This window comes from Chlorocebus sabaeus, chromosome 9, assembly GCF_047675955.1.
Source record: "Chlorocebus sabaeus isolate Y175 chromosome 9, mChlSab1.0.hap1, whole genome shotgun sequence".
NCBI classification, from domain to species: Eukaryota; Metazoa; Chordata; class Mammalia; order Primates; family Cercopithecidae; genus Chlorocebus; species Chlorocebus sabaeus.
This window is the reverse complement of record NC_132912.1, coordinates 22,428,595-22,500,683: the sequence shown is the minus strand read 5'-3', so window position 1 is coordinate 22,500,683 and position 72,089 is coordinate 22,428,595. Positions and strand designations below refer to the sequence as shown.

The 72,089-nt window shown below is 43.2% G+C and overlaps 1 protein-coding gene across 1 annotated transcript; it reads left to right on the top strand.

Moving 5' to 3' along the window:
* Positions 1-29,425: 29,425 nt before the first annotated feature.
* Positions 29,426-70,461, top strand: LOC119618770 (uncharacterized). The gene is made up of 5 exons (XM_037983091.2): positions 29,426-29,632; positions 34,358-34,457; positions 35,974-36,074; positions 48,680-48,736; positions 67,975-70,461. Exons 1-5 carry the CDS (start codon positions 29,426-29,428, stop codon positions 68,905-68,907), a joined length of 1,398 nt encoding a protein of 465 aa, XP_037839019.1. The 3' UTR covers positions 68,908-70,461.
* Positions 70,462-72,089: the final 1,628 nt, after the last annotated feature.

Here is a 72,089-nt window from a genome sequence, read left to right as displayed (position 1 = left end):
ACAGAAAGCAACATACTGATGAGAAGATCATAACTTTATGGAACCAATGGAATTCCTCAGGAAGCCTGGGCTCTGACAAAAAGGAAGAGAAAACAGGGCAGGTAAGGCATTCTAGCTGACTGTTCAGCCTCCCGCCAGCTTTCCAACAGGCGTTTCTCCCAGGTAGATCGTGTTAGAGACTCTCACCTCCAGTGACAGAAAAACAGCTTCCCAGGACCTGAGGTACACATTGCTGATGGGTTTTCTGTCAGAATGAGAGTTTTATCTGAAGCTGTCTTAACAACACTCAAGATATGGTTTTCTTCATTCTCATATTGCCTCATCATCTAACATCTAGCCACTTGCTCAATATCTTCCTAAAACCTTTTCTGGGTATTGGCTTCCACTCTGATTTTTCTCTAAAGGTAAAATGTGTGCAGATCCTCTGTTGGAGTGTTCTTTTGAAGATCTATTATACAACTCAGGAAAAATAAACTGTTCAAATAGGAATTCAAGGAAACCATGTTGATGGGCCTGCTCTATCTTAGGGAGAGACAGACATGAGGGGTAGGAAGAATTCTTGTGTGGACATCCAGCTTCTTGGATGTTGTGAATAAATTATCCTTAGATGTTTCACTAAATTATAAAAGTCAAATAATACAAATTTCCTGGTCATGATGTAGCACACCTGTGGTCCCAGCTACTTGGGAGGCTGAGGCAGGAGGATCCCTTGAGCTCAGGAGTTTTGAGTCCAGCCTGGGCAACATAGTGAGATCCCATCTCTAAAAAACCAACCAACCAAAAAAAAAAAAAAAAAAAAAACTTCCTAAAAATATTTTTGAGAAGCAATGAAGAAGTTTAAAAGGCATAAGAAAAAAGGATGTTTATCCCATTAAACTATAAAGTGAAAGTTACAAAGAAAAAACTCAAAACACAAATTCCAAAACCTCCATTTTATTGTTTGTGGCTTAAATCTTCTCACTTACAGAGGGTCCCTTTCCCACAGAGCCCCGGCAGACCCCCAAGGAGAATCCCACTTAGCAAAGGCCAAACCCATCCACAAAGGTCGACACTGGTGTCCACGCCCGCAACATGCAAAATACTCTTGCCAAAATTTCAAGTATAAAGAACAGCATGTTTCATCATCTAAAAATAAAAATTAAAATGTAAATAAAAGAAATTACTAGTCCTCCAGAATTAAAGTTTTCTGAAAACAAGAGTTCGCAGAATACTTTTGCTAAGCTGCGTGGTGATAAATGACACCCAGGCACTGCAGTGTCCTCAGGGCTTTATGACTCACCAAAGAGCCACATAAATCATGGTTGGCTTGGTCTGTGTGGTGTGAATGTTATTAAGGCCTTTGAACACTTTTTTTTTGACATTAAGTAGTTCGTTTAGGGCATATTAATCAACTTAATCAGAAGTCCCCACTTCCCAATCGTGGGGGAAGAGAAGAGAATCTACAAGAAAAAGCAGTGACTGACCTTTCTTTGAGGCCACAAAACCTTTCACTCTGTCTGTCCAGTCATCCATCTATGCAACAAATCTTTATTAGTGTCTGCCCTAGGTACTGGGAGCTCCAAGATACTTGCAATTCCTCTATTCATCCAACACCTCCCCTGACCCATCCGTCCTTTGCTTCTCCTCTGTTTAGAATCACCTTCTTGTCTGGTTATTTGTGACCAAAACCATGAAATAAAGGCAGGCCCTGTTTCCCCAAACTTCTCACAGGTGTGCAAATTTACTGTTAAATGCTTAGGTGTGCAAATTTACTATTAAATGCTTAAGACAAGACATTTGCTCAAATGCCCAACTTCCCATGAGTAATATTAGAGGTTTTAATGAAACAGAGTATTCCTTTATGCCCTGCTTCTAAAAAGTCAGGTTTTTATGGTGATGTTATGCTCTAAACCAAAAGTAGACATCACCTCATTTGACTGTCACGTGGGTTTCACATATTCACCCTGCAAGACGGAATTCTCAATCCGGTGCTAAGACCCTCTTCCTGACCAGAGCTGCTTAGAAGTTCCAACATCTATCAAGTGTTCTTTCAAAAATAAATGTACCAGAGAATCTCATTTTCCCTTCATAATTCCTCAAATTAGGAAAAAAGATTTATTATGCATGAAATCTGAAATAATAGGATTACTTCCTAAGCAATTACATCCTTAATCATTTTAACCCAAAGGATGGGAAACCCAGCCAAAAATGCCTCTTTTACGTAGAAGGATATTTTAGCAAAGAGATATCTTAACTTCTTTTGATGGTACACTTCAGGTGAGCTTTAAAACAGCAATTTATCTGTAGACCATGAGGGCACACTGTGTAAATGTTCACACAGTTGCAGACCTTGTCTTTACTTTTGTTTGTTTGGTTTTTTGACTTAAAGTGTCCCAACCCTCCTCTCACAGTGGCCAGTGCTTTCTTCCTTTCAATGACATCACTACTTTTAATTTGCTTCTTTTGAAATCCCAGACTCCTAAAAAGTGTACCCCATTCATCTGTGCTCACTTTGCTAGTGACTCCGAGTTACTTGTCAGTACACACTAACTTGCCTTTCTGTCTTTAAGGTTAGTCTTTTTCTCCCTGCCTCTTAATATATTTTGACTTGGAAAAACTGATCAGGTTATTTTAAGGCATTTTTAAAACGTAAAGTGTTATCATGGGGCAAATAAATAACTAAGATGAGGCCGGGCATGGTGGCTCACACCTGTAACCCCAGCACTTTGAGAGACCAAGGCGGGCGGATCATCTAAGGTCAGGAGTTCAAGACCCAGCTTGGCCAACATGGTGAAAGCCCACCTCTACTAAGAAATACAAAACAAAAACAAACAAACAAACAAACAAACAATTAGCCAGGCATGGTGGTGGGTGCCTGTAATCCCAGCTATTCAGGAGGCCGAGGCAGGAGAATCACTTGAACCCAGGAGGCAGAGGTTGCAGTGAGCCAAGATCCCACCACTGCACTCCAGCCTGGGCAACAGAATGAGGCTCCATCTCCAAATAATTAAATAACCAAGACTGGAGTCTGAAAAGAGCACTTAAATGATACTTAGACTCATTGTTAAAGGCCTCATGATGCCGGCTTACCGGATGGCTAGGGATAGTAGTAGTTTGCTTGGCAAGGCAACACCATCCCATCAGGGAAATTACCTTCTTGTGCTTTCTCTATTTAGTTGCAACAGGACCATCTTTCCAATAAGCAGTAACTGTTGACTTCATCAATAATGATTTTTACTGACATGCTTTTCTCTGAATCTGGCCTCCTCCATGGCACTGGGGCTTAAAGTAATCCAAATATTGTTCTGCAGGAATCAGTCTCTTCCAGCTTTTTTGGGAAACCCTTAATAAAGGCTCATAATGCTCCTGGGAGAGGTGGTTTCCCTCTCCAAACAGAGCAAATGAGACACACAAAGGTAATGCATTTCTCCAATGTCACACTAGGATCCTCTAGCTACGGTGAAGGCAAGAATTGTACCTAATTCTCAGTTTTTAAATCTTGCTAGGAGAACGTGTTCCCTCCCTTTAGGCCAATAAGTCGTATTAACCCAAGAATTGATGTTGCTATTCCAATCTAATAATAAAGGTCACTTCCAGTAATGGGAAAAGGACATATTTGCATATATCACTCACAGCCCATTGTCCTGAGAACAGAGCCTGGAGCCAAACAAAGCCTTCCTCACTCAGTAGAATCACGGGGGCCTTCAAAATTCTTATCTATCTCGATGGTCCTGAATATGTAGCCCATGTCACAATATAAAAATATGACTGTCAGCTCTAGACAGGTTGGTTTTAGTCTAAATGCCACAGGAAGGATGTGTGTGTGTGTGTGTACGTGTGTGTTTCACCAAAGCTATTTACTACAGACAGTCTTTTTTTTGGTACAGTCCTCTCTGTAATTCCGAATTTTAAGAGGGAGAGAGGAAACGAGATGACTTGTGTTGGCATAAATATGTGTGAAAAGTGCCAAGGTACATACTGATTATTGTGAGCTGCAGGGTTGCATGTGGTTTTGTTTTTTAACAGCTTATCCCTGTTGACAGAAAGAAACTCCTGACAGATAAGCAGATAAATGTCACTGAAAAACACCACAAACTTCTGTCTCCCTTCAGCTCTCGCAGTAATGAATTGAAGCATCTGCATCCTTTGCCCTGAAGCCTGGGAACACTGGACATTGAATTCATTCATCTTCCCTCCCCGCTTCCCTCACTCTGCATCTTTTGTAACATCTATTTCCTAACAGTTTCCAGGCCCGGTGTTAAACTTCAGATCTGGGAAAAAACTGGATTGGCTTCTGGCACTGGAAACTTTTCTCCATGAAGCCTTTTTATATGGTTTTGGCAGGCACATATAATACCAGTGGAGAGAGAAATCCCGCTGGTGAGAGAAAATAAAAACCTTAACATAACTGTAATGGCCCTGAGTGGTGGTTTACATGTTATGCTTGCTCAAGATTTATGTTAAAGTCAACCTTGCAAAAGAGGCTTTTTAAAAAGTCTATCAAGCTGCCAAAGTTTAAACAGCTCTTTCTTTACTATCCAGTGACAGTCGATTTTAACAACTTAAATGACCTGGGACAAACGCATTTCTCAGCATTTAATTTCACCCTGTAGTCTTTCAGTTACTTCACCAATGTCTGAGAACTTTTATCCCTCTCTCCCCTCTTTTCTCTCTTCTTTTTCCATATTTCTCTCTCCAAAATGTGAGAGGGATATAAGGGAAATGAAACTAATTAATCCAAAGTCACTGAAGTCAGTATTTTTTAAAGATACGGAGTCTCACTCTGTCACCCAGGTGACAGTGGTGCAATCATAGCTCACTGCAGCCTCAGACTCCTGGGTTCAAGCAATCCTCCTGCCTCAGCCTCCCAATGAAATTAATGTTTTAATTTATTTATCTTTTTAATTAGAGATAGGGTCTTATTCTGTCACCCAGACTGGAGTACAGTGGAGTGATCAAAGCTCACTGCAGCCTCAAACTCCTGGGCTCAAATGATCCTCCTGCCTCAGCCTCCAGAGTAACTGGGACTATAGATGCACGCCACCATACCTGGCTAAATTTTTTTTTAATTTGTAGAGATGGGATCTTGCTATATTGCCCAGGCTGGTCTTGAACTCCTGGCCTCAAGTGATCCTCCCAGCTGGGCCTCCCAAAGAGCTGGGATTACAGGTGTGAGCCACGGCGCCTGGCAGAAATTGATACTTAATTTGAGGATTACATTCAGAATTATTCTTTCATGGCCCCAAAGTTTTTCCCAGACATCTGTGCCAGACCTGAATGTTGTCACTGATCACTGTGGCATCACTAAGTGCCAGGTGGTTTCTTCCTGATCTTGCTGGTTGTCACTATTCCACACACATGCCTCCCCAAGTCAGCTCCCACAGCCAGGCCAGTGTGCCCCTAGGGGCAGGGTCTCTGCCCAACAGCCCTTGGTACCCCTGGCTCACTCCATGGAACCTACTCCCCCACGCAGGACTTCTTCCATGTGGAAAGAGGAAATGCCTCTGCATATGTGTAACTAAGCAAAATGGAAACACCGTCTGCCTGTAACTAAGCGATACTGATGTCTCCCCGAGCTGGCTGATCAATCCCCTGGCAGCTTACAGTTTTTCAATCACTGCCTCTGACAATTCCTGACAAAAAGATGTTTCCATTCATGAGCTCCTTTGTGTGGCTTAAATATACATGGCTGAAATGAGGATTGTGTCTCTAATAAGAAGCCAGTCTAACAACACACAAGAAGTGGTTTTTTTCTTTTTTTTCCTTTTTTCTTTTTCCTTTTAAACATATTCATCCTGTAGAGGCCACCTGCCTCCAAGAAGGAGCTGAGGCAGCGGAACCAGGTGGGCAGGTAATGAGTTTTCATGCTGATGTGGTACTTCAGATGCCCAGTAAGTGACAAGGGGCAAAGCCTGTGGGTGGAAATGAGAAAGGGCAGAGTTCAAAAACCACCTTCAAGGAGGAAGGAGGTTGGCCAGCTGTTTTCCATTCCAAGTAAAGACAGGAGAGAAAAATAGGCTGGGGCAGTGAAGCGGAGAGGGAGAAGAAAGACTTTCTAGCCCATTCGAGTCCTGGTCTGAGGCTGCACCCCCGCCCTTGAGAACCTCACCAGGACATTAAACAGTCCCCACCGCAAGGACCAGACAGAGGCCCCTCTGGCCACAGGATTCTGTGTAGGGACTCTGGAGCCATGTATAGCCTATGAATCCTTTCAAGTTTATTTGAATTTATAGTGTTTTATATTGGCTCTAATAGTTTAAACGCAAAGGGCAATGCTGGGAATGCCCATCAAAATTTTAAAAACTCAGTGCTGCCCTGGCCACAGCTGCAGGCTGTGTCCACTGTCTAAGCCTGCAGCAAAGCCCATTTGGCCTTTGTGGGGGTCTTTGCAGAATGTTCTGCACACAGGCCCCTCAGGTAGGGTGTTTCTACTGTGAGATGTGAAGTGACTATTCCCTGGGAATATGGCCAGTTCTGAAAGGCAGTTTGTGTCTTTTGAAAACAGATAAAAATGCAAAAGTTGGCCAGCCACAGTGGCTCATACCTGTAATCCCAGCCCTTTGGGAGGCCAAGGTAGGAGGATTTCTTGAGGACAGGAGTTTGAAAACAGCTTGGGCAATGTAGCAAGATCCTGTTTCTATGAAAATAAAAAAAATTAGCCAGGCGTGGTGGCACATGCCTGTAGCCCAGCTACTTGGGAGGCTGAGGCAGGAGGACAGCTTGAGCTCCGGTGTTCTAGACTAGAGTGAGCCATGATCATGCCACTACACTCCAGCTATGATCATGCCACTGTACTCCAGCCTGGGCAACAGAGCGGACCCTGTCTCAAAAAAAAATTAAAAAAAAAAAAAAAGGCAATGGTGTAGAAGGCACGACTTGTCTTTTCCATTGAAATGACCCACTTTCACCCCCTTCAGCCCCCATGCCAAGTCCCAGGGGGCTTGTACCACTTCTACCAAAAGAAGCTGTGAACCACTAAGTAGAACTTTGCACAAATTATCCCCTCAATGGTCCGCTGACCTGCATACATAGAGTAGTCTTGAATGGTCATACTCAATTTTACAAGATGCCTAGTGACAGTCATGGTTCCCAGGTACCTAGGAACTGCCAGATATCTAGCAAATTCTAAATCACTATGCCAGTGTTCATTTTTCTCATCTGATGGATATCGAGTATGGTCAAATAAAACTAGACTTGCCACACCATAGCTTTGCTCCATTGGTGGTGGGGCCAGGGTAGAGAGAAAGCCATCCAACCTGAGAAGCCGCATGGCAGCTGTGAGCATCCTGAGGAAACATTCTTGTAGAGTGATGAACAGGACAGTTGCTAAAGGTGTGACCCATTTCTGGGGGGTCTAGGGGCACAGACAGCTGACACTGGCTAGCTCAGATGTCTAAGATGGCTTCTGAGCTGGCTCAGGCTCCCTGCCCTTTCTCCCACTTAGTTATGGACATCGTTTTCTAAAATATTGAGCTCATCATTAAAAATAGGTGAATGGCTCTGCCTCTACCTGCCCCCTAGCCCCCCAGCCCCCCTGGCCTGTAAGGCAGAATTCAGTGTCCTCCCTCAAACATTCTGGAGCCTCCCTGAGTTGGTCACAGGCCCCTCTAATAAACATGCCACAGTTCTCCAACAGGGACCCTCTGCTCTAACCATGCTCTCGCCTAAACTAGTGATTAACATCACCTTTCAGTTCCATGAGCATGAACTCTGCCACCAGGAACATCTTTCCCCCATCTCTCCATCCATGCAGCTGCTGCCATTCCTTCAGCATCCTCTCCAATCACACCTCCTCCCTACAGTTTTACTGATCATTTTCCCCTCATTCCTCCTTCCCTGGAGTCTTCCACAGACCCTCGGAACCTCGGCAGAGCATTCGCACACAGTGAGTGATATCCACCTTTAAATGAGCAAAGGGCTCTGGTGGATGCAGAGTGCATAAAGCCAAAACTTCAGTCCTGCTAAGGCCTGCTCAGTGTTGCTGGTTCCTAGTGTGCGGCTGGATGGATCATCGGCTTTTCTGCAAATGAAGGCCGGAGCATCCATGGAGAGATCTGCACACATCCATTATTTGAAGAATGGTGGAGAGCACATTTTAATAGGAAATGAGTCCCATCAATTAGAAGACACCTTAAAGTTGTGAGATTCATGTGTTTTCTTTTTTTTTTTTTTTGAGACAGGGTCTCACTCTGTCTCCCAGGTTAGAGTGCAGTGGTGCAATCTCAGCTTACTGCAGCCTTGACCTCCTGGGCCCAAGCAGTCCTCCCACCTCAGCCTCCCAAGTAGCTGGGACCACAGGTGTGCACCACTACACTTGTCTAGTTTTGTTTAGTTTTTGTAGAGATGTGGTACTGGGATTCAAATATGTGGAAACTTCCTGCCTCTCCCCACTCCTGCCACTGAACTTGGAGTTGAGAGGTGAAGACAGGCAAAGACAGCAACAGCCACACTATAAGCATGGGTGTGCACAGGTACTGCTGGTGCCCGCTCTAGGGTGCCAGTGCAGCTTGAGAACGGCAGGGGCCTCACACAGGAAGGCTGGTGACTTGAAAGTGAGCACTCACCCATGAGACTGGAGAGGAGGGGCCACCTGAAGAAAAGGGCAATACGCTTGCAGGTGGGCTTCAGGGCCTCGTGTAATTCACCAGAGTGGCTAAAATTAAAGATGGACAATACCAGCTGTTGATGAGGATATGAAACAACCAGAACTCTCAAGCACTAGTGGAGGGACTGTACAATGCTGCAGTCACCATGGAAACCAGTTTGCAACAGTCTTCTAAAGTTAAACATATACTTCTATACAGTACAGGAATGGTGTTTACCTGAGGGGAATTAAAACATGTGCTTACTGCTGGGCTCAGTGGCTCACGCCTGTAATCCCATCACTTTGGGGGGCTAAGGCCAGATGATCACTTGAGGCCAACAGTTTGAGGCCAGCCTGGAAAACATAGTAAGACCTCATCTCTACAAAAATATTTAAAAATTAGCTGGACGTGGTGGCCTGTGCCTGTAGTCTCAGCCACTTGGGAGGCTGAGGTAAGGGGATCGCTCGAGCCAGGACGTTCCAGGCTGCAATGAGCTATAATCAGGCCACTGCATTCCAGTTTGGACAACAGAATGAGGCCCTGCCTCTTTAAAAAAAAAAAAAAAATGCTCACAGATACATGTACATGAATGTTCCTGGCAGCTTTATTCAGAATATAAAAAACTGGAAAATAACACAAATGTCCAGCAACTGGTGAAAGGATAGACTAATTGTGATTATGTCCCCACAATGGAATACTCATCAGCCAAAAAAAAAACAAAAAAAGAACATCTGATACACATATCATGAATAAATATCAAAAGCTTTATAGGTGAGAAGAAGCCAGACTACTACATACTCTATGATTCATTTATGTGAAATTCTAAAACAAACAAACAAAAATTTTAATGACAAAAGTACAGCAACAGTAAGTAGACCAATATTTTCCAGGTGCTAGAGACAAGGGGAGGGGACGGAAATGAAAGGGTGTGAGCAAATTGTTCTAGATCCTGATCACGGTGGCAGAGGCTCCATGGATAAATCCATTTGTCAACATTCACTGAACTATACTTGGGACATCAGTCCATTTTATTGTGTGTAAATTGTACCTCAATAAAGCTGATTACAAAAAGAAAAAAAAAAAGGATTTGTGCATCTGCTAAGGGGATGGACTTTATCCAGAAGGTGCAGGGAGAACGCAGTCAACCTCAGCAGGAGAGTGACAAGGGGAGATTTGTGCTTTAGAAAGATGCTCTGGCAGTGGCAGAGGATGGCTTAGAGACTGCCCCACAGAAGGCAGTTAGGATCACGCTGCCCTTCCTTTAACTGAGATACTGTCTGACCTCCAAGGGCACAGTGGGAGAATTTGCATGCATGGCCTCCCTGAAACTGAATGCTGCTGCCTGACAGCCCCTCTGCCCGCTGTCCTTCTGGGGAACACACCTGGAGACAATGACGAAAGTGTATCCCAACTTCCGAGCATCTGGGGTGCCGGCAACCAATGCATTGTGGGGACACATTCATTTATTTTTATGCTCCTCACCTGTTATCAGGGAAAAGCATTCCATGCCCATGCCCAAGCACAGAAGCTTGAGGGCATAGTCTGCTTGGAGATCAGTTCTGAAAGCCCGAGGGGGTTTGACAGGGGACATGATGTGGCTGGTATCTCCTCCTTCATCACCTCTTTGCAGTCTCCAAGAAGGGCAAATGAATTCAGCTACACACAAATCCTTGTTTTTAGCCATGGGGATACTATGTTTCAGAAACTCTCTCCAAGCTTTGGAATAGGATGCAACTGAAACACACACACACCCCCCCGTGCCTTTACCTGGGGAAGGGAAAATACCAGCACACACCCCACCACCCGTCATGTCTTACTGGGTAATTCCTACTAATTAAATACTCAGGATAAATGTCAGCTAGATTTACTTTTCATGACAATGATCGCATTGTTTGATGAAAATCTTGAGCTATTTGGAATGATTGTGATTTACACTCCCCTGTCTGCTGGTAGGGGTTCAGGCAGAGAGTAGGCAGGCACATACCTCCCTCAGCTATGATGGCAGAGGTGGTGCCTGCCAGCCATAGTGCTTAGGAGATATGGCTTTGAGTAGAGCAGTTATACAATAAATCCTTCCTCTTTTGCACCTAGTTGAATAAATCTTTGGATCACGGCTTTTCCATAATACAAATACACAGGTATCTGAGGGGCAATGCTAAATTGTGCCTTTAAAATTCAGTAAGAAGGCACTAAGATTTCTGCATTCATTGTTCATCACAGCTTTGGGAGTAAATGGACTTTCAAGAATTTGCAACCAAGCCTAGTGGGTTTTTCAGAATTTTGTAGCCAAACCTACCACGCTTCACAGAATTTATAGCTGCAGTTTAGCTACCAGGCAGGGACTTTGCTCTGGGGGTACTGTACTAAATAAAAGTACTTAATGCCCTCATGTAATGAGTTCTTATTTTATGTGGCCTTGGCCTCCATTTTGAATAGAAGTTTAACTTTATCAGACCAGAAGCAAGGCTCAGTCACCCTTGACACAGTTTCCAGTTCTACTCCACACCCAAATGGTTTAAGCCAATGGCCAGAGATAAACACTTAGAAGCATCTCTCCCGCCTAGCAGGCTGGGCTCCCTACTTTCCTGACACTTCCTTTAAACTACCCATTCAGACATTCGCCAGTGAACTTAAAGTGACCCATGCCCTATTCCTTTATACAGATGCTTCTTGACTTACGATGGGGCTATGTCCCAATAAGCCCATCATAAGTTGAAAATCCCCTAAGTAGAAATGCACTGATACACCTAACCCACAGAACATCATAGCTCAGCCTAGCCTATCTTCATCACACTCAGAACACTTATCTTAGCCTAGAGTTGGGGAAAATCACCTAACACAAGACCTATTTTATAACAAGCATTGAATGTCTCATGTAATTTATTGAACACGGTACTGAAAGTGAAAAACAGAATGGCTGTATGGGTCCTTGAAGTAGTTTCTACTGAATGCACATGGCTTTTGCACCACAGTAAAGTCCAGAAGTTGGAAGTCAAACCACCACAGGCCAGGTACTTTCTGCACTGCTGCTTGCAGCATGCTGTCCATGCTTCTGCCTGATTCTTCATTCCTGCCACTGGTGACCCAGGGACAGAGGACTGCCCTCCCAGCTCATTGCACTCTCGTTGCCTAGAATCTGTAGGTAAAAACCTTTTAATTTGTTCCCTACTGTGGTGGTGTATTGAATTTGTGCCTTCCATCTGAAGGACCAGGGGCTGCCCCAGGCTAAGTTTTCCCCTTGGGTGCCAGGGAGAACACAGGTCAGGCTCCCAGGACCAGAGCCATGGTCAGACAAGGGCATCTGCCAGTATAAACAAATTTCCCATATAAGGGACCACTGGTCACAGGTAGACATTAAGCCATCCTCCCGGTAAAAGAAGAATGCCGTGAAAGGCACATGTTAACCATCCTGATTCAGCTCCCGTTCATTTACCGTTAGGATAGCATTGCTAGCTGCCCTGACACTGGAACTTCAGTTTAGCTGGATCTCAAAACACCTAATCTCTGGGACTTTTCTTATTGGAGAAGAGGACTGAGCTATCTATATCATTGCATGGGCTCATGAATGGTCGGCCCCTGGTTGCATCAATTAGTTTTGCTTATCCAAATGGCTCTGGCATTCCTAATGGCAGTTGCGGTTTGCATATTTCTATTTCATATTTCTATATAAATATTTCTATTTCTTTCTCCAGCAACTAATTTGCATAAGTTTTTAGCCTATGAAATATTGCTCCATGAACAGAGGATTAAAATGAGTTGGTTTTTTCAATAACGAACTCAATGGACATTTTGAAAACAGCTAGGCACAGACCTCCATAATAGTTCCTCTCACAAGATGTATTTGTTTTTCCTGCTCAACCTCTGTAAACTCCGATGCAGTGGCAGAATATGTGATTTTAGTGTCTTCATTTATTAATGCATTCACTAGACATTTGGTGGGACTATATTAGTTAAGGTCACCTAGGTTCCAGTAACAAATAGACCCAAGACTTATTATGATGCCAACACTCTAGAATTTAGTTCTTGCTCAAGTTGTGGTCCCTGGTAGGTGTTCCTAGCTGCAAGGTGGCCTTCCTCAATGTGATAGCTAGAGACCGAGGCTCCTTCCATGTGTGGCTCCATTATCTTCTACTCCTAAGTATCTGCAGCAAGCTGGTGGAGGAGATGGAGGAGGCACACCTACTTCTTAAAGGCCTTGGCCCCAAGATGCCACACACCTGCTCACATTGTCTCTGTGAGGACCAGTCACATGAGGACTTTGTACCTGGTGACAAAGGGGGCCAGGCAATGTAGCTTATGTTTGCACACTGTTTCCTAGCTATAAGTCTGTCCTACGGAGGGAGAGCTGTCCTACGGCTTTGGCAGACAGCTAACTATCTCTGTCACAAGGCCAGCTGCTTTCTTGATTGATACACAGCTTTCTTCCAAAACAGGTTGCAGGGGCCTGAAAGCTACTCTAAGCCTGGCACCATATTGGCTGCTGGAAAGCATTGCTGTAGTGAGATGATAATGCCCAGTTCTGGGGTTGCATGAAGGAAGGAAGGTGGAAGTCACCTTAAATAGGAAGGAAGTGGTCCCTGCGGCTTATATGACACATACACCACAAGGCAGTGTTCCTACCTCACGGCATCTAAACCGGATCTAGGCATTAGCAGGGTTTACTAAGTATGTCTAGATGGTAAGACAGGGATCATGTGTTTACCTTATAACACCTTATGTTTTCCAAATTATAATAGACATGTTTTAGTTTCATAATCAGAGAAAACATCTTTTTTTAAGCAAAAGTATTATCAACAAATAAAACTAGCATCTAATTTACAAAAGAACTTGAAGAAATAAGACGAGTCCCTTAACTCTGCACCTAGATAGTGTGGTTCTAGAAAATCACTCTTTGGCCCTCTGTAATGGCGCCATGCAGCAGCACCTGTGACACTCCGGTTGCTTTGTAGTTAGCAGGCAACTGGCCCCATGCATGTTGTTTCAGCCCAATGGCTCTCTGCTGGCATGCTGCCCCTTGGAAGCTGGAGGTTTGACAATCACAGTCATGTGGGTAATGAGATCAGAGAGAGAGAATAAAGATCCAGAGACAAAAGGCTGCATCTCTGCAAACTGAGTGTCAGGGCAAACCAAAGAGACAAGGCGGATATGGGCGTGTACAAAGGTCAGAGGTAGTGATTGAGAGATGAGCTAATGCCAGACAACTGTCCCACCTAAGTACAGAGAACCAACCCAAAAGTCACTACAGAGCTGAAAGTCAAAGCCAGGTTTGCAACCAGAGCAATGGTAGACTCCAGACACAGGAAGATTTTGAGTTGGGAAAATGCTTCCTCAAGCATGAAACCTTGTATGATCTTCCTTTTAGAAAAAGATGAAATATTTGCTGCAGTGCAACTGGATGCAGGAGGCAGATCGTGACATCCAGCCAATCACTTAGATAAATCCATTCATTTAACTACTATTTACTGAGCACCTATGGCAGGATGGAGATTGTCAGGTGCTACAGATGCAGAATAAGACAGCCAAGGCCTTGTCTTCATGAAACTTGAATTATGTTAGAATTTGTATGCTACCTTGGAAAAAGTAGCTCATTTGCAAAAATTTTGAGCATATTTGAATAGCCCATTTAGCAGCAGAAGTGCCATTATTTGTACAGTAATCTAAGTTGTACCAGGTGGTATAGCTGAAAAATAATTCAACCCATGGGATGTCCTACTGGAACACTAGATAAGCAACATGGAGGCTGCTGCTTGAACTTTCCATTCCAGTCCCCCTCCCCTGCAATTCAGCCTTTCCATTGGTACATGAACTGGAACTCCCTAAAGAGTTAACTCCTCAGATAACGACACAATGATAAGAACTCTCTAGATGTTGATGTAATCGTCAGCTCTTCTCATTCGGCTCTGCCATAATGGTTGTATGTCAGTGATGACTGTGCTCTCAGGCTGACCTTAGAAGTAGGCGAGAATCAGTATCACAGGCTGGGTGTGGTGGCTCACTCCTGTAATCTCAACACTTTGGGAAGCCAAGGCTAGAGGATTGCTTAAGGCCAGGAGTTCAAGGTCAGCCTAGGCATCATAGTGAGACCCTTCCTCTGACAAAAATAAAATTAGCTAAGCATGGTGGCACACACCTGTGGTCCCAGCCACTTGGGCCCAGGAATTTGAGGCTATGGTGAGCTATGATTGCATCACTACACTCCAACCTGGGCAACAGAGTAAGATCCCATCTCTAAAATAAATAAATAAATTATATATATATATATATATATATATATATATAAAGTGCATTCACACACATTTACACATATGATCATCAGTGCTTCTAGCTAAATCTGGGAGGTTTTGTTTTTTTAAGAGAAGTGATACTTTAATCCTTGAGTTTCAAGTGTTTTTACTAGATTAGGTAACACTTTCCTTCTGTGGGGGGTTTAAAGTACTATGTACTCTCCCCTTCCTGGAACCAACCATAGTTGCAATTTTACATTAACGTATGTGGTTATTCTATTACTGTCTCTTTCACCTAATAGACTATAAGAGTCAGAAAGAAGCACCATGACTGCTTTGTCTCACATTTCATGCCCTGAACCTAATATAGGGCCCAGGACATGGTACAAAACTTTGTGAAAGGCCAAATATGGTGGCTCATGCCTGTCATCTCAGAACTTTGAAGGCCAAGGCAGGAAGGTCGCTTGTGCCCAGGAGTTCGAGATCAGCCTGGGCAAGATGGCAAGACCCCATCTCTACAAGAAAATTAAAAAAAAAAAAAAAAATTAGCCAACCGTGGTGGCCTGTACCTGCAGTCCCAATAAATGTTTGTCATCAGACAGATGGGTCATGAACAGGTTCCTTTATTCCATTTAGCATTTCTTTCCATCAGCATACTGTTTTCTTTACCTCATCATTGTTCTTTAGGCTTCTCAGAATACCTTGGCATATTTTTAGTATGGCAATTCTTACTTCCCCATTACATTGAACAAATAGTGATATACTTAGCAGACAGGGCCAGATCTGGGAAGTCTTGATGATAAAGAAATGAGTTGGGTCTGCCCTATCTGACTCATAATGTGTTTCCCAAGAGAAAAACCCTATACTACATGGAATGATGCAATTGGAGTAGATTTTCAAATGTACTTTACTTCCCATAAAAGACTCCCATAACAAGTACTCCTTTTCATAGTTGGAATCCACACAGCTTCCAAAATACCCTCAAAATTGAAAGAAAACTTCTGTACAGTCAAGTACCTTTTCTTTTTTTTTTTTTTTTTTTTTTTTGAGATTTCATGGTACACTCTCTTCCAGTCTTCCAGACTGGCCCAGGAATGAATGCTGTGTATCAGAGCAGTCTGTTTCCAAAATGACCCCTGGTTTCTCTGACAGGCTCTGTCATCTGGCCATCAGTTACAAGTTTGATGAGGACATTAAACTACAACTTTCCATGCTTCCTTGCCATTTGGAATTTGACAGTGAATTTGCTAATTTATTTTCCATATAAAACACTTACTTGGTCTTTATGAGTCTTTACATGAACTTCATCTCTTTTGGGCTGGATTCTTTGAGGGATTAACAAACTGACAGTGATGTTTGATAGAGCTTTTCCACCTGCCAAGGTCTTGTTATTTGCAGATAACTCAACATACCCTGAAACTATTCAGCCCTTTTCACCTCTGTGATTCCTCAAAAGTCGTAAGTGGTGTTCCTACGTTTAGCAAATATGTATTATAAAGGTACCATGTAGGAGGGTGCAGTGGCTCACACCTGTAATCCCAACACTTTCAGAGGCCAAGGCAAGAGGACTGCCTGAGGCCAGGAGTTCGAGACCAGCCTGGGCAACATAGTGAGAAAAATTTTTTAATTTAAAAATTTGCTGGGCACTGTGGTGCATCCCTGTAGTCCCAGCTACCTGGGAGGCTGAGGCAGGAGGATCGCTAGAGCCCAGGAGTTTGAGGCTACAGTGAGCTATGATGGCGCAACTGCACTCCCGCCTGAGCAACAGAGAGTGACCCTGGCTCTAAAAAGAAAGAAAGAACCACATGAAAAGCACAAGGAAGGATACAAAGGAGGCCCTGTCCTCTTTCTCAAGAGGAAAATGTTAAACAATGTGCAGCGAAAGGTGTCAGTGGCTGTGCTGACAAGTTCATGGAGGGAGACAGCAGCATCACCTGCGTGATCAGGGAGGACTTCTTAGAGGAGGGTTAGCTTTACCTGAGCCCTGGGAAGATGCAAGGTATTACAGACCAGTAAGGACTGCTGATCAGAGGCCTGGAACAATACATTTACAACAATTTAAAAATAAGGAGTGATGGCTTTATAAATAAACAGGCAACAATAGGGTTATCGATAATGCAATCTAGTCGGGCACAGTGGCTCATGCCTGTAATCCCAGCACTCTGAGAGTCTGAGGTGGGAGGACTGGTTGAGCCCAGGAGTTTGAGATCAGCCTGGGTAACATGGCAAAACCCTGTCTCTACAAAAAAAAAAAAATTAAAAATTAGCTGGGTGGGGTGACTCACACCTGTGGCCCCAGCTACTTGAAAGGCTGAGGTGGGAGGATCACTTGAGCCCAGGATGTTGAGGCTGCCATGAGCTGTGTTCATGTAACTGCACTCCAGCCTGAGTGACAGAGCAAGACCCTGTCTCAAAACAAAAATACAATCTATGAAATAGATAAGCAGCCACAATCAAGCTAACAATAAAGGCTATAAAGTGACTTCACTTCACACCTTTCATGATTTCTCCAGATCCAACCATCTTATCTTTATTCCATTCTTAAAATTATCTCAAAGGATAACTTGTCAGGGACCTAAGGTAATTCCAGGCCATACTTGGATTTAAACCAGGTGGGGCCAACCCCAGCTGTACTGTTACGGTTTCAAAGAGATAGACCATGTAAGGCTCAGCTTCCTGATGTCTGAAATAAAGATCATAATGCCTACCTGAACAGATGGTTCAGAAGATTAAATAAAATTATGTGTGAAGAATCCTTAGCACAGAGCCCAACATGTGTTATGAACCCAAATAAATGCCAGGTATTATTGCAGGGTTTGATTCCTCTGGTTTAGTAAGCACAGAATGACGGGCAGATGTTCCTTCCAGTGGGGGCATGTGACAGGCACACAATAAATGTGTACTGAATTAATTACTAAATTAATTAAGCAAAGGTCCTTTCACTTCATTTAAGAGCCACTGTCTATTAAATCAATATGGCATCCGCTTGATAGTCCAGTGACACTTGAGCTGTATCATTTTGAAGAAAGTCTGTGACAGAAAAATCTCTTCCCTACTTGACCTCAGAGATGATGAGCAAATAGTTCTGGTCCTTTACAAAAATTGCAAAGAACCGTGGATGGAGTCTTCCATAAATGAGAGGAGCTAAAGTGTAATCAGGAGACTGTAAGAACTATTTTGTACAGCAAATAATGGGTATTGAATTCAAACTTAAAGAATTATGAGTTATCTTTTTCCTCCAATAAGGGTTTTTCTGGAACAGCAGGAGTCCAGAAGTTCGAGACCAGCCTCGGCACATGACAAGACCCCACCTCTACAAAGAATCAAAACATTAGCTGGGCATGGTGGCATGCACCTATAGTCCCAGCTGCTTGGGAGGCTGAGGCAGGAAGACTGCTTGAGCCCGAGACATTGAGGCTGCAGGGAGCTATGTTTGCAGCCACTGGAACAATAATTTGTAGGGAAAAATAAAGGGGAGTTCAAGTAGGAAGAAGGCCAGGTGACTCTTTAAACATGTGAACAATGTTTGTTTCAAATAAATCTGCTTAGCAAAAAGATTCACCACCCATCAGAGAACACAGTTTTCTAACTACTCTTTCTCAAAAAAGTACCTATAAACTGGTTTTATACATGAATGTTGAGATTTTAAGGAGATATTTCATGCCCTGGGCATACAGCCAGCTTGTTGGCATATTTCAGGAAGAAAAGTATCTGGAAATATGTCATAATTGGAGAAGGAAGGCCAAATGATGACTTGGTCATCTAGTGCAGCAGATCAGAATATGGCAGAGAGAGAACCCTGGCAGGAAAGCTGCCTCAGGATGGATTTCTTGGTATTCTGGACACCACATGGATTAAATTAACTTCATGGTTCAAGAATATCCTGTTTTCTGAAGCTACTGTGCTTTGAACAACTTCGTAGCATCTGTTGGAAGCAAACTATAATCTGTGGCAACTCATTTATATTTTCAGAACTTTGCCTTCAAAGTCCTGGGGAAGCTCCTCTGATGTTCTGAGAATATGTAACCCATTTTGGTAGGAGAGCTTTGGCAAAAGTTGACGGTCTCTTAGAGAAACAAGGGACTCCTTCCCGGCACTGAGAAGGAAAAGTGGCAACGCTAACCGCGGCCATTGAGACAACAGGGCTGTGACCAGGTGCAGTGGCTCACGCATGTCATGCCAGAACTTTGGGAGGTTGAGGCACTAGGATCACTTGAGTCCAAGAAGTCTGCAACTAGCCTGGGCAATATGGCAGCACCCTGTCTCTACAAAGTATTCTACCTCTACAAAAATAAAAATGAAAATTTTGGGGAAAAAAAAAACAGGAAACAAAAAGACAACAGACCCATAATTGCCAGGCCCCTCACACAGAGTTGGCACTAGTCTGTAAACATTTTATTTTCTTGACTTCTTTTTATCGTTTGATTTTTCCTCTGCATATTTGCAGCAAAGAGATTTCCAAGACAGTCAAAGTCATATATTCTCCTATATTAAAAAGGAAAAACTGAGGGATTGTCTAACTCAATGCAAAGCTCTAATTCCCCAGAACCAATTCAGGGCTGGACACTTTACAAAACAGGAGTGTGTGAGTGTGAGTGTGTGTGTGTGTGTGTGTATAATAAGGAGGAGGGGAAGCTTAGCAGGAGAGAGCAACACTTTTTAATCACGACATTCTCTCAACTAATGGGTGTGTTCCTGGTCCTTAAGGGTAGACAGATTAAAACAAAAACAAAAACAAAAAAGGTGGGGTGAGGTAGCTCACCCTGTAATCCCAGCACTTTGGGAAACCAAGGTGAGCATATTGCTTGAGTCCAGGAGTTTGAGACCAGCCTGAGTGGCATGGCAAAACCCTGTCTCTAAAAAAAATACAAAAATTAGCCAGGCATGGTGGAGCATGCCTGTAGTCCCAGCCACTAGGGAGGGTGAAGGCTGAGGCAGGAAGATCAGGAGCCCAAGAGACGGAGGTTGCAGTGAGCTGTGATCACGCCACTGCAATCCAGCCTGGGTGACAGAGTGAAACCCCATGGCCACCCCCTCCATAAAAACCTCCATGGGTGGATTGTAAAAGATTCAGTATGCATGTGTGTGTGTGTACATGTGCATGCACATGCATGGGGAAAATGCACAACTTTAGGGCATGTGGTCAGATACTGCACCTTAAATTAGAAAAAAAATAACTGATATAAATGGTATTTCCAACTCAGAAAACCTTTTTATAACTAGAGCAGAAGAATCATGCGTAGTCCCCCAGAGGCTGTCGGCAAGACTACCTAGAAAAATCCAGAAAATGTTTTCTTTTCAATTTTGGGAAAGTACCAGGGAAAAAAAAAAGTGAAAACTAAATCTGAGTTAACAACAAAATCTATCGTTTCAGGTCACTCATGTGGACTTGAATGAAATATTATTTCTATTCTTTACTTCGAAATGTTTTTACAACTAAAAAGCATAAAATCAGAGATGCCCATGTCAATTTCTGTTAAAATAAACTATTTTTAATGAAAAACATAAAGGCTGCATAAGTCTACTTTAGTTACTTGATTTTATTTAAGTATCTCTTACTTCAATGATAGAAAATGGCAGAAATTTATTCTTTTCTTGAGCTTGACTTGTTAGAGTTAAGGTAGTTTACTCCCTACTTCATACTCATCAACTTCAATTAGCTTTCATAAATAAACTGTATAATCAAAGTACCACTGAGTTATCTGGCAAGACTGCAAAAATTAGTCATTTAAATTATTAAACTATTTTTTGAATGTAGTCTACCAAAACTTACAAGGCCAACCAGAGAGTAGGACAGTATTTTAACCAGATATGAAAGACAAGATTATGTATAGGATATAAAGAGATCATCCAAATTCATGAGAAAAACATTGTCACCAGTAGATAAATGGGCAAAGTGTATTAATTACAATTCACAGGTAAGAGAAAGGACAAATTAGCAAGCATCTAATAAATATGTCTTCATTTGTAATCAAAGAAATATGCATTTAAAACAACCCCAAGAAGCAATTTTATATCTGCCCATGTAGCATCTTTTTAAAGAAATCACACATCTGATGTTATCAAGGTTAAGGTAAAACTGGTTTTCTTGTTCAGTGCTAACAGAATTATACACTATCGCAATCCCTACAGAAGGCAAAATGGCAGTACATAAACCATGTGCATTTGTAAAGAAGAAATAAATACTCAATCACTTTGCTGGCTAATCATTTACATCTACTTAATTCAAAGTAATTTCATCTTAGACTAGCACTTTAGAGGTTGACTCATTCTGGCATAGATAACGTATTAGACCATTCAGAAGAAGCAAAGAGAAAATGCTGGAGTTAATTTAACCAGATATGGAAGTATAAAACATTTTTTGGTATTAGAATATAACTTCTTAATGTAATTGGCTTTTTAAAAAATTTTACTAACAACCAAATGCACTAAAACAAGGGCACAAATATACATTTTAGTAAATAAATATTCTGAGAACATTTCTAGCTAATTAACCAATTGGCCTGGATTTCAGTTTCTTGATCTGTAAAAGGGAGCTGATATCTCTAACTCAGGGCTGTCTGGGAAATAAGTAAGGAAATGTAGGTAAAGCACCAAGCTCAGTGCCTAGCACTCAAAAAACTGGTTTTTCTTCTGCAATCTCACCTGCCCATTTTCTGAGAAAGGATAATATGTTTTTTCTCTCTCTTTTAATATAAGAAGAATAAATGAAATGATATGTATGGAAAATGTACTTCGAAAAGTAAATAAGCACTCTAAAAACAGAGTATCATTACTAAAAAATAGGTTTAGAGGACTAAGGGAAACACATATGTGCCAAAAAACCATTGTGAACTATTGGGATATCTTTAACAACTGCTGAAAACCAGATGATAGCTGAGAGTCAAACAGTTCTCTATGAAAATCTTTAATTGCCATTGATTTTATAAACTATTCATATATTAATCTAGTCACTCTCATTCTCTTGCTCTCTCATTTCCAATGCTTGTACTTTTGGTTTCATTTCATTCACATCTACTTTCTCAGGTTTATTTCAGTTAGTTTTTATTCCTGTTCATTTCCTCTGATTTAAAAGATAAATTAAAAAGCAGTGATATGGCAAGCCATAATGAAGGGTGGGACAAAAAGAAAAGATCAGTAATAGTATTTTTAGTTAAAAAATTTACTATTTGTTGATCGTGAATTTTTGTGTTAATTTTGAGGTTTTAAAAAAACATTGCATTAAAATATTTATCCAGGCCAGATGTAGTGGCTCATGCCTGTTATCCCAGCACTTTGGGAGGCCAAGGCAGGAAGATTGCTTGAGCTCAGGAGTTCAAGACCAGCCTGGGCAAAGTGGTGAAACCCTATCTCTACCAAAAAAAAATAAAAAAAGTAGCCATGGGTAGTGGTGTGCCACTGTAGTCCCAGCTACTCCGGAAGCTGAAGTGGGAGGATCACCTGAGCCCAGGAGGCAGACTGTGCAGCTGTGATTGTGCCACTGCACTCAGCCTGCACAACACAGTGAGACCCTGTCTCAAAATAAAATATTTTGATCACTGAGAAATATTTGGCAGCCCATTAAATCTTGTGCCCAAGGCCAATGTCTTATTCACCTCACCCTAGTACCAGCCCTGTGAAAAGGGGAAGGGGTCAGAAAGCTGGAAATGCTCCTAATAGAGCTAATGGAAACTGACACCACAGTAAAGGGTCTATACACACAGGAACCTGGCTCCAGTCTTCCACTCATCAAGTAACCTACATGTGACTGTTCTTTCTATGTTGCCGAACACATACATCTCCTTTCTGGAGAAACTGCCCTGACAGTCTGGATTTGGTCTCCTGTCTGAACGTCACCCGAAAGGGATAAAGGAGTGTTAAGTCAGAAGAGTCAGGAAAGCAGCTCTGAGCCATGCTTCCAGTTGGCTCCTGGATAGCAGGGTTTCCAACTCCGATTGGGGGTGGGGAAAGGGAGGGCAGACAGGAAAAGAACGATTTAGGAAAAATGAGTTGCAATGTGAGCCACCAGTACAAGCTGAAAGAAGGTGAAACCCCCTATAGGAAAGTGTCTGGGCAGGACTGCCCTCCTCCTTTTGATCCTGAGGTTGATGAGTTTGCATTTTCCTCCTTCAGAAGGCACAATGAATCACTAGCTTCTATCTGGGGGCAGGCTGGCCTAACCTGGGATCTTTTTAACAAGGGAAGCAGCCTTTCATTCTGCAATTAGAGACAAAGCCCCAAGTGCAAAGAGGAAACACCTAAAATGAGAGGCCATGAGTGAATTTTCTTTGTAGACTGCAAATGCATGTAATTCATGTAAAAGGCACTATTATTACTGACTTAAGAAGACACATCTAGCCGGGCGCCGTGGCTCAAGCCTGTAATCCCAGCACTTTGGGAGGCCGAGACAGGCGGATCGCAAGGTCAGGAGATCGAGACCATCCTGGTTAACACGGTGAAACCCCGTCTCTACTAAAAAAATACAAAAAAAAAAAAGCTAGCCGGGCGAGGTGGCGGGCGCCTGTAGTCCCAGCTACTCGGGAGGCTGAGGCAGGAGAATGGCGTGAACCCGGGAGGCAGAGCTTGCAGTGAGCCGAGATCCGGTCACTGCACTCCAGCCTGGGCGAGTCAAACGGCTGACAGCAGTTTTCTAATGCATGGCAGCCTAGCCAGACTCTGTCCAGGGCATTGCTGACTGACAGCTGTGTGGGACAGTAGGTTACAGGAGGAACTAAGGACAACAAGTCATCCCATTTTTAATACTTGCCACCTTCCTCCAGGCATGGCCACAGGCATCTCAGCTTATTCAGAGGAGTGAGAGGAGGAAAAAAATAACTTGAAATGTGTTCCCTTAAAGACAGTAAAGACTAGGTGGGGCACGGTGGCTCACACCTGTAATCCCAGCACTTTGGGAAGCAGAGGTGGGAGGATCACTAGAGCTCAGGAGTTTGGCACCAGCCTGGGCAACATGACAAAACCCCATCTCTACCGGAAAAAAAAAAAAAAAAAAAACAGCCAAGCCTTGTGGCCCAGTTACTTGGAGGCTGAGATGGGAGGATCACTTGAGCCCAGGAGGCGGAGGTTGCAGTGAGCTGAGATAAAACCAAGATAATAAAGACTTACTTTCCAAATGAAGCCACTTGGCATTAATGACTACAACTTTGGTGAAGCCGGCTTTACCTATTTGGTTGATGGCTTGTGCGTGCCAATTCACAGGTGAACAGAATTTAGTCAAATTGTTACAGAACATCTCTATGCCTCAGTTCCCTCACCTGTAAAATGGGTACACTCAGAGTACTCACCCCATATAGGGTTGCGGTGAAGATGAAAAGAGGTAATAGGTGCTCAGAGGGCCCTGTACACAGTGGGTGCTCATAAATGTCCACTATCATTATCAACCAGACTCACTGCTTTGGTGAATGGCAATTGAGCACTAATTTTCACACATTTATAAGTAGTCAACAAAAATCTTTACGCCCCGCAAAAGCTCATTATACCCAGGCCTACCCATCAAAGGACACCATCTCTTCTATAAAAACTACCTAGTTCTTTCCAGTATTTTCTATGCCACCAAGCTTAGGACATGAGCAGCTCTAAGTACCAAATATGAAAATCTAAGTAAAAGAGAGAAGACTGTATCCAATTATTGTAGATCCCAGTCTCATTTTCACAAGCTCTAACCAGGTGTGAAGTGTAGATGAGCGTTGGTTTTTATGAGCATGAGTGGCGGGTGTGTCTGAGTGTCTATGTTATATAAAATCAAATAAGTTGTATAGGTGTGAGATTGCTGAATATCTAGGGTTGATAAATAGCACATCCCGCAGCTTCTGAGGGCAAATAAAACTGTCCCAGCCCAGGCCTGCACTGCTAATTAAGGGCAATTGCCCAGGCCTGTGTACAATCAGGGGCAGTGGAGGGAAGAGGAGAAACAGGATCTATGGCCACCATGGGGGTGGGTGTCGGGGACTCCTCCTGCTGCTGCTGTTATTTATCTTTGTGAAGGGGGGCTTCCAGCTTATGCATGTCACATCCTCCGCTGGACACCTTTGTCCTGTGGAAAGGCCTAGCTCCCACGTGTGCCTTTGGTTCTGTGGCCTGGACTGCACCTGGTTTCTTGTCAGGCACTGTATTAGTCTGTTCTCACACTGCTATAAAGAAATGCCCGCGAAGGGGTAATGTATAAAGGAAAGAGGCTTAATTGACTCACCACTCTGGATGGCTGGAGAGGCCTCAGGAAACTTACAATCACGGTGGAAGGTGAAGAGGAAGCAGGCACCTTCTTCAAAAGGTAGCAGGAGAGAGAAATGAGAGCGGAAATGAGAGAGGAAAAACTGCCCCTTTTAAAACCATCAGATCTGGTGAGAACTCCCTCACTATAACGAGAACAGCAATGGAGGAAACCACCCTCATGATCCATTCACTTTCTTCCCTTGACATATGGGGATTATAGGTCCCTCCCTGGACACAGGGGGATTATAATTCGAGATGCGATTTGGGTAGGGACACAGAGCCAAACCATATTTGGCACCCACTGGTCCTTCTGCCGCTGAGAGCTGTGTTTTGTGCGCCTCCTGCCAAACACAGCAAAACACAGTGAAGATGCAATATGAACTCCAAGACAAAACCATCTCTCCAAAAAACGATTATAGCTCAGTGTCTCCTGTTGACTCTATAGTGATGGTGATGGGTGTGGTAGCTAAAGCCCCAAGACAGACACAGAAGACCCCCATTCTCTGTATATGGCCTAAGCCTAACTGCTTAACCTCTCTCGGCCTCAGTTTCTTCACCTTTAAATGCAGATAATAAGGATCTGTCATAAGGAACCAGCAAAGATTATGTCAGATCTAAAGTCCCAAAACAACAAAGGGTGTTTCATTGTGATTTCTGCAGCAGCTCCAGCGGTTGGGGGAAAATCACTCAGCAAAGCTCTTGTTTGGTCCAGTTCTCTGTGGCACCTCGAGGCAAGACTCAGCCAGCTGGTGACAGACACAGCAGCTTTCTGGGCCCTGTTCTAGTATTGCATCATCTGGGGAGGAGCAGGGTGAGGCTGAGCTAGCAGAATTCAAAAACAGCTTTCAGACTTTTACTGCCAGAGAAGACCAGGGGTTGTATGTAGCATTTCCGAGAGACAAGTTGGTATGTGACTTTGATCTTTATCAAGCTAAAAAGGGCAATATAAAATACAAAAATGGCAGATTTGTAAGTGTGTATATGTGGGTGAGTGTAAGAGAGAGAAGAGAGACAGAGAAAGTTGGGTGGGCGGGGGGAGGGAGGGGCAGAGAGAGAGAGAGAGAGAGAGAGAGAGAGAGAGAAAGCGCACACAGGATTGTCATTAGCAAAGAACAATTTTGAAACGCCTATCCCAGCCTTGTGCAACCCTTCTTGGTTGAGATGAAAGAGCTTCCAAGACATTCCAAGAAATACTCCCACTAGCAGATTTCCAGATGCCATCTTGTGCTCCAAAGGGACAGGAGGCCTTTGTGACTGCCTGGTTCCCACCACTGCCTGCCTCTCACACCACAGCAGAAAGAAAAGTGGGACAGAACACACTTTACTCCATGCAGGCTCGAAGCCTGATTCTAAATGAAGTGGCTTAGCTCAACAGCCCGTTAGAGAAGGTCAACCCCACGTGGTCTTCATGTAGCTCTGGGTCCTTTAGTACTTATTGAATCACTGCTGGGTGCAGGTATAAGTAAAACCCATACCTGCCCAAATGCCCACTGCTGCCATCCTATCGTCTTGCTGCTCCTGCTCTCAATGACCTCCTCCTCCTCCCAGACGACCAACTCCTGCCCATCAGGCAGCCTCCTTTCCCACCCAGGTGACCTGAGTGCTAGACTTGGGGTTGGACTGGGGAAGAAAAGGGAAGATGCAAACCAGAGTGGTTTTATGAGAGTAGCACTGACCTTCCACCTGCCCACCAAAATGGGTATCCCCAGCTCTGGGCCTCACTCAGTTAACTACTTGCTGCCAGAGCCTTGTGCCTGTGTTAATTACACAGGAAACTTTGATTTAGCAAAAAAGCTGACCTTGCCTGGAATGACCTTCAGAAACTGCTCACAAGAGCTACAGTCTTGAAGCAGCTCAGGTGGATTTCTTGTTTCTCATGTCAGTGGAAGGTTAGCAATCATGAACCTCTGTGACCATCACAGTCTGATCACTGACAATTTCAGGTTGTGGAACACTTAGTGTCTTTTAATTGGGTCTGCATTGTAAATTGAAATATAATTAAAGCTAATTTAACTTCTTTGGGTGCTTTACCTGGATCCTTATTTTGCAATTTGAACTTTCCTCTTGTAATTTAAGTGGAAATGTATCAAGTAAACAGACAGTTATGTATTTAAATGACCATCATAATCCCCAGGGAGCAGACAGCACCTCTCTACCTTGGGCAGCGCTTTGCCGGCACACAAGTCTCGAACTGCAGTAAGAAGGTAAGACATAATTAGGCAGCGCCTCTCGGCCTACAGTGGTGCCTTAGGAGTCTGTGCGACCAGGTCTGCGCATGGAGAGCCCGGCCTTCTCAGGCGGCGACAGGTGTGTCCTCCGAACGGGCTCCTGGCCGCCTCCACCAGCTTTCCCGGGCTTAACGCGGCTGGGGTCCCCCAAGACCTCCCCTTACTGACGGCTCCACTCCTGGGGGACGAGAAACGGCCTCCCCGGGGCGTCGCAAGCCCCTGGGATAAGAAGAGGAGCCTAAGTTGAGGGAGACCTGAGCAGTGGACGCAGCCAGCGTCAGCCTGGGCGTCCCCGGAGTCGCGGCGACACCTCGGCTCCCCACCACCGCCCCAGCTCTCAGCTTTGTCATCGCGTCTCCAGAGAGGGCGGTGGATGACGAGGAACTGCAGCAGTGCACGACACCCGGGCCTCCAGACCACCCTGGGGAGAGCGCGCTGAGTTCCTTGCAGTCGGGCACCTCTACTCGGCCGCGTGTAGCCCCTTAGGGGCACAAGATGAGCCCCTGGGGAGGGAGCAAGCTGCAGGGGCTGTGGGGAAGGACGGAGGGCAGGCCGGGCCTGCAGACTGGAGAGACGTGGGCTGCGGTGAAACCGTTAGGGCTGCTTTGCCGCGCGCGCAGACGCGGAGGCCTTTACAAGGCCGGCAGGCCTCACCCAGGGCCTGGGCCGCCGCAGGTGCCTTTGGGTCACACCCGGGGCGAATCCCACCCCCTCCCGGGGCGCTTCGGTTTACCAAACCCCTCAGACCATTGCTTTAGTTGTGCGGGGAAGGATAGAGGCAGGATCCTCTGGCAGAGGGGAGGGAACTGGGAACCCGGGGCTGCTGGGGACGCGGGCGACAGAATAAAAGGCGAAGAGGCGGCAGCTCGAATCTGTCTGGTGGTGATTTTAACCGGCGCAGAGGTGCAGCATATGGTTTCCGGGTTGGACTGCGGAATACAAAGAACGACTCTGAGCCCGGGTAGCCTCCTGACACCGAAACCAAACGATCCTGACCTAGGGGGGCTGAGTGGCAGGAGACTGGATTTTTTGTTGAGTTGCAATTAAAGGAAGATAATTAAGCCCGTAGCCGCGCGGCTTATTAATATTTATAGCCCGGAGCGACAGGGCCTGCGCTCGCTGGAGGCGGATTTGCAGGCCCAGGCGCGGAGTCGGTGTCTCCGGAGCCAGGGTCTTCGCAATGACTCGGGAGGAGAAGGCTCGATTGGGGAAATTGGGGAGCGTCCGCCTTCTGCGTTTCTCCTAATTACGCCAGCGGTAAAAGTCCGGCTGGGCCGGGAACGTCCCGAAGGCCGGGAACCGCGCGATGCCCGAATGCAGGGCGACCGGGCCGCAGTATCTAGCGTTTCGGAAGCCGCGTTAGGTCTCGTCTCTTTGTTAATTACCCAAACACTGCATCTCGCAGTGTGTTTCTGGCTACGGGGACACACCGTGCGTTAAGGAAATGACCCAATAATTAGGACTTGGGGCAGAATGTCTCTTATTTTCTTGGAGCATGCGGGGCAAAGGAGACAGTGAGTACATGCGGCCCTGGCTTTGGGGCAATTTTGCAAAAATAAAACGCCCTCCGGCCTCGAACTTCGTCAGCGGTCGGCCAGGTGCCGCGCTGCGGTTCTTTTGCCACTCCATGGTCCCCGGGTGTCGGCCAAAGCCGGGACCCGAGGGAGGGGCTCCCAGTGTCCGCATCGCTGCCCCGGCCTGGGGGATGCGCCCGACCGGGCTGGAAGGAGGGGCTGCGCAGGCGGCGCCCACGGGGTCGTAGTGTCGGGGCTGGGAGCCTGAGAGCGGTGGGTTCCCGGCCTGCGGCCGCGCGCTCAGCCCCCGGGAAATTTGTGAAAAGCGTTTGCCGTTTGTACTGCACGCGGTTCTCGGATCTCTGCTTTTCGCGCACTGCGGGTGGGGGCGGGAAGGAAGCGCGGGTGGGAGTGGGCGGCCGCGGTTAGCTTCTCCTGTCACAAACGCAGGGTTTCGCTGGGGGCGCCGCCACGGTTCCTATGGCAACGCGGCTCCTCGACGCAGCCCAGGAGTCGCGGTCGCGGGAGGCTGCGCCGCGCACCGAGCTCTTCCCTGTGGCCGCCGCGGCCGCCAGCCTCTTCCTGCTCATGGTCTTCCTCATCTTCATCTCGGTCTACGTGGGCTCTGGGCCCCTCCACCAGTCTCTGCCCCAGCACTGTTAACTGCGGCTTGGGGGTGGGGAGGGATGGAATTTGTCGTCACAACGCGCGTTCCGACGGAGCCGCACGCCACAAAGGAAGACTCATGCTGCACCCCACGGGGCACATGCGGCGACGCCGGACATTGCTGCACAGCTGGGTCTGCTCCTCCGAGCCGTTTCCAGAGCTGGTTAGCGCCGACGCCCATAAATGAGGAGGAAGACTCCCTGTGTATTAAAAGGGGCATCCGCAGGGTTTAATTTGATAAGGATTATAGCCTTCATAAAGTCATTTTTAACAAAAAGATGTAGGTGGCATGGTAATCGAGTATTCTTTACGCATCTCTCCGCACACGCACTCATACCTGAAAACGTTTTGGCCTGCACAAAATGACTTTTTTGTGTGTAAAGAATGTGTGTAACTCCTGGATGGTGCGGTTCAGCAGGATAGATTAGTGGCATTAGATAATTTACACGAGGATTATGTTTGTGCTGAAAATAAAAGCTATATTGTTTATTTAGGTCATTTTCATTTGCATGCGTCCAAGCCTTTTATTAACATTAACCAGCTAGAACATAATGGGATAATGACTACCTAACCTGTTTTATCATGGGAAAGTAAACGTGATGAAGAAGTATTCAGCACCAATACCCAGTAGATAAAAACATTTGCCCTTTGTGGCTAATTTACACATTGTTTGAAATAGATAATGTATACTGTTCTTTTAATGTTCACTTTCTTGACCTTCCTGCAGTATTTTCCGTGACTGTCACACTATTTTCTCTCTTATCCTCCTTGTTTATATTTTTAAAAATAAGCTTTTTGAAATTATAGAATAGTTTTAGGCTTACAGAAAAGTTTCTCCTACTGTTAACATCTTAGTGTGGGACACGTCACAACTAATGAACCAATATTCACACGTTGTTATTAACCGAACTCCATATTTCCTTTGGATTTCATTTATTTTTCACTTTTTCTGGTCTTGGATCTCATCCAGGATATCACATTTAGTCCTCATGTCTCCTAGGCAGGCTGTGACAGTTTCTCTGGCTATCCTTGCTTTTTATGACCTTGAGCGTTTTGGGGATGGTTTTTATTTTTAATGGAGGTATAATTTACATATAATGAAATGCAAAGATCTGAACTTATAGTTGTAAGAGTTTCAACCATTGCATACTCTTGATATCTCCTTTTGCCCAGAAAACATCAAGTCTGATATTTAAAATATTGTCACGGAAATATTGCAGAGGTATTTATGTGTTAGTTTCTCCCACATATATACACATTGTAGTAAAAATTTTCCCATGACTTTTCAATTCTCACTTAATATTTAACATTTTTCCATTTCAAAGGTCGTTAAAGAGTTGTTAACATAATAGTAGCTTTATGAGTTGTTGATAGTTTACTTTCAACAGCCTTCTTTTGGACACAAGTTAAGCTACTGATTGTTTTTTATTCTAGAACATTTTCCTGTCTGTAGAGAGTACAGTCCAGGCATGCTCCTTAAGAAACCAGACAAACTGGGGGATAAATTAATCCAGGAAGTATACTGGAGTGGCTTTGAAATTTTAAAAACAGTTTCTTTGTTTTTTAGTTCTGAATATTAAAGCAATAATTAATGCATTTATTTGTGCACAGCTTTTGGAAGAAAAGTTTTTCTGTATCACATTGGGAATTTTGTCATAGATAACTGAATCTCCTAATTGTAAAAAAGTCTTCCATGTGTCCTTAAATCTTTGAGAATTTGACACATGGTGTAACCCCTAAAGATGTATTTTTAAGTAATGTTTAAAAACTTAGAACTGGTGCTTAACAATGAGGAAAAAGGAAAAAAAAAGTATTAATGTCATTGTGAACCATATTGTAGCCGAAAGCTTGAGGCAGACACATTTTTTAAACAACTGAGTAAAGCACTAAATTAATGGAATCTAATTTCCTCTTCACTTCTGTGATGTTTTATATAAGTAGGCTCAGTGGATCATATTTTTATGGCTTGGTAATACAGAGTGGTGGACTTCAGAGAGAAAAGGTAAAATTTAAGGTTGATGTTTTTTACCAACTACTTTTAAGAACCCACAAACCTGCCCAGTGCGGTGTAGACCTTCTGGCCACGTTTAGGTAAAGCTGGTCATCCGAGAACCTATCTGTCGGTAATTCCCTGAGCTGCCTTTTAAAAGTTTTTGGCTAAAATAGCTTTTAGAGTCAGACCATATTCATGCCAACAGGATTCTGGCCACGTTATACTTATCTTTCTCAATCCACAAGTAAAAACCAAGCCAACTAGGGTAAAATACTGTTCCAAAGGTGTGGGTGGCTGTAGGCAGATGGTTTTCATTCTTCTGCCATGACAAGAAAAGATTCAAAAATCCGTATGTTTTAGCACTAGAGTAAATGTATTTTGCATCCATTCTTTAAAAAACCTCAACTCCTATACAAATCAAGTAATATGAGCAAATATCTTCCAGAATGATAATTTTGAGAAGGATGTTGAGGAGTAATGCCTTTGAGTGAAGTCTACCTTCAGTTATAGCTAAGAAAACACATAATGTTAAACACACCTGAGCATGTGTGATTATTTCAATTACTTGCCTGAATTTGAATAAGCTAACTATGACTATCAGAAAGGAAGTCAGAAACAAAATCCTGGTTTTTCTCTGCCTGCTACAAATCAGATTTCAGCAGCTGTCTCTCACCGGCTGAGAGTTAGCTGAGTAGAGGATGACATAGATGTAGTCACATGTGCACAGATTTTGGCATAGTGGGCTCTGAAATTAGACAACCAGGTCCATATCTGGTGCCATTACTGACTTGCGAATGTTCTTAACCATGTCACTGAAGTCTTCTGGGTCCTGTTGCTCTCAAATGTTAGAGATAATAATAATACTAACTTCATAAAACTGTTGTGAGGACTAAATGAAATATTCACATCATATTCAGAATAGGAAGTACATAGCACATGGGAAGCATTCAAACGATAGCTCTTATTATCATTGTTTTTATTATTTACTGTTTTTAAATACTTGCTATAACCAGGTATTATACTATATCATATGCTGAGGTTTTGGTAATATCGAAAAAACAGATGTTTTTCTACATAACAGAGCCTAAAAACTAAATCCTTAGGTTTGAACCCTATTTAACCTGCCTGTTTTAATTTAAAAAGTGTATTTCTACAGTACTTTGGGAGGCTGAGGCAGGAGGATTGCTTGGGCCTATGAGTTCGAAACCAGACTGGGCAACATGGAGAAACCCCATCTCTACCAAAAAAAAAAAAAAAAAAATACAAAGACTAGCCAGGTGTGGTGGCACACATCTGTAGTCTCAGCTACTCAGGAGGCTGAGGTAGGAGGATTGCTTGAACCCAGAAGTTCAAGGCTACAGTGAGCCGTGATCACGCCACTGCATTCCAACTTGGGCAACAGAAAGAGACCCTGGCTCAGGAAAAAAAAAAAAAAAAGTTTATTTCTGACCTGTAATATTCATAACATTGTGCTAAATGTCATTGATTTTGCTGTGTTCTCATTCATTTTTGCAAAAGAGATGCAAACAAAAAAACAACTGGGACTTACCCAAAGCCACAGATGGAGAAGCTGTGTATTCACGCTCAGATCCCTCAGGACAAGATTCCCCCAGGAACACAGAACACAGCACCAACTGCAAATCATCCTCCATTTATTCAACAGACCATGAGTATCAGCGATGTGTTGGGCATTGTTCAGAGCTGACCATTCAAGGATAAAACACAGTCCTCATCCTCAAGAAGCTTATGGTGAATTGGAGAAAGAGACAAAATTAAATATGTAATCAGTGTACATGGGATAAGATGCAGTTCTGCCAAGACTGAGGGATGCAGGTGGACAAGAAAAGCCTCCCACAAAAGAGGCCAAGCATAGATGTTGAGGAAAAACCATAGCATTAATCCAGGTGAGAAATAAGGAGAACCTGAGTCGAGAATGGGCTGTGCATAGAGAGGAGGTTCCCGGGTAAAGGCAAATCCTGGTCATCATTTGGATGTGGGGAAGAAGGGAGAGGAGAGTGTGAAGGAAGGCCCCAGGTCTCTGTTTGGGGGACCAGAGGGGCAATGTACCCAAAGAAGGGGTGGAGCAGGCATGCTAATGGGTGTCCATGGTGGTCACATTGCAATTACCAGCTCTAGAAGGTACAATAGATACTTATCCCAAAGAGAGCACCTAGAATTGCACGTGAAGCCAGCCTATCTCTTGAGAGAAATCCCTGTAGCCGGGAAGAGAGAAGACAAAATAATAGGAAAATGGGGGGTGGGCACAGTGGCTAATGCCTATAAACCTAGCACTTTGGGAGACCAAGGTGGGAGGATTGCTTGATCCCAGAAGTTCACCAGCCTGGGCAACATAGGGAGACCATATCTGTACAAACATTTTTTTAAAAAGAATTAAAATAAAAATTAGCCAAGTGTGGCGGTGCACACCCATAGTCCCAGCCACATGGGAGGCTGAGGTAGGAGCATTGTTTGAGCCCAAGCAGTTGAGGCAGCAGTGAGCCATGATCACGCCACTGTACTCTAACCTGGGCAACAGAGTGAGACATTATCTGAAAAACAAAAAAACAACAAAAACAAAAGAAAAATAAAATAGGGTGAAGGGGAGATACTTGACCTAGAAACTTAAAGTCTGCTACAAGCTTTTCTAGAATATGATCACTTTCCTCATCCTAACACCTTTAGGTCAGGATAATTTCCCATGAAAAATAGACTTACGGCTTTAGCCAGTGGAAAAATCTCAAAGAAAAAATAGCATTCACTCTGTAGAAAGTCACTTTAGAGCCAAATTTGACACATATTTCAATCTTAAAATAAAGTATGTACAGAATTATAGTTAGTTCCCTCATATAGGATTAAAGTGTTTAACCCATATAAAATTTCTCAAGGAGTTTTAAGATTTGTGAAAATTGATTATTATAAATGTGTTTCACTCTAACCAATTCATTTGCTTATTCTTCAGGGAATACGAATGCCCAACTATAAAGCTCTAATTCATAGGAACAAAGAAATCACTCTTACCGTATCTCAGAGCCTGATTGGCATGAGTGTTGAAGGAGAAAGTACTCCTGTAGCTTAGACAGACAGTGTGGCATGGCAGACAAGAGCACAGGTGTAAGAGTAGCCGGGGTAATGTGAGCCCTGCCAGGCTCTATCACTTGCTTGCTCTGTGACCTTGAGCAAGCACATACCTCCAAGCCTCAGTTTTCTCCTCTAGAAACTGGACACAGTGATAGTACTTATCTTACATGTAATGAAGTTTGAATTAGGCAATTACTGTGGTGGGAATGTCCATGTCGCTCCAAAATTTATATGTTGAAACCTAATCCCCAATGCAACAGTATTAAGAGATGGAGCAGAACCCTCATGAGTGGGATTAATGCCCTTATAAAATAGGTGAGAGCTTGTTTGTCTCTTCTGCCATGTGAAGATGCAGCAAGAAGGCACCAGCGAGAAAGCAGAAATTGAGCCCTCATGAGATGCTGGATCTATGACTTGATCTTGGACTTCCCAGACCGCAGAACCATGAGCAATACATTTCTGTTGTTTATAAGTTACTAGGTCTAAGATACTTTGTTATAGCAGCCTGAATAGACTAAGGCAGTCCTCCATGTAATATCCTTAGCACAGTACCTGCAACATAGTAAGTCTCAGTATATTTATTTAGTGCTGATAACCCACTTAACTCTCTTGGTGCCAAGTTTTATTTACAGAGAGTTGTTATCTTTTAAATTATTTATTTCAAAAGTCTGGTTCTTCCAACAAGTCATTCCAGGATTTGCTATTGTACAAAGAATTATGCCTGCATTTAAAATGAATGATACCGGAAGGAATGGCCTTATTTATGTCAAGGGCTATAATTTTTAAATTGATAAAAACAAATGTAAAGTTTTGAGTATCATTTCTTAGGTAAATTTGACACCTCACTCTGTGCCTCTCCTGAGCTATAATGGCAGCGACAAGGAAAAGCTCTTTCCTCTCTGATGAATGTAACATTTTCTGAATTTAGATTTGGTTGACTCTTCTGTCAACTCTCCAAACATTCCTGAAAGAGGGCTGCAGGGTGACCTCCAGCAGACTGGATGAGGGAGGCTGGCTTTTGTGTCAACAACTTATGCAAGCATCAGGTACTTCCATTAAACACGAGTGAAGATGCTTCTTTGCTCTGACCCTGGCATGCTAAAACTCAGCTTCAAAAGGAAGCACAATATTCTTTTTTTCTTTCTTTGTGTTTTTGTTTATGTTTGTTTGTTTTTGAGACAAGGTCTTACTCTGTCACCCAGGCTGGGATGCAGTGGTGAGATCATGACTCACTGGAGCCTCAGCCTTCTGAGCTCAACCAGTCCTCCCACCTCAACCTCCTGGGTTGCTGGGACTATAGACGCATGTCACCATGCCCAGCTCATTTTTTTACAGACAAGCTTTCGCCATGTTGCCCAGGCTGAATTCCTGGGCTCAAGCAATTCTCCTGCCTCGGCCTCCCAAAGTGCTGGGATTATAGGCATAAGCCACTGTGCCTGGCCTGAAATCACAATTTTCAATTTCGTTTCTGACAAGGGGTCATATTTAACTTAACAGAAAGTTTGCACCTAGCAATAATGGCAATTGGCCAATATCCAGCCCCCAATCCAGCAGAGAAAAGATCTGGGGGCAAACGCCTGCAAGAGGTTGTGCACTGTGTAAGACCAACACTCTCGTGTGCAGTCTCCATGGAGAGCCAGAGCCTCCCAGCATGGGCCAGGCTCAGGAGAGCACCACAGGGATGTGGGGATCCCAGGAGGAATGAAGCATTTTGTTCTCAAGCTCTTAGGCACCAATATATCACCCAGGGTCTGTGAGTGGGCAGCAGAGATGCTTTCCCTCCTGCTCACTCCAGAATCCTTCATTGTGACTTCTGCAGTACCAGACCTTTCTTTTGCTCTTAGTACACTTAACATTCCAGTTGCTTGGTTATTTTCCTTGAGTTAAAAAAGAGCTCTAGGGTGAATGACCTCACCTAATCCTGGGGTTAGAAAGTGAAGGGTCCAAGAACCTGGAATAACACCCATGATTATTTTTTAGGCAGAAGAGTAAATATTTATCAAATAAATATTTGTTGAATGCTCAGTCAATGCTGCCTAGACATGTGTTTGTATTTCCTAATCATTTAACATTGCAATGTCATATCTTCAACAATCCTCAACAACCTCATGGGGAAGACTCCTACATTGCCTCATTTTTGGTAGGTTAAAGTGAACCGTGCCAAAATAAGCAGTTTCTTAATGGTGGCAAAGAAGTTAGTTAGCTGAACTGCAATTTCAAACACCTTACTTCTGAGTTCTACCAACACACACACCTTTCAGTATCAAAAATACCATTTTTAGACTCTTTCTTGACAGAAGTGCAGAAAATAGGTGATGGGTGACATATATGTCAAATGCTAAATTGTTTCCTGTGGTTTTTAAAAAATTTGTCCTTTGTTTTTATAATAAGCAAAAAGAGCAGAGAAAATTACCAGAGTTCTGATTTTTTTTTTACACAGTACTTACCTACCTAGAATTATTTCTATTTCCCAGGAAATATAGTTTCAACTATATAGAATACAGTCACATTTTTAGAGAAATAATTTTCAATATAATCCCAACACACATAGTATGAGATACTTTGAGTATTTGCTGTCACATGGAGTAAAATATGGTAAAAAGAACAAGCTGCAGGGCTGACCAGGTGTGGTGGCTCATGCCTGTAATCCCAAAACTTTGGGAGGCCAAGGTGGGGGGATCACTTGAGGCTAGGAGTTAAGACCAGCCTGGGCAACATAGCAAGATCCCCATCTCTAAAAATAATTAAAAACTTAAAAATAAAGAAGTACAAGCTCAAATAAGGATGATTGTCAAGTCAATGTATAAGTCTGATTTTGTTATTAGCCTATTACGTGCAGTAATGATATCTTCTGAGCCCAAACCTGGCATATGACCTGGTAAATGCAAGCGGGGGGAAATGGGACAACTATTTAAATTCCGAACAGTCTATGAGAATCAGATGACCTTTTTCACGGTACTATTAAGTGTGAGGAAAATATTTTGGAATGACTTGGAAATACTTGAACACTCTTAATATTGACTTAAATTGTTCCTTGAAGTTCTTATTGTGTGCATTCGCCTGTTATAAAACTAAAATTACTATTAGTAATGAGAATTCAACTTAAGAGTCTTAACTATGAAAACATTAAATATTAAACTTCAGATAATACAGCACTAACTTGTTCCAAGTCAAACTCCAAAGACTATTTCTATAAAGTCATTGGTTGGGCTGACCTCCATGGCTCACATCTGTAATCCCAGCACTTTGGGAGGCTGAAGCAGGTGGATCACCTGAGGTCAGGAGTTCGAGACCAGCCTGGCCAACATAGTGAAACCTCATTTCTACTAAAAATACAAAAACTAGCCAGGCGTAGTGGCACACACCTGTAATCTCAGCTACTCAGGTGGCTGAGGCACAAGAATTGCTTGAACCCGGGAAGTGGAGGTTGCAGTGACCTGAGATCACATCACTGCAAACCAACCTGGGTGACAGAGTGAGACTCTGCCTCAAAAAATAAAAATAAAAATACAATAAAGTCACTGGGCAATTGCACATTGAACAATGTCAGTGTGGGCAGACATCGTGGAAAATCAATCAGAAAAGGATACCTTTTCCCTTAATTAAGAAATGTTAACTTTCCCTGAATTAAATGGCTGCTTTGATGTATTCTGTATTTTAGTCATGGCCAGATATGTCATTGTTTGTTCAGTTTGAAAGAAAAATAAAAAGAACTCAGAGAACTGTATCTGGAAAAGCATATTTACTGAGTACTTACTGTGTACCAGTGTCAATGCTCAGATACAGAAAAAGAACAAACAGCCAAACCAACAAATGGCAATTTGGCTCCTGGCCTTAAGGAGCCTCTAAGGAAACAAACCAGTAAGTAGATGACTGCAAAATAATGTGGCAAGGTTCTGATGGGGACAGTTAGCTATTCTACCTTGTCACACAGCCAGAAAGTGGTTGAGTGACCTCATCTAACATGGCATCTACCTCCCAGAACCACTTCCCGGGGATCAAACCTCCCAAGTTTCCACTGAAGGAGACTTCTTAGGGTTTAATAGAATATATGCAATGGTTGAAAATAGACTTTGAGAGGATTAAGATCGGTGGTCATTTTGAGAATAATCCTTAAACCACACAGTGGCTTCTTACAGGGATCTGCTCAATAAGATGTTAATGTCACGTCTGAAGAGTGGGTACAAAAACGCAAAGCACCAGAAAGCATGCACCACTGACGAGTTTCAAGTCGTAACCTAAATATGCAGGCCTTTCAATGGTAAGATTAGGCCTGATTAGGAACTAAAAACAATGTGTTTGCTTATTTACCTAACTGAAGTGTTTGATATTGGTCAAGTTACTAATCTCCCCAGGCCCTATTTTCCTCATCTGTAAAATGGGATAATATTAGGACTGTTGTAGGGATTAAATGAGATAATCCATGTAAACTTGGAACTTTGCCTGCTGCATAATGCTATATATTTTAAGCCAAAGCATAGTGTCTACAGTAGAGATAAAGTAGAGATTTTTGTTTTGTTTTTTATTTTGAGACAGGGTCTCCTTCTGTCACCCAGGCTGGAGTGCAGTGGTGCAATCACAGCTCACTGCAGCCTCAATCTCCCAGACTCAAATGGTTTTCCTACTTCAGCCTCCAGAGTAGCCAGGACCAGTGGTGCAGCCACCATGTCTAGCTAATTTTTAATTTTTTTTTTTTATAGATGGGGGTCTCACTATGTTGCCCAGGCTGGTCTTGAACTCCTGGCCTCAAGCGATCCTCCCACCTCCACCTCCCAAAGTGCTGGATTTATAGGCTCAAGCCACTGTACCCAGCAGGATATTTTTAAAAAGTGAATAGATGCAGTTTTAAAAATGTTTAGGAAGAAAGGCAGAAATCGTATTCTGAAATCTTCCTTCATTCTCTTTCATTTATTATTCGTGTGAGAATCATTTATTAAAAAACAGAGTCCCCATCTCTTAGAGATTCATACTGAAGTATTTGTGGGTGAAATGATATGATATCCAGGATTTGTTTAAAACTAATACAGTGGGTGGGGGCTGGGGAATGAGTGAATAGATCAATGAACCAAGCTTGGCCGTATGCTGATCACTGCGGGAACCCGGTGATAAGTACAAGGAGCATTGTTATACTATTCTCTCTACTTTTGTATGTACTCGAAATGCATACTAAAAAGTTAAAAAATAATAATAAAGGCAGACTGTATAGCTACTATCTGCTCTTATGTGTAAATTCTCTGGTGCAGATTGAATGTCCAATTTTTCTTTTCAAACCAGGCAAGCATGAATTTCTGTCAAGCTGAGGCAGAAATCATGTTGCTACGGCAACTCTTCACCACATTAAGTGGCTGTAGAGTCAAAATGGCAGCAGATTTTTTTTGCTGTGTTTTGCTTTTCCAGGAAATGATCTTCATGTCAGAAAGAGAAACCCATCCCAAAGACCCCTGCCAGCCCCCATTCCCTAAATGAGCCTCCCTCCCCTGCCTACCATAGGGGCTGAGGGGTGTAGGCTTCCACAGTTTTAAGCCAGGAAGAATAGAGGACAAGGAGTCCCTGGGGCAGACTCGTGGGGGAAGCAACCTAAGTTAGGGGTTCTGCCAACTCTTGGCTGGGGCTTTACAGCTCAGGTAGGGCTGCTGGTGGACAAGCAAGGAGATCCCCTTATCAGGAAGGCGCCCCATCAGGAAACATCTGTTTCTTGCCTTTCATGCCCTTTCCTGACATATGCAACTGATCAATGACAAGAAATGGGGCCCAGTCCCCACTTCCTGCACATGGGACTCTGTTTCCATAGAGGCCCACTATGTATCTTTAGAATTACAAGAAAACCATTCTTTGGCAGGGGATCTCGGGGTATCATTAAGTCCATCCCCTGCCTTCAGAGAGAAAGTCTCTAAATCATTCCATATGTTGACTCCAGTGGCAACATGAGGGCAGAGGGAGCCCAGGCAAGAGACATTGGGGTTAATTTCACAGCACAGAACAAACAGGCCATCCTGGCTTTGCTCACTGGAGAGATTAGATGGGGTGCCCACCCCTTGACTGTTTGCTGTATTATCCTGGGCAAGTAATTTAACCTCTGTGTGTTCAGTTATATAAGGCCAGGCACAATGGCTCATGCCTGTAATCCCTGCACTTTGGGAGGCCAGGATGGAAGGATCTCTTGAGCCCAGGAGTTTCAGACCAGTCTGAGCAACACAGCAGGACCTCATTTCTACAAAACATTTTTAAAACATTAGCTGGGCATGGTGGTGTGCACCTGTAGTCCCAGCTGCTCAGGAGGCTGAGGTGGGAGGATTGCTTGAGCCCAGGAGTTTGAGGCTGCAGTGAGCTATGATCATGCCGCTGCACTCAGTGTGGGCAACAGAGTGAGACCCTGTCTCTAAAAAAACTAAAATAATACGAAAAATTTTTAAAAAGGGTTCCCTCGAGGTTGTGGTAAGAATAAAACAAGATAAAATATGAGGAAAATGGCTTGAAGAATGCAGGGATGATTTGCTACTCGTGTGAACAGGGAGGAAAATTACAAAGCCACTGTGTCATTTATTCTCCCCCCTTTTCCTTTCTTCCTTCCTCCCTCCCTTTCTCTCTCCATCTCTTTCTGCCTCTCTCTTTCTCTTTCTCTCTCTCTCTCTTCTTTCTTCTCCCCCTCTCCCTTTCTTATCTTTTGATTTTTAATTCCACAAACTAACCTGAGATTTATTTTTCTGGCATGTCCGTAGAGACTGTCTCCTCATGTTTTCAACAAGTGGTTCATTTGTAGGCTTCTGGATGTTGACAATAAGCACCTAGTACAATGCGGGCTAGTCTGTGGGTCCAATCATTTATCCAATACCCTAATAGCACCTATCAGGTGATCTCACAATGCTGGCTTTCTCCTTCCATCTCCCTCTAGCCAATCAAATTCAATACTTTATCATGCACACTATTATTAAGTGTTTCTGGAAATTTCCTGCACAGTACAATCCAGAAATCTGACTACCTGGAATTTCATGCACTCAGTCAAGAACTTGTCTTTATTATGAGAGTAATGAAATGTTTATTTCAACTGAGTCAACATGTAGGGGGTTTTGTTTGTTTGTTTTTTGTTTTCCTGACACTTGTGGCCAGCTACAAGAAGCCCCTAGCATCCTGCTTGGCATCTGGGATTCAAAACATTTTAAAGAGACAGGAAGTCTGTGCTGGCTTGTATTTTCATATGTCTCAGTGCTTCTGAACAGGCCATTTTTCACGAGGCTGCTTCTGTTCCCTGGGTTGTTTATTTGTTTGTTTGTTTGCTTGTTTTTATTACTTCAGGTAGAATTGCTGACAAAGGTAAACAATCAGAGCTGGGCCTGCTGTAAGGGTTGCCATGTCTCTCTCTCTTTACTCTCGGAAACAAAGTAATACAAAGCCCCAGTTTTGGTTTTCGGAATGCTTGATGCTGCTCAGGCCATAAACAGTGTGTTAGTTGTCAAGTGCTGGAGCATGTCTTTGTTTAGTTTCCATAGGATTTCGTCTCTGGGAAGTGAAGCACATTTCTCCTCTTGAGCTCCCATAGGGTGGAGGCCCCAGAGCAGATGTGGCTGAGGCACGAATTGCAGCACACAGCAAGGAGCCTGTGGGGCGGTGGTGGGAAGAGGAGTGAGAGTGTGGAATGGAATCTCAGGTGGATCCAGAGCCATGGGGAGCCACTGTAAGGTCTAGAACAGGCTGATGCAGTGAGATCCTTTGAAACCCCATCTGTCTTGTGGCCTCCTTCTGGTCACTTTGGTAGTCTATAACAATCACTTCAGGTCATAAAGCAATCTACCTGATGGCAGAACAGCCAAATGGCCTAGACGGGGCTCAAACCCACTAAAACTAAGACGTGTCAGTATTAGACAAAGGAACTAACAGACTGTGAACATAATCAATGAACTTTTTGAATGGGAGCGGAGGACAGGTGCAGTGGCTCATGCCTGTAATCCCAGGACTTTGGGAGGCGAAGTGGGGAGGATAACTTGAGGACAGGAGTTCAAGACCAGCCTGGGCAACAGAGCAAGACCCCGATCTCTACAAAAAATAAAAAATTAGCCTGGTGTGGTGGCATGCACCTGTAGTTCTAGTTCCAGCTACTCTGGAGATTGAGGCAGGAGGATCACTTGAGCCTAGCAGTTGAAGGCTGCAGTGAGCTGTGATTGTGCCACTGCACTCCAACCTGGGGGATAAAGCAAGACCCTGTCTCAAAGAAAAAAGAAAAATGCAGTGGAGCATCTTTCTCATTTCTAGGAAAAGTACAGATACCAAGGATTTGTTAAGGAAGGAGGCCCCAGGAATTAAAAAGCTTTAAGAAGAAGATCCTATCCCTCATTAATATTTGCCATCATCATAAAAAACAGATAAAAAGTTGGCACTCATGCAACACTTTGCAAACTTCTTTACAAAGAAGCAAGTGAAGTCTTTGCAGAAAAGAACCTTGAACTCCAACTCAGAAAATACCTGCAGTGATGTGGAAAAGATACAAGACCCCTCAGGCAAACAGACAACTATTCATTCACTGTAAATGTAACCAGTATTTCCCAGCCCACTCATTTGGGAGTAGAAATAGCATCCCATCAATAATCACGATTTCATATTTCTCAGTACACAGTATGACTCACTGGCAGTAGCTCCCAATCCTTTCTTTTTCAGATTCCCAGATTCCTCCCAAACACTTCCAGGACTTCAGGGGCAGTGTTTGGCTGATGTGAAGAGTGGAAGTTGTCTCTCTTGGTTCTCATACCATTGTGTAATTTTCCTTCTTTTCTGCCCATCTCACAGCAAGGTGTCATGTGTGGCCATGGAGCAGGGGGAGCAAGGAGCTGCAGGGCCTGCCTCAGTCACTCAGGGTTTACTAAGGCTCTTTATATAGGATGTCTCAACTGGGAATGGTGGCTCACGCCTGTAATCCCAACACTTTGGGAGGCTGAGGTGGGTCAATCACTTGAGGTCAGGTGTTTGAGAGCAACCTGGCCATTATGGCAAAACCCCGTCTATACGAAAAATACAAAAATTAGTTGGGCATAATGGCAGGTGCGTGTTGGTCCAGCTACTCTGAGGCTGAACAGTAGAATTGCTTGAACCCAGGAGGCAGAGGTTGCAGTGAGCCGAGATTGAGCCACTGCACTCCAGCCTGGGCCACAGAGCGAGACTCCATCTCAAAAATAATAATAATAATAATTAGTTTGGAATGGTGACGTGTGCCTGTAGTCCCAAGTACTGTGGAAGTTGAGGCAGGAGGATCACTTGAGCCCAGGAGTTGGAGGCTACAGTGAGACATGATTGTACCACTGCGCTCCAGCCTGGGTGACAGAGAGAGACCCTGTCTCTAAAAAAAAAAAAAAAAAAAAGTAATAATGCCTCTGTCTTCATGGCCACCAAGAGTGCTGTTTTTGACTCCTGTGTTACATGGAAATGTTAAGGAAGCAGCTCTTAGTTTTTATTCCCTCCTATTTAATGGAAGATAGTCTACTCTATTATAAGCAAGCGATCTGAAGTCAGACAGACTTGGGATTTGGATTTTAGATACTCTTTTCTTTAGCTGTGTGACCTAGGGCCAGTCATGGAGCCTCAGTTTTTCCAGCTATAAAATGGGGATGATCATAATAGTACCTCAGGACTAGGGATATCCCCAGGACTTAACTAATTGATCCGTGTAAAACACTTGCCATGGCGCCTGATCTTTGTAAGGCACTCAGTAAACATTGTTATTGTTGTCTTTGTTGTAGTCAGTGTTATGTTACTGCTGTTCCTACCACTGTCCCCTTCATGTTGGGATTTAACTATGAGTTCACTGGGACAAGGCAAGAGAATATTGTGAGTGACAAGCACCACACTTTTAAAAGAACCTTCAACCCTATAAAGCACCTACACAATGCCTGGCACATAACACCTTCTCAGTAGGACTGACTTCCCCTGCCGACACAGTCTTTCCCCTCTTTAAATAAATATGTATCTGTCACCCACGGTCTGAAGGCAACACTTGATTATATTTTCTCCCCGTGTGTGTGTGTGTGTGTTTTAAGCTTTTGGGATAGCTTTTAAGAGATGTATCATTGTGGTTTTGGGGAGGGGTTGTATTTTGTTTTGTTTTATTTTGACCTTTGTGTCCCTGGAGCTTCTAGCTAGGTTAACGGTTCCCATTCCATCTCTTCAACAACTCTCCCCACTCCTGGAAACAGATCGGCTCAGCACTGCAGGAGTTCCCATTTTCCAGCTCTAGTGCTTCTTATAGGAAGTGTATAAAGTCCTGGGCCCAACGCTGCTGTCTGACCCACCGCTTCAACATCGGCCCGCTCCAGCTGTTCTTCCTCCCAGATTCTGTTCTGCCTAACAGCACACGTGCCTGGCTGGCCAAGAGTCTTCATTGACAGTGAAAGGAGCCCTCAGATGATTTTAAGTATTTCAAAAAGTCTAACAACAATCAGAGCTGGGCCTGCTGTAAAGGTTGCCATGTCTTATTAAAATGCCATGAGCCTTGACGTGTGGCTAGAAGTACCTCAGCTTTTTGGGGCAGTACTTGTCGGTCCTGCTGGTTAGATGCACTGAGTGTCTAACAAAAGTGGAAAACCAATTAGTCATAACTTCCTTTTTCTCTTGATGAGGATTAGGAATAATAAAGAGTTCTTGGTGGCAAAAGGCTGGATGCCTCTGCTCTAGTCAATTCCATTTTACCAGTACGAATTTTCATGAAAATCAAACCAAAGGTAGCAAAACAGGATACACAGGAATATGAGGATATTATGAGCCCTTGTAACCTAATTGCACTGAGTCCATTTGCCCACACACAAGGAAAAGCCAAACACCGAAGCACCAGATTTTTGTAGAAAGAAAGGTTTATTGCAAGGTGGCTGTGCAAGGAGACAGGAAATGGGCTCAAATCCATCTCCTTGTACTGGTCTCAAAGCAGTACATGGAAAGGAGAAATTCTGGGGGAGGGGTTTTGGGGTTGGTGAATGATTGGAGGAAGGGGAGGGGAAGTTTGCAAAGTCCCTTAAGTGGGTGCGGTTGTCTCTTCGTGCTTCTTTGTGGTTGTATGTGCAAAGTTGGGGGAAATTGGTAGGAACCATATGGTATGAATTCAGACTGTGACATCAAAAGGTCACCCATCTGGCAAAGTAAGACCATTCTGCATAGACTATAGCCAGCCATATTGGTTGCAATTAGTTTCAGCCAGTTTGGCCAGTTTTTTTGGTTTTGTTTTTTATTGTTGTGCTTCTTTGTTTGAGATAAGTTCTTGTTCTGTCACCCAAGCTAGAGTCTGGAGTTCAGTGGTGAAATCACCACTCACTGCAGCCTTGAATTTCTAGGCTCAAGTAATCTTCCCACATCAGCCTCCCAAATAGCTGGGACTACAAGCATGTGCCACCATGCCTGGCTTTTCATGTTTGTTTTTGTAGAGACGAGGTCTTGCTATGTTGCCCAGGCTGGTCTCAAACTTCTGGGCTCAAGCAATCCTCCTGCCTTGGCTTCCCAAAGTGCTGGGATTAAAGGCCTGAGCCACTGCAACTGCCCCAGTTGGCCAGTTTTGTTGTAAGTGGAGGGGACTGTTACAAGCTACTTCCTTATACGCCATCCTATAAGACAAGCTCAAGAATTCCTGTTACCAACTTCTTTAACCCTTTGGGCACAGTTTCACCTTTAGGGTCGAATGCCTGATATTCCTGAAGCTCAAAAGTCTGGTCTCTTTTAGGCTGCAGGCACTGAGGTGAGCACTTGTTTTCACGGGTGAAATATGCTGTTGCTTTCCAGGAGCAGCATCACCCAAAACTTGAGAGATTTTTGACCACCTAGTTTGTAGAGGGCAGAGACACAAGGAGGAATATTCCCTGGCTCTTTCCCCAGCCCTTCCTACACAGGACCACCCTGCGGTACTGTTGCCTATAAGTCCAGCTTTCCTGTGCCCAGCCAGTTACAACAAATGCACTGGAATCCTGTCCTTCCCCAGAGCCCTGCAGGTGGCAGATGAAGATCCTCATTCCTCATCCCTCTTTAAACAGGGTTAGTCTGTTCATACTGAAACCTAAACAAAACAAAACAAAACAAAACAAAACTTTTTTTTTCTTTTTTTCAGACAGGATCTTGCTCTGTCGCCCAGCTGAAGTATAGTGGTGTAATGACAGCTCACTGCAGCCTCCAACGCCTGGGCTCAAACGATCCTCTCACCTCAGCCTCCTGAGTAGTTGGGACTATAGGCACACACCACCATACTCAGCTAATTTTTAAAACTTTTTGTAGAGACAGGGTCTCAGTACGTTGCCCAGTCTGGTCTCGAACTCCTGACTCAAGTGATTCTCCCACCTTAGCCTCCCAAAGTGCTGGGATTATAGGCGTGAGCCACTGTGCCTGGCCTCCCCCATCCTTCTTTACAAGTGTTTTCTGTGCCACGTAGTTGATCATTTAAGGTCTTGCATTCTCCTCTAACATCTCATGTGCTTTCATTTTAAAATATATATATTTATCTGGGGCAGATTTCACATACTCTACAAGACAAAAACCCGTAGGAGGCATGTAATTACTTTATTATGCTCACTAATGTACTTCATGAACAAACCAGAGTTACAGCAACCCAGGTCCCTTGCTGCAGGCCCCAGGGAACTTTGCAATGAGTGCTTTATGATCCAGCCAAATATGAAATAAAGGTGTGTTTGACAAATCTTAACTCACATTGCGTGGCACACTAATGTTATGTTTGTGGCTTAGATGGGAGTTTGCTGGCCCTGGTATTAGCAGAGCCAGCAGCCTTGTGAGAAAAACTTGGAAGCGATGCAGCTGCCTCCTGAGCCTACATTTGGGATCACTCCCCTCGCCAAAGCTTTGCCCAAACTTCGTGCTCAGTGTTTGTCCCCAGACTGGATCCTGGCTCACATTAGACAAGTCCAAGATTGGTGGCAAGCAAAGTACAGCAAGTGTCTACCAGGCAGGCAGGAGAACACATAATGAAAATTTAAAAGCTGTATAAATCTTCCAGGATTAGAAACACATGAAGCAGGAATCAGGCAAGGGTCGTGACAGAGACTGCAGAATGTCTCTAAATATTATTTCTGACAATACAAAATCAATTTACATTTAATACATTTTAAAACAGCCAACCTACCCATATGATTTGATATTACTAAGGAGAGCTGAAATGGAATCTTAATGCAGTTTGTAAGCATATTCAGCAGAGGTTTATTATTTCTAAAAATGCTTTGTGTAATCACAGTACTTTATCGTTGAAATTGCCAGGTTTTGTGATACAAATATATTAGATTCATAATTAAAATGCTGTTGCCTATTAATGCCGCCACAGCATTTTCCCCAGGCAGACACTTAAAAAAAAAATCCTATATACTTTCAAGGATGAGTGAGCTCCTCTTTTAGGAGAGATTCCTCCCTCCACATGCTTTATTTATTAATACAATCAATTTAGGGAAGAATAAAGCATCCTCAGAATCAGACTAATGAGGCCTAAGAGCACAAAATTGAAACTAGTCATCACCTTGGCCCAGTTGTGAAATAGTCTCTCCAGACTACCCACTCTTCTGTAGTTTTAAAGTGGTATCAATTTCTAAGGCTCATCAAACAGTGTTTTCAGAGTAATCATAGAAAAAAAAAAGATACAATGAAATTTGTTGTTTTCTGGGCATGGTGGCTCCACCTATAATCCCAGCACTTTGAGAGGCTGAGGCAGGAGGATCGCTTGAGCCTAGGATTTTGAGATCGGCCTGGGTAACATAGCAAGGCCCTGTCTCTACAAAAACCAAAAAAAAATGCTGGGCATGGTGGCATGCTCCTGTAGTCCCAGCTACTCAGGAGGCTGCGGTGGGGGTATATCGCTTGATCCCAGGAGTTCAAGGTTGCAGTGAGCTGTGATTGTGCCACTGCACTCCAGCCTGGGTGACAGAGCCAGACCCTGTCTTCAAAAAATAAAAAAACCTGAGATGAGGAGGATGAGGAGGAGAGAAGCATCATCAGGGCAGGAAACCAGCAGTTCAAAGACCAGAGGCAGGATGCACTGGAGAGCAGGGTGGCCTGATAGAAGCAGAGCAGTGCAGACATGGAGGGGTCCCAGCTGGGAATTACCTCAGACGTCTTAAGGCACTGAGCAGCCAATGAAGGAGGGAGTGGGGCTGTCACCAGAAACATATTTTATATGTACATTTAAAAAAATGCTATAGTTGCTGTTGTAGTCTGTACCCTGTGTCATGTCCTGCTCTTCTCCTAGCTGTATATCAGAAACCTTTTCAATGTGTTCGTGAGAGCCACTGTTAGTTACAAAATGGTAAGTCATTCAGCCATTCCCTTATAGTCAGATATTTAGACTTTGTTGAATAATTTTGATTATTATAGAGTATTGCAAGTGACTGTGTACATAATACCCTTCTTCCTATATAAGAATAATTCTGTGTCAAGATATGTTCCTAGATGTCACACCAGCCAGAAGTGACAATATTCATTTCCTTGACTATTTGATGATTGAAAAAATCATTATCTTCTAGTTTCAGTTTATATTCCTTCAATGACTAGTAAAATTGAGTAGGTCTCCATATTTTGTGACAAGTATTATCAGGGCAAAAGATAAAGTAATTTAGTGAACACATAAAGAGAATTTGGTATTTTACACCCCAGTAAACCTGTGGCATGTGCAGACCAGTGAAACCATTTTAGATTAGGCTAAAGTTCTTTAATAAAGCTATATTTTTAAAAATCACTGTGTTCTCTAAAGGCTAAATAAATTTTTCTTTGAAAGAAAGGCATTAACAAGCTAATAAAGTATACCTATAGACATGGATAGAGGGTGAAATCCAGTATCTATATGGCTTAGATACCAGACTAATCTGTTCATATGGCTTAAGCACAAATCTATGCCCAAACCAGTGTCCAAGTATCCGCAAACCCGCCTAGTCTACCAATAGAAACACAGGCTCAACTTCTTTTTTATTGAGCTCAGGATGTATCTGTAATGATCTCATGGAGGGTGGCTTTTCAAGGAACTCCGGGTGGTTTTAAAATAGTGGCTTCACTGAGCCACCCAACACAGGAAAGCTATGTTTTTCAGCCCATTAGGACAAACCCCAAATCAATTTGCAACTGTATTCAGGAAAAGCTCAGAGCAAGATTGCTGAAGGAATTCACTTCAAAGGCCAAGTTCTAAGAGGGATTTTTTTCTCCCTCCAGCTGCCTCCAGGATAGGACCCTAATCTTAAAAGATTTGTTTGAAATTTACGTAAAATCTGGCTGGTTCTCTGGGCAATAATCACAGCCACTGAGGCGAGGTCAAGCCTCTGATGGAGCAGATACCTGAGGTCTGCCTGCCTCTATAAGATGCAAAGATGACGGAAAAGGTTCTGGTATGAGTAGAACCATCCTTCTTTCTGAGGGTTGTTTCCAGAAGCCACCCATGGAGGGCCAGCATTGGGAAGCCCCAGCAGAAGACTGTAGAGCTGGCCCTTGGCCGGCACATCCAGTAAAACACCAGGGCTGAGGATCGTGGTGCATACCTGTAGTTCTAGCTACACAGGAGGCTGAAGCAGGTGGATTCCTTGAGTCCAGGAGTTCAAGGCTGCGTAATCTATGATTGTACCACTGCGCTCCAGCCTGGGTGACAGAACAACACCCTGTCTCTAAAAATTAAAAAAAAAAATGATAAAAATAAGCAGTCTGGTGCCATCAGTTCAATAGCTATTGAATACCCCTGTAAAAGCCAATAATTTAAAAACTAGTTTTAGAAAAGACTCAGAATTCTACATGGCTGTGAAATAAACTGTGAATTAGATGGAATGAATTCAGGAAGGAAGAATCATTCCTTCATATTTTGTATTATAGTATGTATAAGACAAGATTATCTTACAGCTGAACTGAGAAAGCTTTATGCTTATCTATAAGTCGAGTACAGACTATTGGTCAAGATAAGGATGGGAGTGCTAATTTGGAATTTGCAATGTGCTGTTTAAAGCTTGAAACTTCTGGGGCTAGGCCCTGGGGCCAGCTTGTCTACACTGCTTAAGGATGTACAGATAGATGGCTTATACCAAATTTAAACAGTTATGTAACCTGGTTTTAGCTAAGTAACCAGTGCACAGAATTTGTGCAAACTCTTTCCCAAATTCCCCTGAAATAAAGATACTTCTCACCTAGCATGCTGGTTCATGATTTAAAGAAAAAAAAAAAAAGAATTCTATATGACACTCCATAGTCAAAGTGAAGTGCTGAGGATAATGACTAGTTTAAGCCCAGTCAGTATAAAGCCACTGGGAATAAGGTTTAGCCTCTTGACCGTAGTAGCCTGTGCTTCTCATGCTGGAGTCTTGCACATTACAACCTCCATATGCATCCAATTGAAGAAGAGAGAACATTTTGCCAAAACCCTCCACATGGAAAGCCAGTGTGACTAGACAGACTATCTTTGATTTCATTATGGTCTGAGGTTTAGTCACCAAGCAGAGCAGCCAGCACAGGACCTGAGGGGGGATGAAAAGGTCTCCAGTGTATTTTCTGCCTCAAGAAATAGGGACTGTTCACTTTTGGGGACTTAACTGTTTTCTTCCGTGCTCCTAAAACTGGACACCACTCTAGTGAGGGAAGGGTATGAAGAGCCAGGATGGCACAAAGAAAAGGATAATTAATCAGGTCATTCCTTGGCACTCAGCCATAGGTTCCTTGGCAACATGGATCCTTCAGCTGTCGGCAATCAGCCTACAGGCATCTTTCAATTATCAACGCTATTGGAGGGGGCAGTGATGTGGGTAATCCCAAACAGCAGATAATCCCTCCAAATCATTTAATTTATCTTTTGAATGATTTTCACATGTACACACATGATTTCTTCCTTCCTATTTATGTTCTGCTTAGGCCAAAAATAAAACTGATGTGCATTCTTTGAGCACACACCAATGAATGAGAAGGTTGGCTGAAGGACACTGGTCCTCAGATTAGACAATTTCCTTGGATCATCCACTCCTGGATAATCCAGGGTTTCATATATTGATTTCATAGACTCATAGCACTGGAAGGAACCAAGAGATCATTTCTTATTTCAAACCCTTTGTTTTGCAGATGAAGAAACTGAGTCACTGGCCTAAGACCATGTGGCTAAATATCTATCCAGCTGTCATTATTTTATCCACAAAACTTCTGCCATTGACTGTTCCTTTAACCAGTTGTTCCCAATGAGGGAAAAGTCATAAAAACCCAGATGTAGCTTCTGTTCAATCACTTCTCATGGGCTGCATAGTAGGATGCTACAAAGCCAGGCCCCAGACCAGTGGCCCCCACTCTGGCAGCTTATTAGAATCACCCAAGGAGCATTTTAAAATCCCTGGTCAATTAAATTAGAATCTGGAATGGGGGTTGGGTGATTAGTGGGTGAGACCCGGGTATTCAAAGTGCAATCTGCTGGGCACAGTGGCTCACACCTGTAATCCCAACACTTTGGGAGGCCGAGGTGGGAGGATTGCTTGAGCCCAGGAGTTTGAGACCAACCTGGGCAACATAACAAGACCCTGTCTTTACACACAAAAAAATTTTTTTTCTCTTTTTTTGAGACGGAGTCTCACTCTGTTGCCCAGGCTAGAGTGCAGTGGCGCGATCTTGGCTCACTGCAAGCTCTGCCTCTTGGGTTCACGCCATTCTTCGGCTTCAGCCTCCCAAGTAGCTGGGACTACAGGTGCCCGCCACCACAGCTGGCTAATTTTTTGTATTTTTAGTAGAGAGGGGGTTTCACCATGTGAGCCAGGATGGTCTCGATCTCCTGACCTCGTGATCCACCTGCCTTGGCCTCCCAAAGTGCTGGGATTACAGGCGTGAGCCACCACGCCCGGCCACAAAAAAATTTTTTAAAGTAGCCAGGCATGGTGGTGTGTGCCTGTGGTCCCAGCTACTTGGGAGACTGAGAGAGGAGGATCACTTGAGCCCAGGAGGTTGAAGCTGCTGTGAGCCATGATTGCACCACTGCACTCCAGTCTGGGTGACAAAGGGAGACCCTGTCTCAAAAACAAACAAACAAAAATACCAAAGTGCAAGCAAAGTCAAGAATCATCACCCTAAAGGCTGACTTCTTCCCCTACCAGCTGTATAGCCTCAGACAAATCCCCTTACCTCTCTGGGCCTCAGTTTTCTCTATAAAATGGGATAATGAGGGTGGTAGTTTAATATTTGCCTTACTGAGTTGTTGGGAGGATTAAATGGTTTTGTATATATATAGAAAACACTAAAACAGTTCCTAATACATAGAAGGTGTTATACGAATTTAGCTGTTATAATTAGTACCACTACTACTGCCAGGACTATTACATGAGGACCCTGTGGAAGAAGGAACATGCTGAGGGTTTTTGTTGAGACACTGGGCTAAATGGGGAATCATTTTTGGAAAGTTGGCTTGGGGCCTTGAATTTTAAGTTGACTTCTCCACTCAACAAAATATCCTAGGAGAGGTGGAAAGAAATAAATCAGCTCCTGAAAACAGACTTACCCTTCAACTTGGTGGGGAAGGAGGAGTATTTTAGTGGGTTATATTTGAGTGATATCTGTGTTTTTTAAACATACTTTGTTATTTTTGTTTTTATTTTTTGTAAAGATGGGGTCTTGCCATATTGCCCAGGCTGGCCTCAAACCCATAGGCTGAAGTGAGCCTCCCACCCTGGCCTGCCAAAGTGCTGGGATTATAAGCAGTAGCCACCAGGCCCAACTGGATATCTGTGTCTTTTAAATTACCATAGCATTTGGCTATTGTTCACTTAATACTTACATCCATATTGATTATAAGCATGCAACCACTACCAACAGAGTCTGAATTTAAAGCATTGTCGATCCCCCCCTTTGCATTATAGCACAGCCCCCTTTGAGCCTCTGCGGCACACCTTACATTGGGATGAATGTAGATTCCTAGGCCCACTGTGGTGGGGAACACTTTTGATATCCGTTTACTCGTGGTTTTAAGGACTTTTGTATTATAACTTCACCGTGATGCCAGAAATTTTTTGATTCCCCATTGTTACGAAATAAATGCCTGTGTCCCCAACCCCACATTCATATGAAATCCTAACCCCCAAGGTGATGATATTAGGTGGTGGGACTCTTAGGAGAAATTAGGTCATGAGGGTAGAGTCCTTATAAATGGGATTAGTGCCCTCATAAAAGGGACAGGAGAGCACTCTCTGCTCTGTACCATGTAAAAATATGATAAGAAAATGGCCACCTGCAACCTGGAAGAGGCTTTCACCAGAACCCAACCATGCTGGCACCCTGATAGTGGATGTCCAGCCTCCAGAGCTGTGAGAAGTCAATTTCTCCTGTTTGTAAGTCACCCAGTCTATGGTATTCTATTACTGCAGCCCAACTGAGACCCCCAATTTTATTTTATTAGCAATCTGATGAATTATAAATGATCTGTTACTGGCCTTCAGAAATTGACCTATTTACTATTGCTTAACAAAGTGGCAACCAATTTTGTTCTAAGGAAGCAGACACACTATACAATTAGTTTCAGGCTACATAAAACAAACACACATGCTTCTCACTAAACACTTATTAAAAAGATACTAGCAAATGGGCTTCTTTCTAAATAGACAACTATCATTTTACAAAAAAATGTTGAGACTAGTTATATTTAATAACACATAAGGCACGTTTGTATGCTACAAGATTTCAGAATTTACTTTATTTCTACTGGTAAAGAAATGATGTAGAAGTCAACTTGTGATTTTTATTTTTATTTATTTTTATTTTTTACTTTTTGACACAGGGTCTTACTCTGTTGCCCAGGCTGGAGTACAGTCATGTGAACGTGGCTCACTGCAGCCTCAACCTCCTGGGCTCAGATGATTCTCTCACCTCAGCCTCCTGAGTAGCTGGGACTATAGGTGTGTGCTACCATGCCTGGCCAAATTTTTGTGTTTTTTCGTAGAGATGGAGATTCACCGTGTTGCCCAGGCTGGTCTTGAATTCCTGGGCTCAAGTGATCTGCGTGCCTTGTTCTCCCAAAGTACTGGGATTACAGGCATGAGCCACTGTGTCTGGCCTGCAACTCATGATTTTAAAGACCTCTTTTAACAGATAGGTTCCAAAGACCTCACTGTACACTTTTTGTAAATTGTATTGAAGTATAACACACATATAGAAAAGTGAACCAATCATAAGTACACAGCTTGATGAATTTTCACAAAGTGACAAATCCATGTAACGAATAACTTTATCAAAAAGCAGAGCATTACCAGCACCCCAGAATCGTATAATGCCTAGTCACTGCTCCCACATAATTATGATCCTGATTTCTAACACCATAGATGAGTTTACCTTCAAAAATTGTTTTTTATACTTTAATATAAACATCTTGATTTTATGTAAGTAGAATCATACACTATGGACTCTATTGTGTCTGGATTCTTTGCTCAGCATTGTAAGAGCCATGTATATTATTGCATGTAGTTGTAGTTTTTTCATGTCATTACTGTGTCCCACATATAAATATGCCACAATTTATTCATTATACTATAGATGAACTTATTGTTTCCAGTTTGAGGTTAATATGAATAGTGTTGCTATGAACATTCTAGTACATGTGTACATCTCTCCGTTGGCCATACACCTGGGAGTGGAATTGCTGGGCTTTGGGGTATATACATGTTCAGCTTTAGCAGATTCTCCCAGGTTTCCAAAGTGGTTGTACTACTTTTCCCTCCTATCAGCTGAGTGTAGTCATTCCAGTTGCTCCACATCCTCACCAGCCTTTGATATTATATACCTTTTTCACTGTAGACACTCTCCCACCGAACATTTTAAGAAAATAAAAAATAGACATTACATATCATGATACTGGAAAATGCTAAGCCTGTCCTCAGGACAGGACAGTCTTTCAGTCTGCAATAAAAGTGAGAAAAGGACCTGACTGGCATGACTACAGAGTTACTGTCTCCATAGCTTTTCCACGTTCCATGGCTGAGCTCCTTAGGCAGTAGGGAAAAGAAGACCAGGAAGGAACATGGCCCTGGTTCTTGCCCAGGGTTCTCTCTTGACAACAGGAACTTGGTGATCCCTGGAACAGTTCATAGATATTTACTGAGCAGCTCCCATACTGGAATCTTGTCAGTAACCAAGCCTCTGCCCTCAAAGAGCTTACAGTAACCTCAGTGCTTTGGAGGGGTGACTCTGGAAGCCAGGCTGGGCATGTCAAACTACAATAGGGAGGAACTGAGGCCAGGAGGTGCTACAAAGTCCAGACACACAGAAGCAGGTGCCAGAAACAACAGGGCAAATTCCCAATGATCTCACCTACTCAACACCTCCCGGGAAGTGTTTCCTTTATTGAAAATTCAGACATCTTAAAGTTAGTTTACCTTTGGCTTTTTACCCTGGCTTCTAAATGCTGAGTTTCTGCTAAAGAGGTCCTTGGGGGTCTTGGGCCAGCAATCCTCCAACTCCTTGGCCTGTCACCTTCTTAGTTGTCTCTAGATATTTCTAGAGCATGGCTCCTCAGAAACAGTCTAAATGCTTACAAACTTTTGTCGTTGGGGCTTGTTAAACAAAAATTCACCTTCCTAACACTACTAGTCACCCTCAGCTACCATAATCCCTGCCAGAATATGCCTGGGCTTTAGAGTCCAAGAGAAAGATCTTTTAGCTGCAAAATCCCAACTTCTCTAAGCCTCAGTTTCTTTGTTTGGTTCTGGAAGGATTAGATAACTTATGTAAAACACTTATTAGTGCCCCTGGCATATATTGGGCATGCAACAAATGGCAGATAATATTATTAGCTATTACTTAACGTCTCACCTGTCAAGTCACATGGCAGCTTGAGTGGGGAGCGTCATCTCTGCTGAGATTGCACTGACACCATGAATATGGTCACATCAGGAAAACGTTCCTTCATTACTATAGGAATCAGGCAGGCACCCATGGCCTGGGGAAGGGGTACAGAGAGTCATCTGGTTGTGTTTTTCTCTCTGAAAATTCTGTCCTCTAAAACCATCAGGTGTTTTGACTTGATCCCAGTATTATATGAATTTTCTTCCATGGGTTGTTAGTTTCTCCACTTCTCCTGCAGCAAGATCACATAGTAAAACCCCGAATACATAAACTTTTCTGGTTAATTTATCATTTTCCAAATTTAAATCTCATTTTTTTTAACCTTTACCCCAGTCTTTGGCATCATTCCTTTTCTCCCGTTTCTTTATGTAGTTTGAAGCCTGCAAATGTGTTCTCAAACATTTTTCTTAAATGGTTATTCAATAATCACATATGGTCAGTCCCAAAAGTGAGTTTAAAATATGCTGGCAAAGAGCTTTCAACTCCTGTCCTGAGCTGACACTTGAATGATTTGCTGAGATTTTCTAACAAATATTTATTAAATATCCACTTTAGTTAAGGAGTTGTGAAATCCCCAAAGATTAATGGAAGGCTGCTCTTTAAGGGTTCACACAGGCTCTCATCTGTGATCACAGCACTTGGGAAGGCTGAGAGGCAGAAAGATGTCTTGAGCCCAGGAGTTCAAGGCTAGCCTGGACTAGATGGCAAAACCCAATCTCTCTACAAAAAAAAAATTTTTTTTTTGAGACGGCGTCTCGCTCTGTCACCCAGGCTGGAGTGCAGTGGCGCGATCTCGGCTCACTGCAAGCTCCACCTCCCGGGTTCACGCCATTCTCCTGACTCAGCCTCCCGAGTAGCTAGGACTACAGGCGCCCGCCATCACACCCAGCTAATTTTTCTATTTTTAGTAGAGACGGGGTTTCACCGTGTTAGCCAGGATGATCTCGACCTTGTGATCCGACCGCCTCGGCCTCCCAAAGTGCTGGGATTACAGGCGTGAGCCACCGCGCCCGGCCAAAAAAATTTTTAAAAATTAGCAGGGTGTGGTGGGACACACCTGTAGTACCAGCTACTTGGGAGGCTGAGGTGGGAGGATTGCTTGAGCCTAGGAATTTGAGGCAGCAGTGAGCTGTGCTAGTGCCACTGCACTCCAGCATGAATAACAAAGCAAGGCCCCATCTCTTTTTTTAAAACAAAAAAAAACAAAAAAAAGGGGGGAGGAGTGAGGTGTTCACAGTCTTGAGGAGAAAATGATTAATCGGAGTACAAGGGGGGAAACGGTAAAAACCAGGGTAATGGGCATCCAACTCCCTGCTCCCCCTGCTTACAAGCTGTGTGACCTTGGGCAAGTGTCTTATTTTCTCTGAGCCCTTCTTTAATATTTCGTACAAATTGGAAACAGTAAAATTCTTCGTGACTGTGTGTCAGGAGGGTTAAATGAAGCAACACCTGAAAAGCACTTAGCACATTAGCTAACAGAATAGCCATTCAATAAAGGTTGGGTCTTAACCTTCTACATCTGCTTCCCAGTTATACAGCAACATACATGTAGACATACACCTGAAAAATTCAGATATATTTAGAACTAAGAAATATTTTTAATTAATCTAAAAACTTAAAACGTTTACATATGACATTACTATTTCAACTAAACACACATTTAATGACAACCATCAATTACAAGGACTAAGGGACTCAGAACATCCATACTCTTGGGGGCAGGGGAGGCAGGGTACTGAGCCCACATCCTCAGACTCTACTGGGCAAGTCTAAAAAAGAAAAACAAGTTTTGACACACAATCTTTAGGTTTGGGAAAATATTTATCATAAAAAAAAGTAATGTTAAATTGAAGATACAAATGATAAAACATTTAATATTCTTTCTAAGTAACCTATGTTGTATAAAGTGATCAACGAAGCTTTTTTTTTTCCCCCTCCAAAAGCACTGCCCATGTCAGTATCACCATACCTTGTTTAACCACACTGATAAGCACCCTTGGAAACCCACTGTTTAACTTACAGAACTTTGGACTTTGTGGAAGTGAACAAACTTCAAAATCTACTTATTGCTGACATTGTTGGTGATGGTGCTTAGAAACTATTTTTCCACATTTGCTTTGCACCTAAGAACAACCTGCAATCAGTAATAATAGTAAAATAAAGTAGCTTGCTAGTTGATATATTATTATATAGATATCACTTTGAAAAACAGATGTTCCTAATTGGATTTACTCATTTTTTTCTAAATTATGTCCCTTTGGGGAATATTTTAGCACATATATAAATACATTTTTAAAATTGCAGATAACCATACGTTAAACTTAGAAACTTTTTCACATTGAGGTGAGGAGTAATCATTTTAACTCTGTTATTAAAATACTATCAGAAAATGATTATTTTTTGTTTTTAAACAACACAAGAAAAATTTCAAGCACACATAACAATATTTATATAGTGACTCTTTGTATGACCATCACTCAGCTGCAACAACCACCAATCCCAAAGCCAACCTTGCCTCATTGACACTGTTGTCCATTTCCTCCCTCCCTTATTATTTTGAAGCAAATTCTAGATATTGTATCATTTCACCTGTAAACATTTCATTACTTAACACTGAAATATAATGGCTACTCTCCTGTCAAAATAAGTATAACATCATCATCATGCTTAAAATAACTAATAGTCCTTCATGTTATCAAATATCCAGTCAATGTTTAAATTTCTCATTGTCTCATGTCATAATTTAATTTATTAAAAATTAGATCCAAATAAAGTACATGCTTTGCAATTGATTGTTATGTCTTCTAAGTCTCTTTTTAATTAGAGGCCATCTTCCATCTCTCTTTCTTCCCTCTTTGTAATTTATTTTTCAGAAAACTAGATTGTTTGTCCTAAAGAATTTCCCCTCTTCGGGTTCTGCTGATTGCACTTTGGGGTAGTGTTTAACATCTTTCTCTGCAGTCTATTTTCTGCAAACTGATAGTTGGAAGTTTTATATATATGTAAGATTTTTAAGGGTTTTGTCTTTGGCTTTTATCTCCTTTCATTCATTCAACTTTCACTGAATACCTACTATGTGTCTGTTACTGTGGGTTGCTATAAAAACAAAAATGCCTCAGAAGCTTAGATGAGTGAAGGAAATGCATGCAAACAGAATTATAATCAATGTGTTTGAAGTTTAAAATAGCTGCTAAAAGAGCCCTGAGAGGTAGCAACTAGCTTGCCTGAGGGAGTCAAGGGAGTCAAGGGAGCCTTCACTGAAGAAGTGATTTTGAATTAGGCTTTGAAAAATAATGGGTAGGAGTTTTCCAGATGAGAACATAGGGAGAGAGGAAGAGAGGAAGTGCAGGCAATTTCCAGTCCAAGGGATCAGCACATGTGAAGGCAGAAAATCATGTAAGAAAATAAATACAGCTCACTGATCTAAGTAGAAACATTGACGGCAGTGCCCCTGGACTGGATGAAAAGAGCTTAAACTCTTTGGTTCCTGCCTCCTCAGTCTCTAGAGAAGTTTAAGGCTTTTAGAAAGAGTTGATCATCTCGTTCAAGGGGAGGAGGAGCAGTGTATGGAGAGAATTCCAAGAGCAGCAGAGAATGACAGCAGATGAGTGGTCAGGGAATCTGACTACTCCATAACAGTGCTTCGGACAGAGCCCAGCTGGCCTGTTCCAGGACTGGGGTCTTTGGTATATCCAGTGACTGGCAAGTTTTACACATGCACTCAAAGGCAGCCTTTGGTAAGATGGTCAGGTGAGTAAAGTTCATTCTTGTTATGTCCTCAGCCCCCTCGGCACACTTCTCTCATTTTCTCTGCTCCTGCTCCCATCACCTCCACCCCCAACAGCAATGACCCTGAACAATATGAGGAAAGAATCTGATTCTGCAAATATGAGAAGATACCTGGAGGAAAAAGAAGGACCAAAGGGAAATGCAGGGTGGTGGGGGCGGGAGCAGTGAGAGGAGTAGAAAGCTCCTTGAACAGCCCTTCTGGAACAATGCTCCCAACTACTGGTTGCTTCCTGAGATGATGCTCCCATTTCTCTCCTTCTCCAGTTGGCAAACTCCTACTCATCCTTCAAAGCCAGCTCAGGGGCCACTGTCCCTTATCCCTGTGACCTTTCACCTTGCTGGATAAATGCTCCCATCACCGTGCTCTCACTGCACATGTGCAAATCCCAATTCCCACACCCATCACTCTGTATTATAATCATCTACTTGTGCCCTCCCCATCTCCTCCACGTGACTCCTTCCAAATAAGATTGTGGTCCACTCCTCTCTAAGTCCCTGTGCCTACTCTAGTGATGGCACATCAAGATATTCTGTAAACATTTGTTTTTTTGACAAATTGAAAGTATTTACTAAAAGCATTTGGCCTGCATCCTTTGCCACACTCCATCTCTTTTTTTTCCTCCCAGTTATAAGAGGGCATAGTAGATGGTGGTCTAGAAATAATGTCCTGACTTTGCTATTGTGGTGTCAGACCTAAAAGTAAGGAGCAGTATTACTTGTCATCTGGGGAAAACCGAGAGGGCCGGCCTCAAATGGCCTAATTGAAAGTCTTCTTCCCTCTCTGTTTCTGCAGATAAGGTCCCCTAGCCAATCTACCCTCCTCATCAGATGCTGTTCCTGCTTATCCCTGAGCATTGGGTTTCCGTTCCCTGCCAGCCCATGGAATTGAAACAAGCCAATCACATCATCCTATAGGAAGCAGGGGGCATCCCACCCTCTTGTTACCACAAAGCCTGCCTCCCAAGCCCCTGCTTATTCATTCAGTTCCCGAGGACAACCTTCGTTTGCTCTTGTGTGCCCTATCCCTCTCCCCTGGCTATGAGTATATGTGACTAATAAGCTGCTGTCAACCCCAAGTGTCCAGTGTCAGGTGCTGTGTGTCTGGCCAACGGCATAACCTTAGGGTGAGAACCCCTTCCTCACCAATGTGGTAAATAGGAGGTGACTAAAACCGTTGGTGCCACAGGAATAGCAGTGATGGTGGGAAGTCGGAGCCAGCCCGGCAGGGATGTAGGAGACCTAGAAATTTTGGTTCGTCTCTGTCGTGAGTCTCATTTCATGCTGGGCTCCTGAGGCCCTAAGGTAGTACTGGTGACCTGTACGTGATTGCCAATGTTGATTGGAAAAAAAAAAACAAAAAAAAACAAAAAACAAAACACTGGCAAAATGTGCATTTACCTAAGTAAAAAGTCTGCATGGGTAATGAATAATATCACATGTTGGGTAGTCCAGATATTTCAAAAAATGGCAGCCCCGAGAGTGGAAATATCGCTTTTTTAAAGGTCTTTAACTGAAATATTTGGGCCCAGACGAAGCTAAATTTTGTAGGATTGCTGAGGTTAAACTCTAAGAGAGCCCTAAACTGATTTCTTTACATTCCACATTGTTTTTCCCTCTTTAATCCAACTTAAAGCAAGGGGAATCCGTTCGATACCAAAGCTAACGGTAGCCAGCTGGGGTTATCCAAATAAGAGCAGATATTTTAGGCTTGAATTATTTCCATAATTGCACCACTTTCCACTTGGTAGTAGAGTTATTCTGCAACTGCATTTCATGTTTGTGAAGGAGCAGACTCCTCCCAGCCTGCAACTATGAGACAAAAGCCACAACTCTAAGATGTAAATCAGTGTCCCAGCCCTCATTTAATAAAATGCTTATTAGCCGGGCGCGGTGGCTCACGCCTGTAATCCCAGCACTTTGGGAGGCCGAGGCGGGCGGATCACAAGGTCAGGAGATCGAGACCATGGTGAAACCCCGTCTCTACTAAAAAATAGAAAAAAATTAGCCGGGCGCAGTGGCGGGCGCCTGTAGTCCCGGCTACTCGGGAGGCTGAGGCAGGAGAATGGCGTGAACCCGGGAGGCGGAGCTTGCAGTGAGCCGAGATTGCGCCACTGCACTCCAGCCTGGGCGACAGAGCGAGACTCCGTCTCAAAAAAAAAAAAAATAATAAAAAATAAATAAATAAATAAATAAATAAAATGCTTATTATATAATCATTTTTAAGATATAGGTATTAGAAAAATGAGGAAGTAACAACAACCAAAACGAAAATGAAGAAAAATTCAATCTTCAGAAATGTATCAGAGCAATGTTCTCTTGAAAAAAACTTTCCCTGCTGAATCATTCATTTTTCAAATATGACTTTGTGTTAGAAAAAATTTCAGATTCCATCCAAAGTTCAAGTCCATTGTTCTCTAGGTAATTGCCACAGATCAGCAGGGTATTACTCTCCGATGTCCCAGCGGCAAATCATTCAGCTGACAGCATTTTAACATCTGTTGTAGACATTTTTTAAAAAGCATCTTTGGCATCCAAAGGAATTACATACATCTGATAAATGTCTGAGACTTTGGACAAGGTTCAAAGTCATTTTTTCTGAGTGAAGAAAGTACACTAAAAAGAGAGTAAACTGTATTCACTTTTTCAAATTCCCTAAATACTAACATTTGCATTTTACTATGGGTTGCTATACTATTTATTATTTCAACTCTATCTTACTCTATAGAGCACATTACAAAAGCTAGCAATAATTCTCACCTTACAAGTCTGAAAGGTGGGTTTATTAATTTAGTAAAATCTATGTAAATAACAACATTTCAATCGTTCCAGAGCCCTCCTTGTCTTTTCCCATCAATACCCTCCTAGGACACCCAAGATGGCACTGCCGGCCACAGATGTGTGGCATAGGTGCTCTTTTTTTCCCATGGTTTTCTATTCTATTTCTAAACATTGTTCCATTCACTTTTATTGTAGACACTGACTCATGGAATAGTTACAGGAATGTGTCCATAGTCTCTCAGAACTAGGAACAGAGCACAGAAATCTCTGTTCTTGACTGTTTGTACTGACCCCTGGAAATTCTGTGTTTCAGTGGGACACAGGCCAGGGCATCCTTTTCCCTGATCCTGTTGAGGATGTGGAAGGAGTGACAGGAAGACTGTGGTCAGGAGTCTGGATTCCAATCCTGCTTTTATCACAAACTAGCAGAGTATCCTTTGGCAAGGTCCACTTTCTGAGCCTCACTTTTCTTATCTGTAGAATGAAGACATTGGACCACAGGATCATTTAAGGTCCCTTCAGATCTAACTTTTTATGTGTGGTAGATCATTTCCGATGGTGGTCATGACAATCCTTCCTACCTCCTATTTCGTACCTTTTTTTAAAAGGTATGCTTTACCTAAATAACTACAATAAAATGCATACATTTTGACAAACGTATACATTTGTATATATACTGCCACAATCAAGGTACAAAACACTTCTATCATGCCAAAAAGCTCCCTCATACCCTTTTGCTGGCAATCCCCATCCTCTAGCCTCAGGCCACCAGTGATCTGCTTTCTGTCACTATAGTTTGCCTTATCTAGAATTTCATACAAATAGCATAATATATGTGCTTTTTTGTGTCTGGCTTCTTTTACTTAGCCTAACCACATTCCTTTTGTAATGTGCCTGTACCATCCACCCATCAAGGGTAGAATCTATTTTCCAGTTCTTTGAATCCAGAATGGCCCTGTGACTCGCTTTGACCAACAGAATACAATGAAAGTAATGCTCTGTGATTCCTTCTACCCCTTGGTAAACCATTGCCACGTAAAAATGCCTGAGCTAGACTACTGAATTACTCAAGGCCATGTGGAATGAGAGGGAGGCACATGGAGGAGAACCAAGGTCCAGACTTGTGGATTAGGCCAAACTTGGATCCTCCAGCCCCTTGAGATACCCCTAATCAAGACCACATGGAACAGAAAAAAAGCCATCCTCCCTGACCCCCGCCTGAATTCCTAACCCAAAGAATTTTCAGCAAATAAAATGCTCTTGTTTTAAGCCACTAAATTTTTGGGTGGCTCGTAAGAACCAAACCTAAAATGATGAGTCTTCTATCCTGTCTTCCTTAAGGTCCAACAGAATCTCTTTCCGGCCCTAAGACTATTAGCTAACTATACAGGTGTTTTCCCTGAAATCTTTTCTACTTCTCTTTCTTTCCTTTTCCTATTTTTCCTCCCTTAGGTGTCATAAATTGCATCCAAATTCTTGTAACTGTTTCATGAACTTGAAAACTGAGCGTGTTTTTCTTCCATTTCACTTTACAGGGTTGAAGGGTATAAAATCTTTTCTCTCTTCCCTTCAGATCCAGTGTTCTGGCATTTGAATTACAGCATTTTCTAGAGAAAAGGATAAAGAGTTTGGGAGCCAAGAACTCTCATTTTATACCTAATGAGTTATAAGGTTCTAGGCAAGTTTGAAAGCTTCCTGCACCTGACTTTCTCCATGTAATCTCATGAGCTGGTAGAGGGAGCATAAACTGCAAAAACGGATGGGAAAATTAGTCAAAAGCAAAGTACTCTTTATTTCCACAACTCGGACAAGTTTTCTGCAATGATATCTGCATGCCCTTCATGTGTCAAGTTCTCTGTCACAGGCTTGAACATGCAAGATAAGGTTTGCCTATCACCAGGAAAACAAGATAAACACTATTTCTGCCTTATGCATTTTTGCTGGAAGTGAGATCTCTCTCTTCCACTATCACTCGTGTGTGTGTGTGTGTGTTATGTTGCTATTCTCCACAAATGTTTTGTTGTGGGCTACTGTAAGACTCGTTATGGTCAGGCAAAATCTGGGCGAAACATTCTCATGGAGGGTGAAAGGTGAGGTTTATATGAAAAAAAAATGCACAGGGCCTAAGACTTCTAGAAACTACCCCAACATAAAAGAATTATGGTAGTCCTCTTTTCCCAAATACAATTTTAAATTAAAAATCACACTAAACCATAAAATAAAGGTTAAAAAGCTCATTTCTAATTTGCACCTTTATAACTGCTTCAAAGCTTTGTTTGAAATACCAAATAAAATCTTTCCAATTTTTTCTCTCATTTTTTTCTTGCATGTCTTTGTTTCTGTTGGTCTGAGAACAGAGGATCTCAAAAAATGATCCCTGAACCAGCAGCATCAGCATCACCTGTGAACTTGTTTGAAATGCTAATTTGGGGGCTTTACCCTAAATCTACTGAATCATTAACTCAGCGGGTAGGGTCTAGCAATCTGTGTTTTAACAAGCCTTTCAGGCGATGCTGAAACACTGAAGTTTGAGAATCACTGCCGAGGACAGATACTTGGGCTGCCTGCTGCAGTTTGTCAAACTGGCTGTTCATTAGAATATCCTGGGAAGCTTTATAAAAATATCAGTGTTAGGACTCCAATGCCATAGATGCTAATTTATTTGGTCAGAGGTAGGCCAGGAAACCAGTATTTTTAAAGTCTCCTAAGTGATTCTAGTATGTCCACCAGCATTGAGAATCACTAGCATTTTAGGTAATCTGGCTGTGATTCCTAGGCTTGAGCAACCTGGGGGAGAGAAGTGAGGAGCTCAGGATGCTTCCTCGGTTTAGGCTGAAGAGGATAAGCAGGGAAGTAGGGATAGTTCACAAGAATGTTTAAGCAAGTCTGAAATAAAACACATTTAAATGTGAAATGTGGAAGGGGAAGAATTATAGTTAAGCCATAGTCTTCAGGGAACATTTGAGGCAGTGAGCATTTTAGACTGAATGACAGGAAATAAGTTTAGAGAAAACCGGTGGAAGAGAGTCAGAGATAATACAACTAAGATAAATTAGGCTTGAATATTCCTTATGGGGCTGTGCTGTGCACTAGAATCCCATCATACATTTACGTTCTAAGCCTCCAAGCTAACATTATTTACTCTCTTTAAAAAATTCTGGAAAAGAAACCTCTATTTTTCAAAAAAATGTGTTTAATTTTGCTATTCTCCACATTTTTTGTTGTATATTACTATAAAATTGGTTATGGTCAACCAAAGTCTTGTGAAGGAAATATTCTCATGGAAGAGTGAAAGCTGATTTGATTATAACAGCTAGTAGTAGGATTTGGGAAGTAATTTTCACTTACACAACAGTCAACTGAAGAAAACCAGCAAGATCATTTTTAGGCTTTTTAAATATTACAGGCATAAAAAAGAAAATTTTAGAAGTGGATTCGTTCTGGTTAAAAGTTTTTTAAAAAAAGGATCTGACTTTTAAATTGTATTTCATCATATATTTTTGATATGTTCGTATCTCAGATGAGTTGAGGGACTGAAGAAATGAGGTTTTAAAAAATTAGTGAAGAAAGGGAACCAACTAGCAAAGAAGGTGGTTGTGGTAAATGTTAAAATAAGAAAAACAACATATTGAAAGGATGAAAGGGCCCTGGGAGTGGAACAATATGAAAGAGGGGATTTTTGTGTTTTGTTCACTGCTGTATCTACAGCATCTAGAACAATGCCTAGCAGATGAAAAATGTTCAATAAATACAGTGTACTTGTTGAATAAATAAATGACCTCCAAGGATACCTCCAGTTTTGTGTACCAGGATGCTATAATTACTGGGTGACTGAGGAATACACGAAATTTTTAACTTGTTTTTTATTTAGAGCTTTCCAACTGTACCGTGACAGGTGTTATAAATTTTCCCAGTCAAGATGTGGCCTTTTCCTAACAAAAAGTTCCAAAGGAATGGAGATTGAGACTGGGGTAGTTTCTCAGAGGAGCTGGCTACCCTGATCCTCTTCACTCCAAAACAAAGTGTACTCCTCCCTCTCACTTCCCTCAAAACAAATCCACCAGTTATAAATGTGGAACTTGTGGGGCCATTTTTGAAACAGGTAATAGGAGGATGTGGCCAATTTTCATCTGAAACACTCCCCAGATATGTCTCCAAGCACTGTGTACACCACCATCTTGTAGGTGTTCTGAATGTCCCCAAGCCCCATGTTTTGCTCACGAGGCATGCCACCATAAATAACTCCCTGCTGCTGGAAATGAGATTATGTCTGAGGGTAACAGAGGAACAGTAATAAATGGCTTCCATTTTATTCATAAATTTTTGATGGGTTGACCTCAGAGAACCAATCCCTCTAATGAAGTGGAAAGCATCCCAGAAGTGAGAGCTCACTTGTTTCACTTTCTTATTTGGAAAATGGAATGCTGGCGTGACTCCTTCTTAGCTAGTCCTAATGTATTACTGCTCCAAAACACAAAGAACAGGTTCAAAGAGATAACTTCGCCTTGCATCATTCGCCTTTTGGTTTTATGCTTGTCTCACAATAACTTTAGATAATGTGCCCTGTTTCTTTTTTATCCACTGATTCAGCAAATATTTACAAAGCCCCCAGTACACTGCGCTAGGTACCGTGCTAGGCCCCAGGGAACAAAAAATTTCCTGCTCTCCAAAAGGAGATAAAAATCAAGTGGGCAGAGAAGCCAATAAACGTGTAAAATGCGTTATCATACCAGGAGGTTATAAATGCTACAAAGAGAAATAAAACAGGAGTATGGGAGATGGGCAGTAACAAAAAGCTCTAAATCCAAACTTTACTACGCCGCTGTCAAAAAAAAAAAAAAAACAAACAAACAAAACAACAACTCTATGCTCCCCCCAACCCGGTTTTGTTTTTTGTTTCGTTTTTTGCCCTTGCAGCTTGCCTGCTCTAACAATAGATGCCTTTTAAATAGCAGTCACCCTGAGGGATGAGAAATGACCTAATGGGTCCAAAGGACACTATTTAGGTGGGGGCAGCACTGAAAGCCTAGACACTTCACCGCTCTGCAATACCTGGAAGTAACAAAGCTGCCCTTCTACCTCCTGAATCTATGAAAATAAAACTAAAATAAACAATAGAGCTTCACTGCTGACTCCAAGCCCCTTTCTTAGGTTCAGTTGCCTCCTGCTTCTCTGACCAGGCGCTTCCACTGGCTCTGCATTAAAATTCTAAGATTATGGGATCCCCAAACCAGCTTGCAGCCCCACAGCCCTCCCACCTCCCTCAGGCCGGTGGTGCCGTCAGGGCCCGTGTCTGAAGCGCCCGGTGGATTCAGCAGAACAAACATCGTAAAACGATTATTTGCGAGAGAAGACGATGTTGTGAGAACTTGGTCCCAGACACTCTCAAAGCAGCAGAAAAACCGCAGGAAACCTAAGGAGCACGACCCTGACGGCGACGGAGGGAGTGCGCGCGGACAGCACTGTCCCCTCCCGCCGACGCCAGAGCTCAAATGGGAACAAACACGGAGCGGCCACAAATCCCGGCTTCTTCTTTCTTTCGCTAAGGCGGAGAAATCGCCCCGCGGTCCCTGGCGCGCCTCCCGCGGAAAGCGGGCGGTGACCATTCCGACAGGCCGCCCGCCGCGCTCCTTTTCCGCAGACAAAGCTGCCTCGAAGGCGCTCCGCGGCCCCCGAGTCACCACGTTCCGTTCGGCAGAAGAAAGCGAAAGCGGCTGCTCCCTGACAGGCAGCCAGACAATAGCGGTGGGCAGGCCGCTCCACGCCAGCATCTTTGTTTCCCTCGCGCCGGGAAACTGTCTCCAGATACCACAGAAACCAGAGACCGCTCTTCCTGCTCGGTCCTTTACAGCAGGCCGGAGCGCGGCGGCCACCTCCGTGGCGGGGAAGCGGCCTGCTGAGCCCCGCGCCACGCTGTGCCCTCTAGAGCGAGCGGAGGAAGCAGGCGAAAAGCGACTGCGGGCAGTTGCTGCCTTGCCGACGTCTCTGCTCCGCCGGGCCCGGCGGCCTGGTTGGGAGGGAAGTAGCGCCGGCCCCGCGCGGAAGGAAACGCGCAGCGTGATACGGCACAGCGCGCCTTTATAGAACTGCTCCTTCGTAGACGCCGCGGTGGCTCCCGTCTGTCCGCGTCGCGTGTTGCCTGCATTTGGTCCATCGCTGCCCGCTGCGGCCTTGCCCTTGCGCCTCTGAGTAGCCGCCGCGGTTCTCTCTGGTGGGGCAAGGAGACCCGGAGGCCGTCCCGGTGGCGAGGGGATAGCGACCCCGGCCTCTTGGGCCCTCAGCCTCGCGCCCGCCGAGCCCTCTGCCTGGGCTTGGGCGTGGAGCTTTCGACGCGCCTGCTTCCTGGGCTGTGCGTCTGCCCGAGCCCGTGCCTTGCGTTGACGCCAGGTCCCGTCTGTCCCCTCAGGCTTGACAGCGGATGCTAGCAGGTCCAGGCCGACTGACCGGCGGAAGTCGGCCTTCAGCCCGGGTGCTCCCTCCCACGCCCACACGCCGGGCGCGCCTCAGTTTCTTCTATTGTGACAATAGAAATGAGATGATGCGGGTTAAAATTACCTAATGGCGCATAATGAGTTCTCCAGCGTCTAGCTTGTCCTACCATGGGATTAATACCCGAAACCACGTGGGTGGAGCTGAAAAACACGATACTGTGTGGGGGGAAGAACCCAAAAAAGCTATGGTCGGCCTGATTCCATTTATAAGACATTCTAGAAGAAGCAACGGTAGCGATTCAAAGCAATTACAAAGGAGTGGAACTGGACAGAATGGAATGCACAGGAGCGGGGGAACTTTGGGGCTGTGGTGGGACAATTTCATGTCTTGATAGGAGTGGCGTCAACATGACGTATACAGTTGCCCAAGATCATCAAACCGTAGTTTCTAAATAAGTGCGGTTTATTAACATTCAAATTATAAGAAAAGTCATTTCCTCAAAAGTTGGAGGGTGGGGGGAAGAGTTAAAGAAGGTCGTGGCTAGGTGATCGTTGAGGAATAAGGGAGAAAATCATAGTTTACAAAATCTGAGAGCTAAATCCGTGCTGTTTCTGAATTGAGAAGCAGTGAACACCAGCAGCAGGAATGGCTTAGGTCCAAGAAGGCTATGCCCTACCAGACCCGGTTGATGTGCCTCCCCGGATTTACTCGGTCCTACCGTCCACCTCCACGCCGGCCTGCAACTGTTGCTTAGGGTAGAGGCCTGGCCTCCAGTGCCATCTCCCGACAGCCTCCCCCAGATGAGGGTCATGCTTCAGCACTGCCTCCCTGACACAGAGGCTGTGATGATAGGATGCTCTCAGACTCAGGTGAGAAATTTGAAGGAACAGAATGCTCTTCCCTAGCAGTTACCTGGAGGGATCAGGTGCTGCCCTCAGAAGACTGAGAGAGTTAGAGCCCCATGAGGCATACTTTCCCCAAAGGGCACAGAAAGAATGAAGTAGCCAGCACAGAAACTCCTCTCCCTGCCATCCACACAGTCCCAAGGTATGCTGGTTCTACATGGTTTGTCTGGAAGCTGTGCTTGCATGTGAAGTTGTTTTCAGCTCAGTAATGTACCACCTTGTATTTGCCTGCCTTCGCCTTTCCTTTCACCCTTAAAACCCTGGAATTGTACCTCCTAGTAAAATCAGCACTTAAACTTGGCCTCAGGCTCTGCCTTCATGTGAATCATTTAGCAGGCTTGGGCTTTAGATCTGTGCCTTTCTGAAAATTTTGCAACCACAATAACACAAAATTAGGATTTTTTTTTTTTCTCTGTTTGGGCTCTGGTTTACTGTCCCATTAAAGTGCTTCTGTAAAAGGCTACCAATTGAGACCAATGCTGAATATATAAATTTTTATACGTGTGCCCCTATTTGAAGTTGCTAGAGATAATAAAAGTTTGGGCTTCCATTTATTGGTTCCTAGTGGTGTTTATTCTCAAGAGTAAATTCCTAAATCATTAGGCACTTAAATGCTTTAAAAATTTGGAAACTTAAACCTGAGATGCATGCAAGTGCAAAACAAAATGCTTTCAAATCATGATCATAAAGCTGTTAGTCTGAGGGTCTATTTATGGTTTTGGTCATGTTCTAGCTTTCCTAAAGACATCAGGGGAGGATATGTTAAAGCCTTTTTAAGTGATTTCTGGTTCATAGTGCTTTGCGAAACAATTTTTCTTTGCATTATTTTCTATATTAAATACTTCAGTAAATGTTTAATGATAACGGCCACTGGCTTTGTGGCCTACTGTTTATTGCAATTTTGTCAGGGCTTATTCTAGGCTTCCCTTCCACCTGGGCTTCCCAACCATCTGTAACTTGATCAACAGTAATTTGAGATGGGACTGGCCAGGGTCATATGTTAAATAGGACAGTTCCACTTTTCTGACCACAAAATCCTCCCCTTCCTGACCACTTAAAAACTGTTACATAATCTACAAATACATGGCTCTAATAAGTTCTGCTGCATACCTTGGCAAAGGTCACACCTTAAATCTACCTTTCTATTGGCACAATACATTTTATTAGAGATTATTTTTATTGCTTATAATTGTGGCCTATCAGAGCACTTAATTATTTTTAATAACACATTCTGCCTTCATCCACATCATCAATCTACTGAATTGGTTTTTGCAAGGAAAACCTGGTCATTCTAGCATGTGAACAATTTTTAATATTTGTTTGAAAAATGTTTCATCTGAGGTTAATTTCTGTTGGGAGCAAAAATGAAGCCAGACTCTATATATGATGTGTTTAAATACATTTTCACAAAAAGAAAAATATTAATAATATCTTGGCTTACAGACATGCAATATCAGAAGGCATCCCAATAAACAAAAGTGAAAGCTCCTCTTTAAATCCTAGCACTTGATTATTTCCAAATATATAAGGGCAGATAATGTTCAGCAAACGTGCAGGTTTTACAAATTGGCTCCTTCAGAGTAGGTCATAAGCTTGCTGCAATTGCGTTCCCATTACTCAAACATTTTTAGAATTCTTTAGAAATTTGCCACAAGAGTCTGAGTCACATTCTTTTAAATGACATCATCAGTGATAGCAAATCTTCCTCCTCTGAGAGCAGATTTTTAGAAAAAATACCCAAGTCATTTGAAACCACACTGAGTTTAGTAACATCATTTGGCAGGGAAAAATTGAACTAGAAAGAGCAAAAATAAGTGAACTGATTAATGTTTTTTTAAAAAATTAAACTCTAAGAAATGGAGGATTAGGGGAAAGTTTGGAGCAGAAATTAGAAAACAAATAATGTTTTTGATCAATTCCAAAGGTAAT

Excerpts from the sequence above, each read along its gene's own strand:
- LOC119618770 (XM_037983091.2), top strand. The coding sequence starts at position 29,426 with ATGGAATTTGTCGTCACAACGCGCGTTCCGACGGAGCCGCACGCCACA. Across the intron at positions 36,075-48,679 it reads TGCAAGAGGTTGTGCACTGT|CTGTATATCAGAAACCTTTT; the intron begins GTAAGACCAACA and ends CTCTTCTCCTAG. Across the intron at positions 48,737-67,974 it reads CCACTGTTAGTTACAAAATG|GTTCAGTTGCCTCCTGCTTC; the intron begins GTAAGTCATTCA and ends CCCCTTTCTTAG.